This window comes from Spinacia oleracea, chromosome 4 (assembly GCF_020520425.1).
Source record: "Spinacia oleracea cultivar Varoflay chromosome 4, BTI_SOV_V1, whole genome shotgun sequence".
In the NCBI taxonomy this organism is placed as follows: domain Eukaryota; kingdom Viridiplantae; phylum Streptophyta; class Magnoliopsida; order Caryophyllales; family Amaranthaceae; genus Spinacia; species Spinacia oleracea.
The window spans coordinates 32,536,580-32,608,668 of NC_079490.1; the positions used below are offsets into that span (position 1 = coordinate 32,536,580).

At 40.9% G+C, this 72,089-nt stretch overlaps 2 protein-coding genes and 1 non-coding gene across 3 annotated transcripts in view; all 3 read left to right on the top strand.

Annotated features, from left to right (window-relative positions):
* The window catches only part of LOC130471441 (uncharacterized), a 3,921-nt gene extending 3,394 nt beyond the window's left edge, over positions 1-527 (top strand). The window contains exon 4 of the mRNA XM_056841567.1: positions 1-527. This exon is cut by the window's left edge and continues 217 nt beyond it. Coding sequence (XP_056697545.1) covers positions 1-527 — 527 coding nt within the window.
* A 19,340-nt stretch (positions 528-19,867) lies between these two features.
* LOC130472478 (uncharacterized) lies at positions 19,868-20,493 on the top strand. The gene is made up of 2 exons (XM_056843607.1): positions 19,868-19,970; positions 20,055-20,493. Exons 1-2 carry the CDS (start codon positions 19,887-19,889, stop codon positions 20,358-20,360), a joined length of 390 nt encoding a protein of 129 aa, XP_056699585.1. The 5' UTR covers positions 19,868-19,886; the 3' UTR covers positions 20,361-20,493.
* Positions 20,494-56,775: 36,282 nt separating this feature from the next.
* Positions 56,776-56,878, top strand: LOC130460453 (small nucleolar RNA R71). The gene has a single exon (XR_008920318.1). It is a non-coding gene; the product is annotated as a small nucleolar RNA R71 (small nucleolar RNA).
* The last annotated feature ends 15,211 nt before the right edge of the window (positions 56,879-72,089 follow it).

Below are 72,089 nucleotides of genomic sequence, written 5' to 3' on the forward strand. Positions count from 1 at the left end.
ATGGGAGAGGTGGTGCTGCCTGGGGAGCACAAGTGGGTAGAAGTAGAGGCTTAAATGCTGGTGATGATGCTCCTCTAGGCTTTGAGGTTAGAGCACCACCAGGCTTTGAGGTTAGAGCACCTCCAGGCTATGATGTTGCTCGAGCATCGATAGGATACGATGCTGCTCGAGCACCTACAGCCTTTGATTCTCGAACACCGATCGGCTTTGATGCATTTGCACGTGGTAGAAATGCTGCATTTGGAGGAGGTTCTTTAAGTGTTGGAGCTTCTGGAAGCGCTGGAAAAAACATTGGTGCTTACTCAGCAGGTGATTCAGGTTCGTTTCACTATAATATTGGTGCTGGTATTTTGGCTGGTGTTTCGACTGTTGTTTCGACTGGTGTCTCGACTGCGGCGGCGGCTGTTTCAGAGAGACGGTTCGATAATGTGATTAGGAATAATGATGATATTCTGGAAAATCAAGAAGTTCTTGTAGGGGTGGTGATAAGCCAAGTGGCAGCTTCATGTGTGAATGAAGCTAAATAATTTTCTGAGGAGGAGTTGTTGGATTCAACAAGTGGATCTTCAAAGAAACCAGCAGCAGCAGCCGCACCACCATTACAAAATGAAAATGAGAAAGAGAAAGAAAAGAGTCCAGATGGGGGAGGGACTGGGCCCAAGAGAGTGACTAAGTCGACGAGCGGTTTGTCTTATGTTGTATGTGAGTTGTCTACGCTACCTCGAAGACTTTCAGTGTTAGCAAATCTTCTCCTTGTATTTATCCGATCTTGGCGATCAAGGAACAACAAGTATATTTACATTTTCAACAAGCTAGTAATAAGCTTTCAATTTATTGATTTGGTGTGATACAGTGAGGGGGTCGAAAAAGCACGAGGCTAATGTGTGACCTCGTCCCTCGTGGACGTGACGTTGTCAGATCAAGTGTAATTGGATTTCCTGTTAGTTTACACCCAATCGACTAGTAATATAGGAGTCGCCATTCAGTTTTTAACGACAATGAGAAAAACTGACAAAACCCGGTTATCGTGACATAAAGGGAGTGCAATTATGTTCGACCACGACGGCCATAGGTTCCCTTGTGATCCTTGGTGTGGGGATCGCTCAACGTACACCCGCAGGGCAGAGATTGAGAGTTCGGGGGACTGTAGCTACCGAGAGGAGTGCTCATCGATAATACTCCAGAGGCAGGTTATCCTTACTAGCTCAGCATAAATAATTGAAAGGACATGCGTTAAACTATTAAACTATTCTGAATTGATTTTAGCAATATGCAACACATAACACTAAATCGATTGTGATTATCTTATTTAGATTGATTTAAGGTACCTAGCATGATAATTCAATTGTCCAAGGTATTATCTTATTAGGCGTGATAGATCAATCAAATTAATAGTTTGACAATTTTATAAAAGGGTGATAAAAGCGATTAAATCATATGAGGGACACATTACAACGCACCCTTGAGAGGTGCGTTGTGGCTCTCAGAAAACTAACCACTTGGCTTTGCCATTTCTCCTTTTATTTAACTAATCTCGGGTTTCCAAGCAATGTTCCAGTATTTAGGGTTAATTCATCAAGCTACAAGGGGCATGATGCGTTCTGTTCGACTTTTGGGTCGATTGCGACAGAACGCCGGATCAATTTCACAGCGTGAGGCTTAGGCGTAAGGCTAGAGTCAATACTCAGATTATGGAATTGTGTTTCACGTCGGTTTTTAGGCTGTAATTATAGGAAAAGAGTGTGTGGAAAGATAGATTTTAAGATACGAATCCAAAAGGAATCCGAAATAAAACGGCCCCAGGCATTTTCAGCGCCCAGGGCTGGGCGCCGAAGATTTCGGCGCCCAGATCCAGGCGTTTAAAATGGGATATGGGCCGAGTTCTTGTCAGATTTGGACTCTTAGAACACGGAGCTTTTGAGATTTATCCGAGTCTTTTAGTGCGTATTAACTTATGACGGAATGCGTCTGGGCCCGTTACGAACTCTAGGTTCGTTAGGAATTTAATTAAAACGTAACTCTTATTTTCGAATTATACCAGGAATAGATTTCCTTTGTAAATTCTATCTCTTTTAGGATTTATGTTGGAGTGAAACACCTAATTCTGACAGGTTTCTATCTTTTATGATTTTGCCACTTTTAACAACTACTTTTTACGGCAGTTACTATTCTTAGCAGGTTTCTATAAATAGCAGTTTTGGCTGAAATGAAAGGGTGATTGAGATTCGTTATTTTATAGGAGATGCATTGCCAAGTGGAGATTTATGTTCTCATCATCGAAGCTTCCCTTTCGGGAATGGGGACAAAAGTAGGTGTCTACAGTTAGCCCCCACTTTGACTGAGTCTCGAGATGAGACGATGGTCAAAGTACTAGACGGAGTGCGTCGTACAAGCCATGGTGTATGTGACCTGTTTTGCGAGGGTCTCACGAGCCCCCGAGTGATAACATTTGACTTAAGGGTCATCACTTGAAGTGTTAACACATTCCTCACGCGTCATTGGAATTTGTTAACTGATAGTATAGAAACTCCATCACTTTGTCATTGGAAGTATCTAAAGATGTTTTCGAAATCAAAGCTATAAAGTGTAACTAGGCCTAGCCAAGCCTAATCACGAGGTAAAACGTTTTTAAAATTCTCATTTTCAGGGTTAGCTAAACAAGAATACCCCCTTGTTTTTATAGGATGTAAAACGAAGGAAAATCCAGCACATCGCTCTTTTTTGGAAAAGGGAAACTATCCTTTGATTTTTGGAAAAGGGAAACCATCCTTTGATTTTTGGAAAAGGGAAACCATCCTTTGATTTTTGGAAAAGGATAAACCAGGAAAAGTTATCGCTGCAGCGACTAAGGACCTGCGCGGTTAGTGGCGCAGACCCCGCCCGCTGAAGGTGGGCGAGCCTGTCCGCTGAGGGTGGACACCCCGTCCGATAGAAGTGGACGAATCTGTTTTGATGTTTGAAAATAAGGACCTACACGGTTTGTGACGTAGACCCCGCCCGCTGAAGGTGGGCGAGCCTGTTTTTGTTTTGAAGATTTTATTTTCTTTTTATTTTCGAAAACTGAGGACCTGCGCGTTTAGTGACGCAGACCCCGCCCGCTGAAGGTGGGCGAGCCCTGTCCGCTAAGGGTGGACGCCCCGCCCGCTGGAGGTGAGCGAACCTGAATTCGTCTTTTCGATTTGGGACTCGCGTGGTACGTGCCGCGATCTTGCCTGATTGAGGTGGGCAAGTCCCTATTTCATTTGTTCTTGTGATTTCTTTTGAGAATTTCTTTTCATTCATTCTTGTAAGAGCAAATTCTTTCGAGGGATGCTCGGATTTAGTTGCAACCTGAATGTGGGTTGACAACATGCTTAGACGGACCATTGTCTCGTGGTCATCATCTTTCATGGTTTTGAGCTAGTCTTTACGGCTCAATTTTGCCACTACCTGGGTCCTTGATTAGGGGACTATGTATAAGTATCAACGGCGACCTTTGTCTTGAGGTCGTAATCCGGTTTTATCTTTTGAGATTATCCAAACACGGGACTTCGTACAGCGTAGTCTGGGAATATTGTTTTAACTTTGCATACTCTCTTTTGAAATATATATTTTCTTTCGAGCCCCCAAGCACTCGTGCTTGACGGTCATTTCTTGTCAAAGAGGTTCCTTGGGGATACGCATTTTGTAATGTCCTTGATCGATCGTGTTTGGGATCGTGCTCGTAAGTGCGAGCGATCTTTGTAGTGGTGTGCTACTCTTAACAAAGCCGTGAGGTGTGACTTTCAGTAAAGAAATCGGCAATTTTTGAGTCGAATGGATACGGCAGGGCCCTATAGAAGTCAGGGCTTCTTTTGGCCCTAGGCTCATTTTCGGCGCCCAGGCCTGGGCGTTAGAAATAATTCACGCCCAAGTGGGGCGTTGAAAATATTGTTTGGGCTGGTCTTTTGATGACACAGTTGGCCTCTTGTTTATTCGTTTATTTCACTTGGAAATTCTACGTATTTTCTCTTTTGTTTTTCTTTATTTTTGGAACGTAGAATTTTATTAGAGATCACAATGAGTTGAGTGATCGTGATGATTTCTCGAGAAGCCGTAGCCGATTGGTGGACTACGGGGTTTGTCGCTTTGGGGCGATTATTTAAAGGAACTATCGCTCTTAAGGCGTACGGTTATTGCAATAGTTGGGCGAGTCTATATGGCCCGAGGAACATACCTTGAGGCGTAAGACTTTGATCGTATATTTTTTTTCTTTTGAACGCGTTCGTGAATGTTCGATACATAGAATGATGATATGTATGTGCGAACGAGCGTTCATAGATTGGTGTGAGGGGGGTCGAAAAAGCACGAGGCTAATGCGTGACCTCGTCCCTCGTGGGTGTGACGATTCTTTTTATTCAATCAAGTGTAATTGGATTTCCTGTGAGTTTACACCCAATTGACTAGTAATATAGGAGTCGCCATTCAGTTTTTAACGACAATGAGAAAAACTGACAAAATCCGGTTATCGTGACATAAAGGGAGTGCAATTATGTTTGACCACGACGGTCGTAGGTTCCCTTGTGATCCCTGGTGTGGGGATCTCTCAACATACACCCGCAAGGTAGAGATTGAGGGTTCGGGGGACTGTAACTACCGAGAGGAGTACTTCGCTCGTCGATAACTCCAGAGGCAGGATATCCTTACTAGCTCAGCATAAATAATTGAAGGGACATGCGTTAACTATTAAACTAATCTGAATTGATTTTAGCAATATGCAACATATAATACTAATTCGATCGTGATTATCTGATTTAAATAGCATTAAGGAACCTAGCATGATAATCCGATTTCCCAAAAATATTATATTTGTTAGGCGTGATAGAACAATCAGATTAGGTTAGTTTAACAGTTCATAAAAAGGGCGAGGAAAGCAGTTAAATCATCGAAAAAGGGACACATTTACGACGCACCCTTGAGAGGTGCGTCACGGTTCTCAGAAAACTAACCACTTTGACTTTGCTATTTCTCCTTTTTATTTAACGAATCTCAATTATGGGACAGGATACGTTCTGTTCGATTTATGGATCGATTGCGACAGAACGCGTGAACAATTTCGCAGCGAGAGGCTTAGGCTAAGGATTGGAGTCAATACTCAGAATATAATTATGTGTTGTTGTGTGTCCTTTTACGTCGAATTTAGGGGCCTATTTATAGGGAAGAGTTCGTGGAAAGATAGAATTGCAGAGTTCTAATCCACAAAGAATTAGGAAAAAACACGTACCCAGGTATTTCCAGCGCCCAGGCCTGGGCGCCGAAGATTTCGGCGCCCAGAGCCAGGCGTTGAAAATAGGGTCTGGGCTGTTTTCTTTAGTCAGATTCGGATTCCTGAAATCCGTAGAGTTTGAGACTTAACCGAGTCTTTTAGCGCGTATCAATTTATGACGGAATGCGTCTGGGCCCGTTACGAACTCTAGGCTCGTTAGGATTTCAATTAATACGTAACTCTTATTTCCGAATCATATTAGGAATAGGATTCTCGCAGTTTTCTATCTCATTTAGGATTTATGTTGGAATGCAACACCTAATTCTGACAGGTTTCTATCTTTTATGTTTTGACACTTTTAGAAGCTACCTTTTACGGCAGTTACTATTTTTAGCAGGTTTCCATAAATAGCAGGTTTCGGGTGAAATGAAAAGGGGAATTGAGATTCGTTTATTTTATAGGAGATGCGTTGTCAAGTGGAGATTTATGCTTTCATCATCGAACCTTTCCCTTTCAGGAATGGGGACAAAAGTAGGTGTCTACAGTTAGCCCCCACTTTGAATGAGTCTTAGAGTAAGACGATGGTCAAAGTATTAGACGGAGTGCATCACACAAGCCATGGTGTATGTGACCTATTTTGCGAGGGTCTCACGAGCCCCCGAGTGATAACATTTGACTTAAGGGTCATCACTTGAAATGTCGACATATCCCTCACGTGTCATTGGGATTTGTCAACGGATAGTATAGAATGCTCCCTCACTTTGTCATTGGAAGTATCTAAAGAGGCGTAGAAACTCCCTCACTTTGTCATTGGGAGTAGCTACAGATGTTTTCGAAATCAAAGCTATAAAGTGTAATTGGGCCTGGCCAAGCCCAATCACGAGGTAAAAATGTTTTTTAAAGATTCTCATTTTTAGGGCTAGCTAAACGAGAAAACCCCCTTGTTTTTATAGGACGTAAAACGAAGGAAAATCCAGTACCCTTGTTTTTATAGGACGTAAAACGAAGGAAAATCCAGCAAAAGTTATCGCTGCAGCGACTAAGGACCTGCGCGGTTTAATGGCGCAGACCCCGCAGGCTAAAGATGGCGAGCCTGTCCGCTAAGGGTGGACACCCCGTCCGATAGAAGTGGACGAATCTGTTTTGGAAATTTGAAAATAAGGACCTACGCGGTTTGTGACGTAGACCCCGCCGGCTAAAGATGGCGAACCTTGTCCGCTAAGGGTGGACACCCCGTCCGATAGAAGTGGACGAATCTATTTTGAAATTTGTTTTTCTTTTTTGAAAATAAGGACCTACGCGGTTTGTGACGTAGACCCCGCCGGCTGAAGATGGCGAGCCTATTTTAAATTTGAAGACTTTATTTTTTCGAAAACTGAGGACCTGCGCGGCTAGTGACGCAGACCCCGCCCGCTGAGGGTGGGCGAGTCCATTTTGAATTTCTTATTTTGCCTATGTAGAAGGGCTTTTGTGATTACAACCTGTTGGTGGGTCGTAATATTTCCTGATTAGATGTGTCCTATAAGTGGGTCCACACTGTGTATATTTTTGTTTAACAATTTTTTTTTTTTTCTTTCAAAATACCGTTTTTTTTGGGAAAGAAATATCAAGATAACGGATATCTTACACAAAATAGGGGAGTACACGTGCCCGACAGCGAATATTCGCTGTCTGGGAAGCATTTTCAACGCCCAGCCGTGGGCGCGAGAATTTCTAACGCCCAGAGCTGGGCGTTGAAAATGCGAAGGGGGGGCTGGTCTTTAAATACGCGGACCGTCTCCTTCCTTTCCCATTTCCACCATTTTAGCTCAAACCCTTCACTTCTTTCTACTGGTTTTTGCTCGTTTCCCTCACTTTTCTTCACGAATTCTACTCCAAATCACTTCCTAATCTTCCCAATGTAAGTAATTTTCAGTAATTTTGAGCTTTTCTGTCAATTTCAGTATTTTTGTCAAGTATTTTTTGTGCATGAAATTGATTTGGGGTTTTTTGATTTTGTGCCCCTTTCCTTCAATTAGATAGTTGGAAATGTTCCACATAACATATTAATTAGTTTGTGCATGTTAATTTTTGCAAGTATGTTGATTTTTGTTGAATTTGGGCATTTTCATGCTAGCCCCCAATTATACCTACGACCCTAGTATTTTCTTATAATGTAGGTGTTCTTGGTATATTGCTTGCGTTCCTCATAATTCATGGGTGACAAATCATGGAAGAATTTTGATTTTGCTGGAGTTAATTTTTACTTAGAGAATTTTGCTAAGTATGAACTTAGTATCATGTTTTTAGGGAACAAAAATTGTATGACTCCATTTCATGAGTGAAATGCACTCTTTTTAGGGATCGGTGTGAGTGCCGATTTTGTCAAAGGTATAATGCCTTATTGTATTGTTGATCAGCATGTCTGACGAGTCGCTACCCCCTCCTGGTGGCCACGAGGAGCGTGGCATGACGCGTCAGTCTACTGGCGCGGGTCCCCTATGGGTGGGCCCTGAGCTCTACGACGGTCGTGATCTGCACTACGACCTAGAGCACCACGTGACTTCCCGCCTTCACGCGAGGAGAGAGACTATGGTTCGTGGCTATGGCGCAGCGACGAGTGAGACCGTTTTTAGTTACCTGAGCTCGGACACCCAGGCCTTGGTGAGGGCGAGCTCACTGTTTCCGGTGGTTGAGACTTTCTGGGAGATACTGCGGCTTAACATCTCCCTGTCCTTTCTGCGGTCGTTCATGAGGTGGTGGTGGGATACCACCAACACCTTCCATTTTCCTTGGGGCGAGACGGCGATCACTCCTGAGGACTACAAGGCTTTGACGGGCTTGACCTTTACAGGGAACCCCGTTCGTCTGAGGTCGGATGGCCCATCGCCGACTGTTGCCGAGGGTACCAGGCTCCTGGGCTCGTGGATGGGTAGTAGATTACCTTCGTACCAGCCCCGTGGGATACCTTTCACTGACCTGATGTGGGCTTTGGAGCATGGGGTAGAGGAGTCGCCTTCGAGACAGGCTCGGCTGTTCTACCTCCATTTTATTACTTCCACTTTTCTATCGGGTCCGACTGACACCTTTGACCCGAGGTGGATAGGCATGGTGGAGGACGTGTCTACACTGGGTGACTATCGCTGGGGCGATTTGGGCTATGCGACGCTTGTCGGCCAGATGAGTTTGTCGGTGCGCGACTCGGACCCGAGTAGACGTCACTTTGTGATTACATTAGCGGGAGTGCCGCGTTTGATCGAGGTATGTGCCTAGACTTTCTTTTGTTTTCTCGCTTTTACCGGGCCTCTTTTTTTTTTTTAATCTTTTATTGTCCTTTCTTTTTGCAGCTGTGGGCCTTTGAGCACTTACCTTGGCTGGCTCCCCGAAAGGGGCAGAGGCCTTTGGAGTTCCCTGCCGGTCGCCGTTGGGGTTGGAAGAAGAAGCTGACAGTGCGTCCACCGCCCGATACCGTGTGGGATCTTATCCAGGACGGGAACCCTGAGCATGTACAGAATCTTATCCTCTATCTCGTATTTCGTCATTCTTTTTATTCTCTATGTGCGAGATCTGACTGTGTTTGTACAAAAACAGGTGGTTTGGACCCCATGGCTCTCTTTTAGGGGTACCCATGCTTCGGTCAGGGATAGTTATGCCCTGAGCCAGATGCGGGTCTTGTTCGTTGGCCGCCGGGACCCTGTCTGGTACCTGGGAGAGAGGGTACGTATGCAGACGGTCGGGCCTTTTCCGGTGCCTAGGCCTCCGCCTGCGACCATGCTGTCTACTCGCTCGATAGGCGAGTCGTGGAGGGTCCACTCGAGGACTGACGTGCCGGCGACGGAGTTGATGATAGAGGGAGCTAGCTATTACCAGTTTATCCAGGATTCTCTTCGTCTCCCGGAACCTGGCGCTGTAAGTTGCCTTCTCTCTTCGTATTGATCTTAGTGTTTTCATGCTCGTGCCCATGTGTTTATGCCTACTGTGTTTTGTGCAGGAGTGTCCTGACCCTTCGTTGGGGGGGATGGGTGCTTCCCGATGCTCGGATCTCGTATACCGGAGAGAGTGGATCCGAGATTGTGGATGTTAGGTTATGATACATATGACAATTCATAAATCATGCGGAAAAACCATAAAGCCAGGAAAGCATATTATTTACACATAATCATTTAGCATAGTTTAGATGCATACTCTTTGTTGCGTGCCCTCCCTAGCTGCGCCCGAACCGAACAAGAACAAGTCTTTAGGACTCCAAGTGTCGTCCCTCCGTAGATAGTCCACAGCACGTCCAGATCCGCCTTAAGATTGACCAACTAGAATCGCCCTTAAGGTACTTAGAATTTTCGGCACTATATAGGCAATTGTATGACTGAATTTTGCTCTCAAAACTCACTTTGAATACTTGAATGCTCGATGTAAATATGTGACCCTAGGCACCTATTTATAGAGTTATGGAAAAGGATTTGGAATCCTATTAGGATACTAATTTATTTAATTATAATCCTACTAGGACTCTAATTAAATAAACTAAATCTTTTAGGATTAGATTTAATCATATGACAAATCCCGGTAGCTTTAGGATTCGAGTAGCACACAAACACACACGCACGCACAGCAGCCCACGAGGGGCGCCATGCGCGCGCGCGCAGCCCGCGAGCTCGCAACCCACTGCCGCAAGCCCACACGCTGCCGTAGCCTTGGCGCGCGCTGGGCCTGCCTTGCGGTGGGCCTGGCGCAGCCTTGGCTGGTGAGTTTGTGGCGCGCTGGCTTGCTGGGCGATGGCCCGGCTTCGTGCTGGGCCTTCGTCAGGCAGGCCTCGTCCGATGCTAATTCGTACGATACGCTTCCGATTAATTTCCCGATTCCGGAATTCATTTCCGATACGAACAATATTCAATATTTCCAATTCCGGAATCAATTTCCGTTTCGAACAAATATTTAATATTTCCGTTTCCGGAATTATTTTCCGATTCCGATAATATTTCCGATTCTGACAATATTTCCGTTTCCGGCAATATTTCCGATTCCGGCAATATTTCCATTTCCGATAATATTTTCCGATACGTACCATGTTTCCGTTTCCGGCAACATCTACGACTTGGATAATATTTATATTTCTGATACGATCCATATTTCCGTTTCCGGCAATATCATCGTTTCCGGAATATTCATTTCTTGCCTGTGACGATCTCAGCTCCCACTGAAACCAAGATCCGTCGATTCCGAATATCCATAGATGGAGTATTTAATGCCATTAAATACTTGATCCGTTTACGTACTATTTGTGTGACCCTACGGGTTCAGTCAAGAGTAAGCTGTGGATTAATATCATTAATTCCACTTGAACTGAAGCGGCCTCTAGCTAGGCATTCAGCTCACTTGATCTCACTGAATTATTAACTTGTTAATTAATACTGAACCGCATTTATTAGACTTAACATTGAATGCATACTTGGACCAAGGGCATTATTTCCTTCAGTCTCCCACTTTTCCTTAGGGACAAGTGTGCATTTCCTAATTCCTTTGTCGCTCGATGCTTGCTCTTGAACATAAGGTAAGAGTTGTCATCCTTATTATGTCCAGAGGTGTTTCTCGGTTTCAGAGTTCAACTGATCAAATAAACAGATAATCATAGCCTATGATTCATCCGAGCACGGCCATGCATTTCACAGTTTCTAGCTCTCCGAGTGGCCTTGTACAACTTTTAAGCATCTCATCCCGATTTATGGGAGGACAATCCCAATCTTGCGATCTTGAGATTAGACTTCGTTTGATAGGTGATTACCTGAGCGTTGCCTTTATAGCCTCCTTTTACGGTGCGACGGTTGGTCAACGTCAAAGCAACCAGTTCTCAAACAAGTAATCTCAAATCACTCAGGTATTGAGGATTTAGTGTCTAATAATTTTAATGAAATTTACTTATGACAGATTTTCATCTCTTACAGTAAAGTTTCATAGGTCTTGTCCGATACTAGTCTTCCCAAAGTAAGTATCTATGCAAATGATTATGACATTGCCATGTCCACATAGTTCAAGAAACATAACTACTAGTCATCTTGCATTCTAGTCGTCTAACGTTTTCTATGCGTCCAATTTTATAGAAAACTCCGACTAGGGACCATTTTCAACCTTTGACATTCAAGTTCACTTGATAGACATTTCTTAGTCACAGGACTTGTCCTGACAGTCTATCTTGAATATATCGTCAAATTGAAGGGACTCATCATTTAATAAACCACAAATTAAATGGAAAAATGAATTCTTTTCATTTATTGTGAATGATTAACCAATAATGTTTTACAAAGATTTAAACTCTAAAACTTTAAAACATTAAACAGGGTCATCAAAGCCATTCTCCAATATGCTTGATTCCCATAGCTGCAGTGTGCGAGTTGTGCTTCGCCTGCGGCAGAGGTTTAGTCAATGGATCTGATATGTTGTCATCAGTTCCAATCTTGTTTATCTCGACTTCTTTTCTTTCAACGAACTCTCGTAGAAGGTGAAATCTACGAAGTACATACTTGACTCTCTGGTGGTGTCTAGGCTCCTTTGCCTGTGCAATAGCTCCGTTATTATCACAATACAGGGCTATTGGTCCTTTAATGGAGGGGACTACACCAAGTTCACCTATGAACTTCCTTATCCATATAGCTTCCTTTGCTGCTTCATGTGCAGCAATGTACTCCGCTTCAGTTGTAGAATCCGCAATGGTGCTTTGCTTAGCACTTTTCCAGCTTACTGCTCCTCCGTTGAGGCAGAAGACAAACCCAGACTGTGATCTGAAATCATCTTTGTCGGTTTGGAAACTTGCGTCCGTATAGCCTTTAACAATTAATTCATCATCTCCACCATAGACCAGGAAGTCATCTTTGTGCCTTTTTAGGTACTTCAGAATATTCTTGGCAGCAGTCCAATGCGCCTCTCCTAGGTCTGACTGGTATCTGCTCGTAGCACTGAGTGCGTACGCAACATCCGGGCGTGTACATATCATAGCATACATTATTGAACCAATCAATGATGCATATGGAATCCCATTCATTCGTCTACGCTCATCAAGTGTTTTTGGGCACTGATTCTTGCTTAGAGTCATTCCATGAGACATGGGTAGGTAGCCTCGCTTGGAGTCCGCCATCTTGAACCTATCAAGCACCTTATTGATATAAGTGCTTTGACTAAGTCCAATCATCCTTTTAGATCTATCTCTGTAAATCTTGATGCCCAATATGTACTGTGTTTCTCCTAGATCTTTCATCGAAAAACATTTCCCAAGCCAAATCTTGACAGAGTTCAACATAGGAATGTCATTTCCGATAAGTAATATGTCGTCGACATATAATACTAGGAAAGCAATTTTGCTCCCACTGACCTTCTTGTATACACAAGATTCGTCTACGTTCTTGATGAAACCAAAATCACTGACTGCTTCATCAAAACGTATATTCCAGCTCCTGGATGCCTGCTTCAATCCGTAGATTGACTTCTTTAGCTTGCATACCTTTTTAGCATTCTTTGGATCCTCAAAACCTTCAGGCTGTGTCATAAACACAGTTTCTGTTAAAATGCCGTTTAAGAAAGCAGTTTTGACATCCATCTGCCATATTTCGTAATCGTAATATGCAGCGATTGCTAACATTATCCGAATAGACTTTAGCATTGCAACTGGTGAAAAGGTTTCATCGTAATCCACACCGTGGACTTGCCTGTAACCTTTTGCAACCAATCTAGCTTTGAAAACTTCAAGTTTCCCATCTTTGTCCTTTTTCAGTTTGAAAACCCATTTGCTTCCAATGGCTTGGTAGCCATCTGGAAAATCGACCAAATCCCATACTTGGTTTTCAGACATGGAGTCTAATTCAGATTGCATGGCTTCTTGCCATTGCTTGGAGCTAGGGCTCGTCATAGCTTGTTTGTAAGTCGCAGGTTCATCACTTTCAAGTAATAGAACGTCATAGCTCTCGTTCGTCAAAATACCTAAGTACCTTTCCGGTTGAGATCTATATCTTTGCGATCTACGCGGGGTAACATTTCTAGTTTGACCATGATTCTCACCAGATTCTTCTAAAGATCTCTGAGTTTCATCCTGAATGTCATCTTGAGCATTCTCTAGAGTTTGTTGTTCGACTCGAATTTCTTCGAGGTCTACTTTTCTCCCACTTGTCATTTTGGAAATGTGATCTTTCTCCAAAAAGACACCATCTCGAGCAACAAACACCTTGTTCTCAGATGTATTGTAGAAGTAATACCCCTTTGTTTCCTTTGGATAGCCCACAAGGATACATTTGTCAGATTTTGGATGAAGTTTGTCTGAAATCAATCGTTTGACGTATACTTCACATCCCCAAATCTTCAGAAAAGACACATTTGGAGGCTTTCCAAACCATAATTCATATGGAGTCTTTTCGACAGCTTTAGACGGAGCTCTATTTATAGTGAGTGCAGCTGTATTTAGTGCATGTCCCCAAAATTCTAATGGAAGTTTGGCCGGACCCATCATTGACCTGACCATGTCTAGCAAGGTTCTGTTCCTCCGTTCTGACACACCGTTCCATTGTGGTGTTCCAGGAGGAGTCAATTCTGATAGAATTCCACATTCTTTCAGATGGTCATCAAATTCATAGCTCAGATATTCACCGCCTCTATCAGACCGCAGTGCCTTAATCTTCTTGCCTAATTGATTCTCTACTTCACTCTGAAATTCCTTGAATTTGTCAAAGGATTCAGACTTATGCTTCATTAGGTAGACATAACCATATCTACTGAAGTCATCAGTGAAAGTGATAAAGTAGCTGAAACCACCTCTAGCATTTGTACTCATTGGTCCACATACATCTGTATGGATTAAACCCAATAGTTCATTTGCTCTTTCTCCAACTTTAGAGAAAGGTTTCTTTGTCATTTTTCCAAGTAAACATGATTCGCATTTACGATAATCCTCTAAGTCAAATGGTTCTAGAATTCCTTCCTTTTGAAGTCTTTCTAAGCGTTTCAAGTTTATATGGCCTAATCGACAATGCCACAGATAGGTGAGATCTGAATCATCCTTTTTGGACCTTTTGGTATTTATGTTATATACTTGTTTGTCGTGATCTAATAAATAAAGTCCATTGACTAATCTAGCAGATCCATAAAACATCTCTTTAAAATAAAACGAACAACTATTGTCTTTTATTAAAAAGGAAAATCCCTTAGCATCTAAGCAAGAAACTGAAATGATGTTTTTAGTAAGACTTGGAACATGGAAACATTCTTCCAGTTCCAAAACTAGCCCGGAGGGCAACGACAAATAGTAAGTTCCTACAGCTAATGCAGCAATCCGTGCTCCATTTCCCACTCGTAGGTCGACTTCACCCTTGCTTAACTTTCTACTTCTTCTTAGTCCCTGTGGATTGGAACATAGGTGTGAGCCACAACCTGTATCTAATACCCAAGAAGTTGAATTAGCAAGTATACAGTCTATAACGAAAATACCTGAAGATGGAACGACTGTTCCGTTCTTCTGATCTTCCTTTAGCTTCAAGCAATCTCTCTTCCAATGCCCCTTCTTCTTGCAGTAGAAGCATTCGGATTTAGAAGTGGGTTGACTGACCTTCCTCTTTACAGATTTGGCGCCAGTTTGCTTAGTTGGGCTGGCCTTGTTGCCACCTTTCTTAGCATTCCTCTTCTTTCCAGATTTCTTGAACTTGCCCCCACGCACCATAAGCACATCTTGCTTATCACTTTTGAGCGTCTTTTCAGCGGTCTTCAGCATACCGTGAAGCTCAGTGAGCGTTTTGTCCAGACTATTCATACTGTAGTTCAGCTTGAACTGATCATACCCGCTATGAAGAGAATGGGGGATGGTGTCTACAGCCATTTCCTGAGAGAATTGCTGATCCAGCCGACTCATATTCTCAATGAGTCCAATCATTTTGAGAACATGTGGACTTACGGGCTCGCCTTTCTTAAGCTTGGTCTCAAGAATTTGCCTATGAGTCTCGAATCTTTCGACTCGAGCCAGATCTTGGAACATGTTCTTTAACTCACTGATGATCGTGAAAGCATCTGAGTTGATGAACGTTTTCTGCAGATCTGCACTCATGGTGGCGAGCATTAGACATTTCACATCCTTGTTGGCATCAATCCAACGATTGAGGGCTGCCTGAGTGACCCCTTCGCCTGCGGCTTCGGGCATCGCCTCTTCCAGGACATACTCCTTTTCTTCCTGCATAAGAACTATTTGCAAGTTCCTTTGCCAGTCAAGGAAGTTTTTCCCGCTCAACTTCTCCTTTTCGAGAATTGATCGAATGTTGAATGAATTGTTGTTTGCCATAATTAAAACTACAATTGAAAAAGAATAAACAAATAACTAACCATTCACAGTTTCTCTTAATAAACTTAAATTCTAGCATACATGCATAATTCAATGTTTATTAAGCATTTTATTCAAGTTATGTGTTCCGACAGGTGTGAATAAAATGATTCAAAGATCCTAAAATCATTGAAGAACTAAGCATAGTTTGTCGACTTAATCCTAAAACATCTTAGGTAAGCAAAAGCCTTTTGCTAATAGTCTAGAAACTATTCTTGGTTGATAGGTACGTCTAAGAACTTATTAGGTAAACCTATCGATTTTGCCACGACATCAAAGGACTCCTTACTTATATCGTTGAATTTCACCAAAACTAACAAGTACTCACAATTATTTGTGTACCTTGCCCCTTTAGGACCAATAAGTAACACCTCGCTGAGCGAAAACTATTACTAGATTGATGTAAAGGATATCCAAGCAAGTGTATATTTTGGCATGGCACCTTTTAACTCAATTTTTAAGTTTGGAACTTAAGGCTCTTACTATGTTGGTTAGATTTTAAGTGAACTAAAATCCTTAATCATGCAACATAATCAAGCTTTTGATCTCATGCATTTCAAGACATATTTAAAAGCAATAAATAACTTAAAACATGCATAAGATAAATGTGATCTAGTATGGCCCGACTTCATCTTGAAGCTTTAACTTCAAAGTCCGTCTTGAAAATCTCCGTGGGAGGCACCATTTTCTTCAAATAGGATAAGCTATAATTAAAACTAATTACAACTATTTGATGGTACGCAGACCATATTTGAATTGAAAAACAACTTTGGTACTTTAGACCAATTACATTCAAATTAATGGTACGCAGACCATATTTGAATTGAAAAACAACTTTGGTACTTTAGACCAATTACATTCAAATTAATGGTATGCAGACCATATTTTCTATCCTATTTGGGCCATACTAGTCACTTCATAACCTGCAAAACAGTACATATACAATATATACCATTCACCCATTCATTAACATGAATGGCCCACATAGCTGGTTAGTAAAACACATTATGCATCACGTAAACATTTGCAGCAATTAATCAAGGGCACCAATAATCTACCAATTATTCAGTCCTTATTAATTCTAATCAAGTTGTTTTAACCTTAAGGATTTGTAGACCTAATCAAGAGTTTATGACTAAAAGGGCTCCCACTTAAACCAATAAATTCATATGCTTTACTAATTTTAAACATAAAAATGTATTTCTAGTCTAACCGGAAACATACAAATTTAATTAAAATTTAAAGCTCATATAAATTTATAATTGAATCCAAAAAGTTTAATTTAATTTCAGTCGTATTTAAATTAATTCATGATTTTAATTTTAGTAAAATAATTAGAATAAATAAAATTTATTATAATTACAATATTCAAAATTAAAATCCAAGAAAATAATTTAAATTATTAATTTTAAAATTAATTAAAATTACGTAAACTGAAAATTTCAAATTAAAATTTCAAAACGATCTAATCGCAACGCAACAACCCCACGCAACGTACGCCCATGGGCCACACGCACACAGCCATCGCTGGCCATGTGCGCGCAGCCCATGCGCTGCGTCGCATCGCTGCTGTTGCTCTCCTTCGCAAGGCATCACGCGAGCTGGTGCTCGCTGCGCGCGCCAGCACTCGATGCACGCGAGCCATCGCTCGCTGCGCTCGCTCGCCAGCGCTCGCTTCATGCGAGCCAGCGCTCGATCCTGCGAGCCTTCGCTCGCTGCGCGAGGCATCGACGCTGGGCGTAGCACTCGTGGCACGCGAGCTTGCGCTCGCTGCGCGCGTGGCTCCGCACGCTTGCGCGAGGCAGTGCGCGCTGTGGCGCAGCTCGCTTGCTGCCCACACGCGAATGTTGTGCCTTGCTTTCGCCCTCGCCCATTCGTCCATTGCTCACAGCCCACGACAGAAGGCAGGGCTGCTGCCTTGTGCTCGTGCACCATGGCCTTGCTCATTGCATTCGTGCCGCATGGGCGACGAGCTCCCTTGCTCGTCGTCACATGCCCGCACTATACAACACCCCTTAAGGGTAACACGTAGCGTCCATTGCTTTGTGCGTGCAGATTATATGAGCGAATCGCATAAAATTTAAAAATTTATATTTAAAATTAATGACAAATTAATAAATAATATTAATTTCATAATTTTAGGGCGAAAAATCGAAAATTTATTATTCAATTGATTTCCGATTAACATGGATTCAAGTCTAGGTCATAAAAATTTAAAATTTAACATAAATTTACAATTTTTATGGTGGTTTTTAATTATAGGTATCTAATTAAATTATAATTAATTATGAAAATCAAATTAATTCTAAATTATTCTAATTTTCAACAAATTAATCATAATTACAAATTAGATTGCATAATTAACAAGTCTAGGCATTCAAACTTGTTAAACATATACAGTAGGTCAATCAAAAATTCAAGATTTATCAACGAGAATCGCAAATATTTAATTTAACATCTTAAATTTACGAAATTTTGCATTCGAAAAACTAAAACCTCCGAAAAGTCATAGTTAGGCTTCGAATTTGAGAATTCTTGGTTCGGCAGAAAAAAAAAATTTGTCAAAATTTTAGAATGCCTTTTACATGCGGAATTGACACAAAAATCACTCGATTTGGATGAGTAACGAAGAAACTGCCGAAAAATTGCGTACGTATAATTAAATAAACGCAATTTGCAATTAATTAACAATTACGAAAATTAATCACCCCTTTTAATTCTTGCAAATTTGTAATATTTAACCATGTTCATGCAATTTTAGATTATGAAAATAATAAGAGGCTCGTGATACCACTGTTAGGTTATGATACATATGACAATTCATAAATCATGCGGAAAAACCATAAAGCCAGGAAAGCATATTATTTACACATAATCATTTAGCATAGTTTAGATGCATACTCTTTGTTGCGTGCCCTCCCTAGCTGCGCCCGAACCGAACAAGAACAAGTCTTTAGGACTCCAAGTGTCGTCCCTCCGTAGATAGTCCACAGCACGTCCGGATCCGCCTTAAGATTGACCAACTAGAATCGCCCTTAAGGTACTTAGAATTTTCGGCACTTTATAGGCAATTGTATGACTGAATTTTGCTGTCAAAACTCACTTTGAATACTTGAATGCTCGATGTAAATATGTGACCCTAGGCACCTATTTATAGAGTTATGGAAAAGGATTTGGAATCCTATTAGGATACTAATTTATTTAATTATAATCCTACTAGGACTCTAATTAAATAAACTAAATCTTTTAGGATTAGATTTAATCATATGACAAATCTCGGTAGCTTTAGGATTCGAGTAGCACACAAACACACACGCACGCACAGCAGCCCACGAGGGGGCCATGCGCGCGCGCGCAGCCCACGAGCTCGCAGCCCACTGCGGCAAGCCCACACGCTGCCGTAGCCTTGGCGCGCGCTGGGCCTGCCTTGCGGTGGGCCTGGCGCAGCCTTGGCTGGTGAGTTTGTGGCGCGCTGGCTTGCTGGGCGATGGCCCGGCTTCGTGCTGGGCCTTCGTCTGGCAGGCCTCGTCCGATGCTAATTCGTACGATACGCTTCCGATTAATTTCCCGATTCCGGAATTCATTTCCTATACGAACAATATTCAATATTTCCGATTCCGGAATCAATTTCCGTTTCGAACAAATATTTAATATTTCCGTTTCCGGAATTATTTTCCGATTCCGATAATATTTCCGATTCTGACAATATTTCCGTTTCCGGCAATATTTCCGATTCCGGCAATATTTCCATTTCCGATAATATTTTCCGATACGTACCATGTTTCCGTTTCCGACAACATCTACGACTTGGATAATATTTATATTTCCGATACGATCCATATTTCCGTTTCCGGCAATATCATCGTTTCCGGAGTATTCATTTCTTGCCTGTGACGATCTCAGCTCCCACTGAAACCAAGATCCGTCGATTCCGAATATCCATAGATGGAGTATTTAATGCCATTAAATACTTGATCCGTTTACGTACTATTTGTGTGACCCTACGGGTTCAGTCAAGAGTAAGCTGTGGATTAATATCATTAATTCCACTTGAACTGAAGCGGCCTCTAGCTAGGCATTCAGCTCACTTGATCTCACTGAATTATTAACTTGTTAATTAATACTGAACCGCATTTATTAGACTTAACATTGAATGCATACTTGGACCAAGGGCATTATTTCCTTCAGTGGAGACTTTCCCGGAAGACCGGGTTTTTCATGCTCCGTTCCCTGAGGGAGTACAGGCGGTATGCACCTTTTATTTGTGCACTCTTCTTATATTTTTTCTCTCCTTTTTTACTAACACTCCTGTTTCAGGTTCCGGCCCGTACGGCCAACGCGATGGTGGGGGTGATCAACCGGTTGAAGTCCGTGTTGGTTCGAGCCCGGTCTGCACTTTCTTGCAGGAGCCCCCACTCTACTCGGGTAATGTGCCCTCTTTTTTTCTTTTTATATGTACCTTTTGTTTGGCTTTCGGTTACTCACTCTCTTATTTGTCTTTTCTTGTAGACGGGTGCTAGGCGCGAAGGAGCCGACGACGCGGGTCCCTCGGGCGGGGGACATGGTCGTGAGAGAGAGAGGGTACAGCACTCGCCCTTACGGCGTCGCCGTTCCGACGCGGGGGTGAGTTCTTCCGGGGAGAGGTCCAAGCTGGAGCGTAGGCGACGTTCCGTGTCAGTGGCCCGAGAGCCTAGCCCCGAGTTGCAATCACAGCCTCGTTTTTGGGGTGATTCTGGCTGGGGGCCCTCATACCACGTGGAGTGGAGTGGATGGACGGGCGAGGCTTGGAGACATGGAGCCGATGACGAGTCTTAGGCTTACCTCCTGTTTTGTACATATTCATTCTTGTATTCCGCATGTATATATATTTTTTTGCGATTTTTGGTGCAAGAATGTTTTGAGCCTTCCGTGGGCTTTGTTTTAACATTTTATAGCAATATTAGCTTTCTAAACCAACGATGAATTTTGAAAAGGGAAAGACTTTCGTAAAAATAATGAGTTCATACAAGAGTGCACACATGTTTTTAGACTAACCGACTACTTGGGGTATTACATATGCATGTTCACTATGTTTTTGTTTTTTTGCCGACTCGTGCCATACTCCTTTGTTAGGCTTGTTCCTGAAAATTCTTGTGGCTTTGTTTTTTCATTCTATTTGGTCTTGCCCGTGCATGGGTTAGGGTAGAGTGTCCTTTGCAATATTTTTTTCTCTTGATGCGTTGCAATATTTTTTTAATTTTTACTGGACCGAATCCTTGAGAAGGATTGCTTACGTATCTTGTCAGAATCAGGTCGCGCGTAGTTCTAGCTTTTGAAAAAAAAATATTTGAAAGGGTGTTCATTACATGTCTGCTTCCCCCCCAAGTGTTCGTGGTTCTTTTGAGGGATAGAAAAAGGAGTACGAACACTTGCAGAAGCGGGAGGGTAGGTGGGAAGAGAGAATGACGCCCGATCAAGGGCGAAGGAAATATCGGCGCCCAGGGCTGGGCGTGAAAAATAACAGCGCCCAGTCCTGGGCGTTGAAGTTTTGTCCTTCGCTTTTTCTACTTTATCGAGTTTTATGCCGTTTGCTTAGAGTAATGCGCAGAATGTTTGCTTATGAGTCTTAATGTGTTTTATTAGATGCCTTAACTCCGGACTGAATTTTATTAAATATGGTACTTTTTTAATTGGTCTATGTTCGTGAGGTTAGCGAATTCCGCTCCATCTATGTCAGCTAGTTGGACTGCTCCGCCAGGTAGGATGGTCTTTACAAAATACAGTCCTGTCCAGTTAGGCCGGAATTTTCCTCGAGGGTCCGTAGTAGGTGCGCGGACTTCTTTTAATACAAAATCGCCTTCTTTGATATTTCGAGGTTTGACTCTTTTGTTGAATTGCCTTGCGATGCGCTTTTGATACACTTGCACGTGATGTAGAGCTCTTAACCTCCGTTCGTCTAAAAGGACGAGCTCGTCGTACCTAGCTTGAACCCAATCAGCTTCGGGTAGCTTGCTTTCTAGGACGATCCGGAGGGAGGGAATCTCCAACTCGACCGGTTGAACTGCTTCCATTCCGTATACCAAGGAGTAGGGTGTTACTCCAATGGAGGTGCGGATTGAGGTTCGATAGCCCCATAATGCGAAGTGTAATTTGTTGGGCCAATCCTTATAATTTTCGGCCATTTTTTTGATTATGACTTTAATATTTTTGTTGGCCGCCTCTACCGCGTCGTTCATTTGCGGCCTGTAGGGAGAGGATTTATGGTGTTTGACATGATATTTTTCGAGCAGGTCTTGGACTTCGGCCCTGAAGTGGGAACCTTGGTCACTTATGATTTCATGTGGAACCCCGTATCGACAGAATATGTTCTTTTCTAGGAATCTAGCGACATGTTTGGCCGTTAATTTTGCATAGGAGACTGCCTCTACCCATTTAGTGAAGTAATCAATTGCGACTAAAACGTACTCGTGTCCCCCTACGCCTGTTGGTGTTACCTTGCCGATTATATCTATACCCCAGGTGGAAAAGGGCCATGGAGAAGTGAAGGTGTATAGTTCTGAGGGAGGCAAATGGTTAAGGTTACTGAAGATTTGGCATTTTGGGCAAGTTTTTACGAAGTGATGACAATCAGTTTCCATAGTGGTCCAATAGTACCCTGAGCGGGATATTTTTCGGGATAGTATTTTTCCGTTCATATGGGGTCCGCACACGCCATTATGGTATTCTTCCATTAGTCTTTGGGCTTGGTTTTGATGGACACAAAGTAACTTGATTTTATTCGGCGTGTATTTGTACAGTTCTCCCAGAATTATGCTATATTGTGAAGCGAGGAGGCGTAGGGCCTTTTGTGCTCGCGGGGAAGTGTTTGGGGGGAATTCCCCACTTGTTTTGTAACGAAGGATGTCCGTGTACCATGGTTCTTCTCCGATGTTTTCAGGTTCGGAGTCTATGGCACAACAATAAGCCGGCTCTTTTCTTCGCTCGACCCGAAGGGTCATTCCGTCCCATTCATTCGGGATGTTGAGCATTGAAGCTAGCTTCGCTAGTGCATCCGCGAATTGGTTGTCGTCTCTTGGCAAGTACGTATACTCGATTTTTTCAAATTGCTCGACTATTTGGTCTAAGTGAGCTTGATATTTTGAGAGACTAGTGCTTCGGACCTTCCATCTTTTGGATATATGGTTGATTATTAAGGAAGAATCCCCGAAGACTTGTAGATGTTTGACTCCGAGGCTAACTGCGGCCTCTAGCCCAACTATGCAGGCCTCGTATTCGGCGGCATTTTTTGTGGCCCCGAAGTCAAGTTTGACGGAAATTGGTATATGGGCTCCTTTGGGACTGACTAGGAGAACTCCGACGCCGCATCTTTTTTGGTTGGACGCGCCATCGAAGTATAGTGTCCAATAGTCGTCTCGTATCATCAGAAGTTCCTCGTCGGGGAGGAGGTAAGCTTCTGTGGTTTCCTCACTCGTGGCATGCTCGGCCGGAAATTCGGCTACCGCTCTTCCTTTGATTGTTTTTTCCGGCATGAATTTTAGGTCGAATTCTGAGAGCATGACTAGCCACCTGGACAGGCGACCATTTAGGGCGGGCTTTTCGAACATGTATTTTAAGGGATCTAGTTGTGACACTATATGAACAGTGTGGGCCAATAGGTAATGTCTGAGTTTTTTGGATGCCCAGACGAGGGCGAGGCAGGTTTTCTCAAGTTCTGTGTATCTCGTCTCGTACTGTATGAACTTCTTGCTCAAGTAGTAAATGGCTCGCTCGGATCCATGTACACACTGTGAGAGCATAGCTCCCGCTGCAGTATCCGTGACGGTTAGGTATAGGCGTAAAGGGATTCCAGGCAAAGGCGGGGAGAGGACGGGTGGTTTGCTTAGGTATTCTTTGATTTTATCGAAGGCAGTTTGGCATTGTTCATCCCATTCGGCCTTTTCTTCTTTTCTTAATTTTTTGAATATTGGCTCACAAGTCATAGTAAGCTTGGAAATGAACCTACTAATGTATTGCAGCTTTCCTAGGAAGCCCCTTATCTGTTTTTCAGTTTTTGGTGGGGGCATTTCGGTAATGGCTTTGATCTTAGATGGGTCAATCTCGATTCCTCGTGTACTAACAACATATCCTAGCAATTTTCCTGAGGTTACCCCGAACACACATTTTTGTGGATTTAGTCTCATGTTATATTTCAAGATTCGGGTGAAGAACTTTTTAAGTGCCGGGAGGTGACCGTGCCGGTCTTTAGATTTGACGATCATGTCGTCCACATAGACCTCGATTTCTTTGTGTATCATGTCATGGAGTAACGTGGTGGCTGTTCTTTGATAGGTGGCCCCCGCGTTTTTCAAACCAAAATGCATTACAGTGTAACAATATGTTCCCCAAGGGGTAATGAAAGTTGTTTTTTTCCATGTCTTCTTCTGCCATGAGTATTTGGTTATATCCGGCGTACCCGTCCATAAAAGAGAGGAGCGCGTGCTCTGCGGTGTTGTCTACTAGTATGTCAATGTGAGGTAGAGGGAAGTCATCTTTAGGACTGGCTTTGTTGAGGTCTCGAAAGTCTACGCACATTCGCACTCGTCCATCTTTTTTAGCTACGGGGACAATATTGGCCACCCATTCTGGGTAGTTGGAGACTTTTATAAAACCGGCGTCTAATTGTTTAGTGACTTCTTCTTTTATTTTTAAGGCTATCTCTGGTTTGAGCCGCCGTAGCTTTTGTTTTACTGGCGTCATTTTGGGATCTAGTGGAATTTTATGCTCAGCGATTTCTCGATCTATTCCTGGCATGTCTTTGTAGGACCAAGCAAAGACACCCTCGAATTCCTGCAAAATGGAGATTAGATCGGCCTTTTCAATGGGAGTTAAGGTGAGACCAATTTTAATAATTTTAGGATTTTCTTCTGTTCCAATATTTACCGACTTTGTGTCCTCAATTATAGGAGTTTTGAGTTCTTGTTCACTTACAGCTTTTATTAATTCGGTATATTCCTCTTTTGGCTCTTTTTCGTGCTCATTAGTGGCGAGACATTCTCCATTATTACTCGGATTTTTAAGCGGCATATACTCAAAAGTTTTGTTTATCTTATTAAAGTCATGAAGCATTACATCAAAAAGATCTCCCGGAGTAGAGATTTCCGGGTCTAAACTATTTTTGGGAGGGGTTACAATTTTGCTAGGTTCAGACTCGGAGTCAGACTCGGATTCAGACTAATTCTTCGTACATCGGACCCTCTCCCGCAGATATCTTGAACTTCATCCCACGAGCATTAGTCCATTTGAAAGTCTTGCGCCACCCTCGTTGGATTTGGTCATCTTTCGCAGGTGATGGAGCGATCAATTTAGTAGGATCGAACACTTCATCTTGGAGAGCCAATGCCATAATTTCTGTTTCTTTCTTCGCTTTTTTCTTTTCTAACCCAAACAATAGCCCGAAAGCGTGGGAGTTGGGGAGCGTTTTTGGCATAGCATGGTTCTTTGGGGCGAGTGGCCTTTGAGAACGTAAAGGATCGTGTCCCAGAGCATGCATCTCTTGGGTTTGTGCGACCTCTAGGTATAGATGTTCGGGATGTGCCTCTTCCATCACGTTCCTTGATGGCTATCACGGGCAAGTACTCAGGGGCCCTGCATTATTGTTGTGGAGTAGGAGACACATTAGTTTGTTTCGTGAGTCGGGTTTTTTTTTTAGACATTCTATGACTACCCTTAAGTCGGACTAGTATATTTGGACTGCTACGTGTGCACTTTGAACTCTTTATGTTTTCGAAAATCTCTGCCCGTGTGACATTCATGATTATTTGCATGGTCGACTTTTAGTGTCGAGCATTGCCGTCGTAGGAGGCCTAACGACGACGCAAAGAATTATTAATTTTTTCGCGAGTCACTTTTTGAAATCGAGTGCTTTTCTTACGCCCTCGTAGAAATTCTTTTGATGAACATTTTTTGCGCTACGTATTTTCCTTTCGCTCGGGCACCGAGGCTGCTGCGCCTGACCAGAAGGCCAAGCAGCAACTTCAGCGCCCAGCTAGGGGCGTGAGAAATTCTGGCGCCCAGCCAGGGGCGTTGAAAATGCGTCCCTGGTTGGTTCTCGTTTTCTGTCTTCTGTTTATGCGACTTCGACTTGCATGCTTGCCTAATAACGTCCTTTACGCGTAGCAGCGTTTGTGGGATTCGTTACAGGCCATCCCGAGCGTCGCTTATTTCTGTGGCGATCATTCGGGTTTGCGGAACACGTGTTTCGGTATAACTCTTTGGCAAATTAGTCTATGAATGTTTGGGCAATCTTTAAGGTCGTTGGTTTTCTAGGATAGTTTGTCACACACAATCACATATTTCGCTACACATAACTACATTACAAACATGGATTTGAAAATCAAATATGTCACGTAGTTTATGATAGGCTTCTATGGGTAGTTTATCTGCGCCTCGCTTGGTACCGCTTCTATCGTAGATCCAACACATGCCCCGGTCGAGGTAGTGTCTTCAACAGACGAATTTCGCTCAAGAGGCCAACCCGCAAGTGCAAGCCAAGGGGGCATGCAGGCGAGAGGGACCTAATGAGCGAGCGATTGGGTTCGGGATAGGTGTACTACCTGCACAAGTACCGAGTGGGAAACATGCGCGGCGTATGCACCCCCCTATTGGCGAAAAAAGGTATCCTTAGTCCCAACTCCCGAGGGAGCCGAGATTGGTTATGCGGTTCTGCCCGTTCACATTAATATGCTGATTTTCAGGTCGTCCCAATTTGATGGGGAAATAAACGCGGGGTAGGATCGTTTCACCCTTCGGCTATTTTGATTACCCACAAGCACGAGTATTTCCTTCACTATCCCCAGCGGAGTCGCCACTGCGAGGGGGGTCGAAAAAGCACGAGGCTAATGCGTGACCTCGTCCCTCGTGGGTGTGACGATTCTTTTTATTCAATCAAGTGTAATTGGATTTCCTGTGAGTTTACACCCAATTGACTAGTAATATAGGAGTCGTCATTCAGTTTTTAACGACAATGAGAAAAACTGACAAAACCCGATTATCGTGACATAAAGGGAGTGCAATTATGTTTGACCACGACGGCCGTAGGTTCCCTTGTGATCCCTGGTGTGGGGATCTCTCAACATACACCCGCAAGGTAGAGATTGAGGGTTCGGGGGACGGTAACTACCGAGAGGAGTACTTCGCTCGTCGATAACTCCAGAGGCAGGATATCCTTACTAGCTCAGCATAAATAATTGAAGGGACATGCGTTAACTATTAAACTAATCTGAATTGATTTTAGCAATATGCAACATATAATACTAATTCGATCGTGATTATCTTATTTAAATAGCATAAAGGGACCTAGCATGATAATCCGATTTCCCAAAAATATTATATTTGTTAGGCGTGATAAATCAGATTAGGTTAGTTTAACAGTTCATAAAAAGGGCGAGGAAAGCAGTTAAATCATCGAAAAAGGGACACATTACGACGCACCCTTGAGAGGTGCGTCACGGTTCTCAGAAAACTAACCACTTTGACTTTGCTATTTCTCCTTTTTATTTAACGAATCTCAATTATGGGACAGGATACGTTCTGTTCGATTTATGGATCGATTGCGACAGAACGCGTGAACAATTTCGCAGCGAGAGGCTTAGGTTAAGGGTTGGAGTCAATACTCAGAATATAATTATGTGTTGTTGTGTGTCCTTTTACGTCGAATTTAGGGGCCTATTTATAGGGAAGAGTTCGTGGAAAGATAGAATTGCAGAGTTCTAATCCACAAAGAATTAGGAAAAAACACGTACCCAGGTATTTTCAGCGCCCAGGCCTGGGCGCCGAAGATTTCGGCGCCCAGAGCCAGGCGTTGAAAATAGGGTCTGGGCTGTTTTCTTTAGTCAGATTCGGATTCCTGAAATCCGTAGAGTTTGAGACTTAACCGAGTCTTTTAGCGCGTATCAATTTATGACGGAATGCGTCTGGGCCCGTTACGAACTCTAGGCTCGTTAGGATTTCAATTAATACGTAGCTCTTATTTCCGAATCATATTAGGAATAGGATTCTCGCAGTTTTCTATCTCATTTAGGATTTATGTTGGAATGCAACACCTAATTCTGACAGGTTTCTATCTTTTATGTTTTGACACTTTTAGAAGCTACCTTTTACGGCAGTTACTATTTTTAGCAGGTTTCCATAAATAGCAGGTTTCGGGTGAAATGAAAAGGGGAATTGAGATTCGTTTATTTTATAGGAGATGCGTTGTCAAGTGGAGATTTATGCTTTCATCAACGAACCTTTCCCTTTCGGGAATGGGGACAAAAGTAGGTGTCTATAAATGGCCGCTGCGTGCGGTCAACTAATCAGTTCGCTTGAGTCATTTTTTTTTTTGAGCAATGACTGAAGTGGGCTCAAGCATCGTGCCCTTTCGATCGTTCAAACATTTTCTTTGAGACGATTTTTTTTTATTTTGCTACGGTCATTTCGTAGCTTGGAGCCCCCAAGTATGCATGTTGGGATGCTTCCTTTTGGCGTACGATTTTTGTAGGTTCTTTCGAGAAAGATGCCTTAGGGTTCCGCTCGTGTAGGTGCGAGCTATCCCTTCTGTGGTAGGTAATATTTTGCTACCTTTAATCCTTAATGTAGAAGTCGTGTGGCTTGCATTTTGAATTTGGGCGATAAGTAGTCTTTGCCTCATGCTCTTGGTCGTCCCCGCATTAGTGCAATATGCCTTACTCTTTTTTTAGACTTGTACCGTGGGATGGTTGAACTTATGGTGCGACGTAGGCTTGTGTGGCCTAACAGCGTGTCTTAGAACATTCCTCCAGGTGTTGGGATATCATTATTTTTTTTTTTTGCATTGGAGTATTTCATCACGCCTCGTTCAGGTGTTCGAACAAGTGTAGCACCTTCTGCGTGGGTGTGCATGGCTTATTACTTCTTCGATGCGAGGATTCATAGATGTTTATTTCTTGTTTTTATCCTTAATTTTTCTTTCGCTTTTGCTTTGGAACGACGTAGACTGTGTAACGGGCGTTTGTAAGGCGAGCGTTATGTGTAGTAGTTTGATCGGAGTTTTGGTGACTCGCGATTTTCAGTTACCCTTGTTGGAGGGGTGACTTTATATATTCTAAGTAGCGCTTAGAATTTGGGAGGGGTTGTAGCCATTCTAAGGTTCGTTTTACACGATCAAACCTTAGGATTGTGCCCCTATGACGTGTGTATAGCATTAGCGTCGAGAATTTGCGATAAAATCGTCATTTTGAGCATTTTTAGAGTGTTTTTCTCAAGCCCCCAATTATAGCTACGGGATTGGCTTGGTGCTATAATGCTTGGCATACATTTTTATGCATTCATGGTGACATGGATCATGAATATTTTGAACCAGACTCATTTAGTGCGAGGTACGTTCGAGTAGTGATTTGCTACTTCTCTTGTAAATGTCGTATTGTGCGACATTGCCATGGTCAAGGTAGTCACATGTTGGAGTGTGCCTTGACCAAAAGCTAGGTGCCTTTCTTTACCCATAATCATATTTAGAAATCTTTTTGACTCACTTGCAACATCGAGATAAACGCATACTTAGCTTAAACCAACGACACTTTATTATGTTCGAAGAAGTCTTTGAAAATTATTTGAAATCCAAGTCCTACTGTGTACAATCCGAGGTATCCTAAGTAAGTTGACTTATAGAAGGGTTCGTACAGGATTACATGAATGAATCAAAATACTGTTACGATTTTCGGAATGCTGTCTAAGGATTTGCTGGAAGCCAGGGTGCAGGCGTCAAGATATTACTTGTGCCCGTGTGGCACATCCTTTAGGCTTTTAGGGCCATCTTTTCCAGAATTGCGGGAATATAAACCTCTTTCAAATTGACTTATATTTACTTGGTGTATGTCTGCACAAAAGGTCAAAGTATACTTAGTTCTTTCCCTAACTCTTTCATTTCAATTTTTAGCCCCCAGTTGCTATTATGTCTTCTCGTTAATGATCCTTTCAGATTTCGATTTTAGATGCCCGTGTCATATGTCTGAGTAGGGTGAGCCTTGGTTAAGTGCCAAGTCCTATTGACAATGTCTGGTTTTTTTTTCAAGGGGGATTCGCAAGCATTTGAATTACCATGAACGGGTGCCCTGAGTTCGAAGGAACGATGGGGCGATGCCGTGGAACAATCCTCTTTATTGCAAGCTTACTGCCTTTACTACTTGTTGGCGATTATGAATGTGTCTAGTGGTGAAAGAAGGTCTTTAAGTGAGTTACTTTGCTTTAGGGAGGGTCAAGTCGAGTACTTTAGAGGTCATGGACGCTCGCGCTAGCCCCCATTCAATTGAGGCAAAACGATCTTTTGAGTATTGGCTAAGTGCCTAGGAGTGTGAGTGCTCCTTCTGGCAAGGGTATGTGCCCTTATTATTTTTCGATGTGTGCTTATTTTGGCATCTTGATGACTTGGATTCTTCCTTTGACTTAAATTTTTCTTTCGATTTGGATTGCAAGTAATTAAATTTCAATAAGGGATTCTATTTTGTATTCTTGTTATTCTATAGGCTTTAACATTTTTGCAAATTGGTTGGACCGAATCATGGATTGCCTACGTATCCGCCTTAAATAGATTTAATTTGGAATCAGGTCTTGCGTAGTTCTTAGCCAGAAAATGGTTTCTTAAAATGTCGATTTTAAACAAGTACGTTCGAGTGGAATCGTAATGTTTGAAATAGGGTGAAATAAGTGAAGTTTATTATTATTTTAATCTGCTGCTTTGCCGTAAGCCAAAAATTTGTTTTATTTTTTAAGTACATGTATTTGCACAAAAATCTTTTCATGTGTTTTTTTGTACGTATATCTGAATACGTGCTGTACCCCCCCAAGTGTTCGTTATTTTTCCGTGTATGTGCAGATAAAATGACGAGCACTTCTGGACAAAATTTGGCAAGCAGAGAGATTCAACGCCCAGGCTGGGGCGTTAAAGATTCCGGCGCCCAGCTCTGGGCGTTGAAAGTTATTCCTGGGGAGATTTCTTGGCGCGTTGCTTCTTTTCGTTTTGTGCCAAATATTTGCGAATCTTTTTTGTGCGCTAAATGCTTTTTTTTTGGACGAACTTTAAAGGCGCTTTGCAAAGTTTCTTTTTTTGTTATTTTTTTTTTTTTTACGTTAAGCGTAGAATGTACTTTTCATTTGTCTTTTTTTTTATTCGTGACTCAAGACGGCTTGAAAGATGGGTTGAATGAGATAGGATAATTTGTATAGGTATTAGCCAAGCATGAGGATTGGAAAGGGTAGAAGATCGTAGAACTTTATGTAGTTTTTGTGGTATGATTTGGATTGGTTGACTCGATTCTTTTCCTTCGTTTACTTGGGTAAATTTCGCACTTTGGGAGGTACGGGCTAAGTAATTCATGGCTCTCTCTTTCGCTCTCCCTTTTCTCTTTCTCTTTTTTCTTTTTTTTTTGCTTGGGATTTCTCCCCCTTTTTATTTGGGCTAAAAGGTAGATGGTTGTGGTCTCTGAGTCACGAGGCGAGACTGAGTGAGCCTCGTTTGGTAGGCCTATAGTGGACCTTTAATTTTAGTAGGCCTAGGGTGGACCTTTAAATTGTCTTATTTTGCAAGCGTATTTAGTCGTTTCTTAAAATGTGCAAATAGCGTAGATTCAAAATGTTGTTTTTACTTTATTGAAATTTAACGAAAGAATTACATCGAAAATAATTTTTTGCTTCTTTTCAGATTCAAGTTTCCGGGATTTAATTGGAAGTTGTGATTTAGACTCGAACTTTCATTAATTTTTCTGATTATAACCCGTGTATGAATATAAGGAGGTGGCCTAGACTCAAAATAATGACGTGGCGTAAGCCTATAATACTTGACCAAGCGACTTTCAGACTTTAGGCTAATTGGACCATAACTTTCGTTGGTTGACACTTTAGATTTTAACCCTTGGGTGCTCATTTGTCATGCGCCATTTTGCTTAATGTTGGCAAGGTAGTTAGTTGGGGAGATCGAATTTTCATTTTTGCAAGACTAGAATCATTAGTGCGGCTTCCTTCTTAGTGTGTATTGCTTTACCCCAATGGTAGCCTTATGGCATGCCGATTTGGGTATTTTCATGGTTCGTCATGTTGCATTCATGGAAAATCTTTTAGTCCGTACTTAGGAGTACTTCAAGGAGCGAGTGGCTCGAGAGGACTATGATAGTCGTGACCCAATGTGATCATAAGCCTTGAGGCCATTAATTTTTTTTTTGGCAATGGTATTGACACCTTAGGCTCACTTTGGGGGTTATGCGACTATGGAGGAATGATTTTCAGAATGTGACTGTTTCCATTTTGTAAATACTTGAATTACATAATATATTCTTTTTATTGGTGAGAGAGAGTATTGAGGCCGTAGATTCTTAGCAAGGGACGACAATTACATATGGGTGCTTATTGATTTCTTTTAAATGTTAGGAAGGGAGACTCAATATGGCTTAACCTTTTAACTTGCAGAACGACACCAAGCATTAGGACCGATTCTATGTATAAGACAACTAAGACTTAGGATTTAGATTGTACTTTGGCATAGCCTAGTCTAGACTCGGATTTATTTATTTTTTATTCGAACATTATTTTTCCTTGAAAACTTTATTTGAACATCATTTTTTGAATACTTTGCCCATGTGACATTCAAGGTCATTTAATCAGCATGCTCGGTTTAGTGCCGAACATAGTCGTCATAGGAGGCCTAGTGACGACACAATGAGTTGTTTAGTTTACAAGTCGTTCTTAGAATCGAGTGCCTTTTTTCATACGTCCTCGTAGAAAATTTGTTAGGAATTTTTTTTATTGCTACGTATACTTTATGCGCGTGTACCGAGGCTGCTGTGCCTGACCAAAAGGCCAGGCAGCAACTTCGGTGCCCAGGCTGGGCGTGGAAAATGATTAGCGCCCAGCCAGGAGCGTTGAAAATGCGTCCCTGACTGGTACTCGTATTCCGTTCGCGTATCCTTTTTTCGTATATACGACTTGATTTTGCGTGCTTGCCTAATAACGTCCTTTACGCGTTGCGCAGCGTTGTGGGATCTGTTACAGGCTGTCCTGGGCGTCGCTTATTTTCGTGGCGATCGCCCGGGGCTGCGGAACACGTATTTTGGTATAACTCTTTGGCCAATTGGTGTTTATGAATGTTTTGGCAATTTTTAGGGTCGTTGGTTTTCTAGTATTATTTGTCACACACAATCACATAATTCGCTACACACAACTAACATTACAACATGAAGCAAAATAATATGTCACGTAGTTTATGATAGGCTTCTATGGGTAATATTTGCGCCGGCTTGGTACCTCATCTATCGTCGATCCAACACATGCCCCGGTCGGGGTAGTGCATTCATGAGCGAATTTCGTCCCAAGAGGCCAATCACGATGTAAGCCAAGGGGGCATGCACCAATGAGAGGGACCTAGTGGGCGAGAGATTGGGTTTGGGATAGGTGTACTATTAGCGAAAGTGCCGAGTGGACAACATTCGAAGCATATGCACCCCCCGGGTGGCGATGGGTATCCTTATTCCCAACTCCCGAGATGAAACATGCCAAGGGAGCCAAGATTCGTTATGCGGTTCTGTCCGTTCATATTAATATGCTGATTTTCAGGTCGTCCCAACTTGATAGGGAGATAAACGCGGGGTAGGATCGTTTCACCCTTCGGCTATTTTGATTACCTACGAGCACGAGTATTTCATTAACGTCCCCAGTGGAATCGCCACTGTGAGGGGGTCGAAAAAGCACGAGGCTAATGCGTGACCTCGTCCCTCGTGAGCGTGACGTTGTCAGATCAAGTGTAATTGGATTTCCTGTGAGTTTACACCCAATCGACTAGTAATATAGGAGTCGCCATTCAGTTTTTAACGACAATGAGAAAAACTGACAAAACCCGGTTATCGTGACATAAAGGGAGTGCAATTATGTTCGACCACGACGACCATAGGTTCCCTTGTGATCCCTGGCGTGGGGATCGCTCAACGTACACCCGCAGGGCAGAGATTGAGAGTTCGGGGGACTGTAGCTACCGAGAGGAGTGCTCATCGATAATACTCCAGAGGCAGGTTATCCTTACTAGCTCAGCATAAATAATTGAAGGGACATGAGGTAAACTATTAAACTATTCTGAATTGATTTTAGCAATATGCAACACATAACACTAAATCGATCGTGATTATCTTATTTAGATTGATTTAAGGTACCTAGCATGATAATTCAACTGTCCAAGGTATTATCTTATTAGGCGTGATAGATCAATCAAATTAATAGTTTGACAATTTTATAAAAGGGTGATAAAAGCGATTAAATCATATGAGGGACACATTAAGACGCACCCTTGAGAGGTGCGTTGTGGTTCTCAGAAAACTAACCACTTGGCTTTGCTATTTCTCCTTTTATTTAACGAATCTCGGGTTTCCAAGCAATGTTCCAGTATTTAGGCTTAAAAGCTACAAGGGGCAGGATGCGTTCTGTTCGACTTTTGGGTCGATTGCGACAGAACGCCGGATCAATTTCGCAGCGTGAGGCTTAGGCTTAAGGCTAGAGTCAATACTCAGATTATGGAATTGTGTTTCACGTCGGTTTTTACGCTGTATTTTTAGGAAAAGAGTGTGTGAAAGATAGATTTTAAGATACGAATCCAAAAGGAATCCGGAGATAAAATGGCCCCAGGCATTTTCAGCGCCCAGGGCTGGGCGCCGAAGATTTCAGCGCCCAGATCCAGGCGTTTAAAATGGGATCTGGGCCGAGTTCTTGTCAGATTTGGACTCTTAGAACACGGAGCTTTTGAGATTTATCCGAGTCTTTTAGTGCGTATTAACTTATGACGGAATGCGTCTCGGCCCGTTACGAACTCTAGGTTCGTTAGGAATTTAATTAATACGTAACTCTTATTTTCGAATTATACCAGGAATGGATTTCCTTTGTAAATTCTATCTCTTTTAGGATTTATGTTGGAGTGAAACACCTAATTCTGACAGGTTTCTATCTTTTATGATTTTGCCACTTTTAACAACTACTTTTTACGGCAGTTACTATTCTTAGCAGGTTTCTATAAATAGCAGTTTTGGCTGAAATGAAAGGGTGATTGAGATTCGTTATTTTATAGGAGATGCGTTGCCAAGTGGAGATTTATGTTCTCATCATCGAACCTTCCCTTTTTGGAATGGGGACAAAAGTAGGTGTCTACAGATACTTATTGATTAGCTTTAAATTCAACAAATAATACTTAATTTCTTGTAACTTTATTGAATTGAATTATTTTATTGTAGCCCGGAACAAGTATTGATTAGATGTGATGAGGTAGTGGTTGATCAAAGGGGTTGTTACCACACAAAGGGATTGTTACCACACATTGATGATGAACCAATGTGTGAGTACTGGGTATGTTAATTCGGATGGCATCGTCGGTGTACACTAAGGTGTGGAAACAGAAGGATTTCATTGGCAAGAGTCAAAGGATATTGCTCTCTCCTGATTTTGCGGTAATTAGTGTTTCCCAAATTTTATCGATCAATTCAAATTTATCCTTAAGTGGATATTTAGGTTTATATTATGTGATGTATTGGTTGTGGATTTTTTCGTTCAAAGGCAAGGATATTGGTTCCCAAAGATTCCAATATTATAATAGGCACAAAGTATGGGAAGGTTTTGAAAAACATCTCGTTTACTTCTCTGACGACGGTATGTTGCTTATATATTTGTGTATTGTACTTAGTTGTATGCAAGTTACTTATGAACTAACGAAAACGGGGCAATGGTACAGATTTTGGTCCCCACACTAGACAACCAACCTTGGTGGGGAGCCTTCTTTGACATGAAGGGGAAGGCAATAAGATTGATGATTCTATGTACAAAGACCCAGTGGAAAAATATGCTGATACCCTTAATGATCTGGTAAATTTTCGGGACTTGAACTGTGTTCCAGAATTGTAGTTATATTTTTTGATGCCTTTGTGTATTGAATATTGGTATACTCGTATCAGGTAATGAAGTGGACACCATGCTAGAGGTGAATGTTGGTGGATACGTATCAGGGACAATGAGTAATTGGCCTACTGAGGTGATCGAGATATTAGGCACTACGGACTAGTGAGTAGATATGTGGTTTTTCTGTATTTCTTAATCGTCCTTGTATATGTATTATAAGTTTCACTTAATATGTTTTGTAGTAGGTCATGCGGAGTTATAATGTTAAGTTGCATGAAGGCATGTGCACCGAGGTTCATGGCACAGTTTGGTGTGGTAAGTTTCTTAAGTTCAAGAGAATAGTAGGTTATGTCCAACTGGTAGTGAGTGCAAACCTAGGACTAACATGTTGTGTGATTAATGTAGGGCGTTTTGCAGAAAGTGATAGGGTGTTTTTCCGTCGTTGAAAGATCAACATCTCACCAAACAAAATTTATAAAACCGCTAGACTAACCGGCTATATGAACTATAGCGGCAAGTATAGGGATCATCCCATAGAAACGGTGGTTATCGAGTTTAGATGTCAAGCTAGTTCGAACAAGAATTTGGTTTGAATTATCGCTGAGAAACTAAAACTAACAATTATGCGAAGTTGAATCAAGAAAAGGAAACGTTAGGGAGTTGGGGATCGGCTAGGGAAATCGAGGGAAATTAACTAAACTATCTAGCAATGACAATCATGCAACGACTTGGCAAATAGGCAAATAGCATCAAATGACGTGCTCGCCACCTCTCGGATGGAGCATGCAAAGCAACCTAGCCTAAGGAAGAGCTTTAGCCTAATCCTAGACTAAATTAGCTTGCATATAATAGACACAACTACTTGCTTACACAAGATAGGCTCAAATCTCTTGCCAAACCTAACCTATTCTTCCAATTGAATCTAATCGAATAGCATTTGCAACTACCACTCAATTAAGTATGGATATCCTATCACCAAATCATATTTAATCACATTAATCAATCAACAATCAATCATCAATTTCCCCTAATTAAGCCCCAAGATTCTCCCCTTTTCCTAACCTAATTCTACTCACTAATCATTCTAGAAATCAAGAAATCCATTAATTCTAGGCTAGCAAGCATGAAATTGAAAGATTAGAAAGAGAGAATCAAAGAGTAGAACAATCAATTGAACAATCAACTAGAGAATTAAGAATCAAAGTAACCTAAGTAAACACAAGAAGAATTCAAGAATTAAAGAAATTCAAGAGCAATCAACAATCACAATAAAAGTAAGAAGTAAGAAATTGAATTGAATTGCAAGAAATTAGAAGAAGAGTTTAAGAAATTACAACTTGATGCTTCAATGGAGGAGAGTTTCTCTCTCTAGAAATTGCTGAAAATCTATTTTGGGATTCTAAAATGTTAAAACTAAAATTCTCCACAAATAAAATAAAAGAAAAACCTATTTATAAGTTTCCCCAAAAAGAAGCTGAAATTCGAAAATATGCAGCCCACGCAGCCATTCGGTCGCACATACCCTCTGTGCGACCGAACATAAGAAACCCATTCGAGCAAACATTAAGCCCTGTGCGAGCAAACGCAGCGAAGAACAATTCCTTCGTCATGTGCGACCGAACGAGAAATCCTGTTCGGTCGAATGGTGTTTCTTTGGCTCATGTCTCCTTTGCAGTTTGATTCGGTCGAACAGAAAGACTTGTGTGGGCACACAACTTTTGTGCGGTCGAACACAATAACCTGTGCGGTCGTTTACCAATTTTGGGGCATTCTGTCTCCAAAAATCCAATCTGTGGGACCGAACAAGAAGGGACGTTCGGTCGCACAAAACTGCAGATTCCTTGATGCCATCAACCCTCCTCTGTTCGGGCGCACAAATCACCACTCGATCGCACAAGCCTTGTTTTGGCTCAATTCTACTTGTTTTCCATCACTTTTCATCATAATCACCTATAAAGCACAAGATGGAAAGAAACTTATAAAAATCACCCAAAAAGCTATAAAAACTATAAAAAAGCATAACAAACTAACATGAAATCTTATCCTAGGAGCGACATAAATGTCGCTCATCAAACTCCCCCAAGCTAAGCGTTTGCTAGTCTCTAGCAAACTAAACTCAATTAGGGAAGAATGAGAAACTACTCGAATTCCAAAAATCTACAAAAACAAAATATAGCAAATCTAATCAAGGCAAGACCTAAAGAGAAATAAACCAAGAAAAAAAAGAAAGAAAAGAAAAAGAAAAGAAAGAGAAAAGAAAAAGAAAGTAAAATTAAACTACAAAATCCAAGATAGGGCCTTTATTATGGAACGAGTATAAAAGAACACTAATATTACCAATCAAATAAATGAGTGCACGCTAACTAATGTCCTAAATCGAGTGAAAGATTCAAGCGTCAAGCAAAGCGAACTAAGGGCAAGCACTAATCAATTCCCCTTCAATCGAGCATACCATGTCAAATCTCTAAATCCTTTCCACCCTTGAGAATAGCGTCTCGAGACACCGCGAAGGCGCCAGAGAAAACAAGATAGGCTACCCGACATCTTAGCATGACAATCCCATTCCATAAACTTGACCAAATCCTCCCTCCACCGACAATGACTAAACTCAAAAGGGTCAAGAGGACTTTTTAGGGTGTAACGTAGGCTAGGGGTAACGTATGGAACAAATTTGGTAATTTGGGGCTCATACATAAAGTGAAGCGCAATGATAGAACTCAACTCAAGCAAATCGAACCAAAAACAAACTCATACCACTTATTTGGTGTACCCCCAAGCTTATTCAACAACTATTCTAAACTACAACTCTTTTTGCACTTTTCTTGATTTGATTTTCTCTTTTTTTTTTGTTTCAACTGAAACTTTTCTCATTGCCTTGTTTTTCTCTATTTTTGGCTTTTATCAAAACTTTCATTTCTCATTTTGCATATGCATCATTTATTCACTATATACAACATAATTTCCAAAACTTGCCATCCAATACCAACAACAATCACTCCTCAACTTTGCATAATCATTCATAACCATCAAGCATCATAACACAAAGTTTCACTATCACTTCTAAGGGTGAAAATAAAACAAAGGCTATTAGGCTTGTAATGTGCTCATAAAAAATGAAGGGGAAAGGCTCAAATGGCTAGCAAGGGGGAAAATGCAAACAAAAATATATGAGAATTATAGAAACTAAAGTCCTAAACTAAAAAGAAAAATAGTCACCGAAAGAAATGCCTCTATCGTCCCCTAAAGTAGTTCGGTCGCGATCTCGGGAAGGAAATAGTCAAATTCGGGAGATAAGAAAGTAAATGACAAGGATCCATGCCACTCAATATATGTATATGTGTTTGGGCTATTTTGAACATGAACCTCACATGGGAGCAAATACCACTCTCTCCGGTTTCAAGTCACTAGAGAGATCGACACCATCTTACCACAAGCCAAGGGTTGAAGACGCAAGCTACCCAAAGTTCAACTAACTTTCTTAACACCAAATCCTAGATTCGACCCAAGACATTAAAAACCGTGTAAACATCTACCAATTAGGAATAAAAGCATTCTAGTCTACAAGTTCCAATTTCATTTGCCCAAATCAAGAATATTGCCTAAGAAAACCTAGAAAAACTTGCCTTGACAAAAGGAAAGGAAAAAGAAAGAAAAAGGAAGAAAATAAAAAAACACACCAAAAAGGAAAACAAAAAGAAACAAACAAAACAAACGAAAAGAAAAGAAACTAAAATCAAACTAAATCAAACTAAAACAAAGAAAATAATATATACAAGTGCACATAATGGTATGGTTTCCAAGACATGAGCATCACAAATAGGCAACTACACAACAAAACTCCCCCCAATCTAGAATTAGGCCATGTCCTCAAGGCCTAAAACTAAACAAGGAGGGGCACTGCTACCCATCCAACCAAATGCCCCATATGCAAGATGCCCATCCCAAAGAATGCATGTGAGATAGAAGGATATTACCGGATATGTCGTGGGAGCAAGTCCCGCAAAGAACCGGTAAAAACCGAACCAAACTCACCAAAATATCGATGAACAAGGCATTGGTTGCAAGAATGAACCCACATCAATAAAACCCATACCAAAAGGAACACTCAAAAACAATCAAGAAAAATGTTAGTAGACAAGGCCAAATGGCCAAAACAAACTCAAAACAAGCAAAAACTCATCATCATATATACAACCACACGAAGTGGCAAGAAGAAGAACGAAACCAACCATCATCAAAGGGTCCTCATAGCAAACCCCCACTCCGCATTTCTCCCCTAAGCTAATCACAAGCATACCATCACATCAAGATGGGGGAGAAATGGAGTGAACCCTAAGAAGAAGGGCCCTGGGCATGCCCTTTACCCTTCGCATCATGAATCCTCCAATATTCATCCCGCTCAAGACGATGAGCACGAGCCGCGTCGTCGGTGAACGGGGTGAAATTGTAGGTGGGGTCCACATCGGGACCCGAAGCGTCGGTATAGGGCGGCCAACCATATTTGGGCCGAAGGGGGTGGTTACCATGGGGTAGCTCTCCTCGGGGACCATCCCAACCACCCATATAACCCCTAGGCCACCCGGTGAAATCCCCGGGCCAACAATCTGGCCGATCAACCGGTGGGGGTGTGGGATACATAGGGTCACCACGGTAGTCACTCCCGCCCATCATAGTATAATCGTAAGGCGGAAAAGAGGGGGGAGTGACACCGGGTTGGGATGGTCTCGTCCAATACGGGTAAGTAGGTGTACGCTCCTCGTTCCAACTCGGGATGGGCCCTTGTTGGGGAGGATGGTAAGGATAGTCGACATAGGGGGCAAAGTCCCCTTTGTCAACATGGTAGTCGTACATCCGCCTACCGTAGTAGGACGAGTCGAAATCGGGAAAAGAATCTTCCGTGCGGCTCCCTTGAGGAGCAAGAGAAGCCAAGGTACGAGCTTGGTCCTCCTGCCCTTGCAAGATAGTCGCAAGGGTCGATTGCAAACCCGTCAAGTCAAAAGGAGAGGAGAGAGGTATATTACCCGTATTCGGGGGAGGTGGACTAGGAGACCGAGGAGGAGCTTGAGTGGAAGGACCGGTAGGCGCGGTAGTGGCGGTGGTGGTGGCGGCGTTGACAAATTTATGATGCCGCGGAAGCAAGAAACGAACACTATAGGACCACGAAGTAATGAACGGGTGCGGAAGATAGCACCAATCGGCTTTCTTCACTTGCCAAATAAATTGCGCCTCATTGACCGTGTAATGGAGCCAAGTGGCATGGTACATCGCCCGGATGTTCAAGAATTCACCATCGGGAACGGGAGTCAAAGCATCCATCTCCTTGGCATGAGGGTTGTTCGGTAGAAACCGAACGAGAAGTGTGAGCATGCCACCAAGGAGGATGTCGGATTTGTTCAAGTGGGTATCCCGAACCTCGATGATCCGAGAAATAAGAAATTGCCCAAAATCAAGGATCCCTTGCTTCTCTTGTGTGGCCAACCACAAACCACCAAGTTCCGTGCCCGACAAGGCACCGATAGCACCCTTAGAGAAAAGGGCGTAGATGAGGAGCCGGCTCATGATGCGGATGGCCGGATGATGGAATGAGGAAGATTTGGCCGAGGCGGAGAAGAAATCCCCGTCGTCTCCGATGAGCGCCCTCCACCAACTATTTTCATCATAGTCGTTAGCACATTCGGACCTGGGGTTCGTGATGAGCCCGTACTCCGAGTCGATGGAGAAGATGGCATTGATTTGATTGTTAGTCAACTTGTGTTGGCGGCCGAAGACTTGGAAGCTCAATTCCATCACACGATTACCGTCCTCATCCTCTATAATATTCTTCCGGGCCGAGGAGAGGAACTCCAATGTCAACCTTTTGTAGGTTGGGGCACTCAACTTCGCGAACTTTTCCCACCCTAGCCCCCTGATCAACTTGTCAACCTCGGCTTCGACCCCCAAGCTACGAACGCTCTCCCGATGAAAGAACTTGGTGGGCTTAATTGTTCTCTTGGAAAGTAGCTCAAAAAAATCCCAAGATCTTTGTTCGGTGAACTCAATGCCGTAGGTTTCCATGCCCGGCGGAGCCGGTGCCTTCCTCTTTGATGTAGAGGCGGTAGGGTTTGAAGTAGAGGCGGTGGGGTTCTTCTTGGAGCGCTTGGGTGACATCGAATGATGAGGTTAGGCGAAGCAAAATCTACAAAAGCAAAAGAAAAACAAACCAAGACACACAAAGAAGGAAAAACTAAGTTAGTTCACAATCTAGGACAAACAAACAACTACAAAGGCTAAGGTTAAACTGTCTCCATCAACTCTTCAACAAGTTCCAAACATTACACCAACTCCTCAACAAATATAAACTAACCACATTACTCCACACTAATAACCACAATCAATCAACCATCACTTCCACAAACAAGCATAATCAAAGTAGCCCAAAATCTCACAAAATCATCTCAAATAGTCTAGAGCTTAAATGGAACAAGGAATCAAACATGCATAACTCATCTAGACAATTAAAGATCAATCACATAACAAACATGCATCAACAAACACCCAAAAACCAAATATTTCAGAAAAATCCAAAAATAATATGAACATGTGTGAGGGGGTCGAAAAAGCACGAGGCTAATGCATGACCTCGTCCCTCGTGGGCGTGAGTTGTCAGATCAAGTGTAGTTAGATTTCCTGTAAGTTTACACCCAATCGACTAGTAATATAGGAGTCGCCATTCAGTTTTTAACGACAATGAGAAAAACTGAAAAAACCCGGTTATCGTGACATAAAGGGAGTGCAATTATGTTCGACCACGACGGCCATAGGTTCCCTTGTGATCCCTGGTGTGGGGATCGCTCAATGTACACCCGCAGGGCAGAGATTGAGAGTTCGGGGGACTGTAACTACCGAGAGGAGTGCTCATCGATAACTCCAGAGGCAGGTTATCCTTACTAGCTCAGCATAAATAATTGAAAGGACATGCGTTAAACTATTAAACTATTCTGAATTGATTTTAGCGATATGCAACACATAATACTAAATCGATCGTGATTATCTTATTTAGATTGATTTAAGGTACCTAGCATGATAATTCAATTGTCCAAGGTATTATCTTTATTAGGCGTGATAGATCAATCAAATTAATAGTTTTAACAATTTTATAAAAGGGTGATGAAAGCGATTAAATCATATGAAGGGACACGTTACAACGCACCCTTGAGAGGTGCGTCACGGTTCTCAGAAAACTAACCACTTGGCTTTGCTATTTCTCCTTTTATAACGAATCTCAGGTTTCTGAGCAGTGTTCCAGTATTTAGGCTTAATTCATCAGCTACAAGGGACATGATACGTTCTGTTCGACTTTTGGGTGGATTGCGACAGAACGCGGGATCAATTTCGCAGCGTGAGGCTTAAGCTTAGGGTTGGAGTCAATACTCAGATTATGAATTGTGTCTTCTGTTGTCCTTTTCACGTCGGCTTTAGGGGTCTATTTATAGGAAAAAGTGGCGTAGAAAGAAAGATTTTCAGGAATATGAATACGAAACGGATTAGGAAAAGAATCCGTCCCAGGTATTTTCGGCGCCCAGCACTAGGCGTCAAAGATTTCGGCGCCCAGGGCTGGGCGTTGAAATTAGGATCTTGGCAGAATTCTTTGTCAGATTGGACTCTAGAGTACGGAGTCCATTAAGAGACTTACTCCGAGTTATTTGGTGCGTATCAATTTACGACGGAATGCGTCTGGGCCCTTTACGAACTCTAGGTTCGTTATGAGTTTCATTAATATGTTAACTCTTTTATCGAATTGCGATAGGAATAGAATTCCTTTTACAATTTCTATCTCTTTTAGGATTTATGTTGGAGTGCAACGCCTAATTCTGACAGGTTTCTATCTTTTTATTCTTACTACTTTTAGCAATTACCTTTTTCGGCAGCTACTATTTTTAGCAGGTTTCTTTAAATGGAAGCTTTGGCTGAAATGAAAGGGTGATTGGAGATTCGTTATTTTATAGGAGATGCGTTGCCAAGTGGAGATTTATGTTCTCATCATCGAACCTTCCCTTTCGGGAATGGGGACAAAAGTAGGTGTCTACAGTTAGCCCCCACTTTGACTGAGTCTTGGAGTAAGACGATGGTCAAAGATCAGACGGAGTGCGTCATACAAGCCATGGCGTATGTGACTTGTTTTGCGAGGGTCTCACGAGCCCCCGAGTGATAACATTTGACTTAAGGGTCATCACTTGAAGTGTTAACACATTCCTCACGTGTCATTGGAATTTGTTAACTGATAGTATAGAAACTTTGTCGTTGGAAGTACCTACAGATGTATAGAAACTCCCTCACTTTGTCATTGGAAGTATCTACAGATGTTTTCGAAATCAAAGCTATAAAGTGTAACCAGTCCTGGCCAAGCCCAATCACGAGGTAAAAATGTTTTTAAAGATTCTCATTTTCAGGGTTAGCTAAACGAGAAAACCCCCTTGTTTTTATAGGACGTAAAACGAAGGAAAATCCAGCACATTACTTTTTTTTGGAAAAGCGGAAAACCAATTTTTTTGACTTTTGCAAAGAGAAACGATCCTTTGATTTTTGGAAAAGGGAAACCATCTTTTGATTTTTGGAAAAAGATAAACCATCTTTTGATTTTTGGGAAAATATAAACCATCCTCCGATTTTTGGAAAAAGATAAACCATCCTTTGATTTTTGGAAAAGGATAAACCGGGAAAAGTTATCGCTGCAGCGACTAAGGACCTGCGTGGTTAGTGACGCAGACCCCGCCCGCTGAAGGTGGACGAGCCTGTCCTGCTGAGGGTGGACGCCCCGTCCGATAGAAGTGGACGAATCTGTTTTGATGTTTTTGAAAATAAGGACCTACGCGGTTTGTGACGTAGACCCCGCCGGCTGACGATGGCGAGCCTGTTTTTTTTGTTTTTGAAGAATTTATTTTCTTTTCATTTTTGAAAACTGAGGACCTGCGCGGTTAGTGACGCAGACCCCGCCGGCTGAAGATGGCGAGCCTGTTTTTGTTTTGTTTTGAAGAATTTTATTTTCTTTCGAGGGATGCTCGGATTTAGTTGCAACCTAAATGTGGGTTGACAACGTGCTTAGACGGACCATTGTCTCGTGGTCATCATCTTTCATGGTTTTGAGCTAGTCTTTACGGCTCAATTTTGCTACTACCTGGGTCCTTGATTAGGGGACTATGTATAAGTATCAACGGCGGCCTTTGTCTTGAGGTCGTAATCCGGTTTTATCTTTTGAGATTATCCAAACACGGGGCTTCGTACAGCGTAGTCTGGGAATATTATTTTTAACTTTGTATACTCTATATTTTCTTTCGAGCCACCAAGCACTCGTGCTTGACGGTCATTTCTTGTAAAAGAGGTTCCTTGGGGATACGCAATTTGTAATGTTCTTGATCGTGTTTGGGATCGTGCTCGTAAGTGCGAGCGATCTTTGTAGTGGTGTGCTACTTTTAACAAAGTCTTGTGGTGCGACTTTCATTAAAGCAATCGGCAATTTTCGAGTCGAATGGATACGGCAGGGCCCTATAGAAGTTAGGGCCTTTTTTGAGCCTGGGTTCATTTTCGGCGCCCAGGCCTGGGCGTTGAAATAATTCACGCCCTAGGTTGGGCGTTGAAAATGTTGTTTGGGCTGGTCTTTTGATGACACAGTTGGCCTCTTTTTTACTTGGAAATTCTACGTATTCTCTTCTCTTTTGTTGTTTTTCACAATGAGTTGAGCTGATTTTCAGCGCCCAGGTTTGGGCGTCGGAATATCTGGCGCCTGGTCCTGGGCGTTGAAAGTGCGTCCCAGGCAGGACTTTCTCGTGACGATTTCTCGAGAAGCCGTAGCCGATTGGTGGACTACGGTGTTTGTCGCTTTGGGGCGATTATTTAAAGGAATTGTTGCTCTTAAGGCGCACAGTTATTGCAATAGCCGGGCGAGTCTATATTGCCCGAGGAACATACTTTGAGGCGTAAGACTTTTGATCGCTCTTGTTGTTATTTTGAAGGTATATTTTTTTCTCTTGAACGTGTTCGTGAATGTTCGATATTTAGAATTTATGTGCGAACGAGCGTTCATAGAATGGCCGTTGCGTGCGGTCCATTAATCAGTTCGCTTGAATCATTTTTTTTTTGAGCAATGACTGATTGTTGAATAATTTGCTTAGAAGGTTGACAGGGTTCAGGCCCATTCATGAAGTGGGCTCAAGCATCGTGCCCTTTTGATCGTTCAAACATTTGCTTTGAGACTTTTTTTTTTATTTTGCTATGGTCGTTTCGTACCTTGGAGCCCCCAATTATGCATGTTGGGATGCTTCCTTTTGGCGTACGATTTTTGTAGGTTCTTTTGAGAAAGATGCCTTGGGGTTCCGCTCGTGTAGGTGCGAGCTATCCCTTCCGTGGTAGGTAATGTTTTACTACCTTTAATCCTTAATGTAGAAGTCGTGTGGCTTGCATTTTGAATTTGGGCGATAATTAGTCTTTGCCTCTTTTACACATGCTCTTGGTCGTGCCTGCATTAGTGCAATATGCCTTACTCTTTTTTTTAGAATTGTACCGTGGGATGGTTAAACTTATGGTGCGACGTAGGCTCGTGTGGCCTAACAGCATGTCTTAGATCATTCCTCCAGGTGTTGGGATATTATTATTTTTTGCATTGGAGTACTTCATCACGCCTCGTTCAGGTGCTTGAACAAGTGTAGCACCTTCTGCGTGGGTGTGCACGGCTTATTACTTCGTTCGATGCGAGGATTCATAGATGTTTCTTTCTTCTTTTTTATCCTTGATTTTTCTTTCGCTTTTGCTTTGGAACGATGTAGACTGTGTAACGGGCGCTTGTAGGGTGAGCGTTATGTGCAGTAGTTTGATCGGAGTTTTGTTGACTCGCGATTTTCAGTTACCCTTGTTAGTGGGGTGACTTTATATATTCTAAGTAGCGCTTAGAATTTGGGAGGGGTTGTAGCCATTCTAAGGTTCGTTTTACACGATAAAACCTTAGGATTGTGCCCCTGTGATGTATGTATAGCACTAGCGTCGAGAATTTGCGATAAAATCGTTATTTCGAGCATATTTAGAGTGTTTTTCTCAAGCCACCAATTGTAGATACGGGATTGGCTTGGTGCTATAATGCTTGGCATACGTTTTTATGCATTCATGGTGACATGGATCATGAATAGTTTGAACCAGACTCGTTTAGTGCGAGGTACGTTCGGGTAGTGATTGGCTACTTCTCTTGTAAATGTCGTATTGTGCGACATTGCCATGGTCAAGGTAGTCACACATTGAAGTGTGCCTTGACCAAAATCTAGGTGCCTTTCCTTACCCATAATCATATTTAGAAATATTTTTGACTCACTTGCAACATCGAGATAAACGCATACTTAGCTTAAACCAACGACACTTTATTATGTTCGAAGAAGTCTTTGAAAATTATTTGAAATCCGAGTCCTACTGTGTACAATCCGAGGTGTCCTAGGTAAGTTGACTTATAGAAGGGTTCGTACAGGATTACATGAGTGAATCAAAATACTGTTACGATTTTCGGAATGTTGTCTAAGGATTTGATGGAAGCCAGGGTGCAGGCGTCAAGATATTACTTGTGCCCGTGTGGTACATGCTTTAGGATTTTAGGGCCATCTTTTCCAGAATTGCGGGAATATAAACTGTTTTCAAATTCACTTAGATTTACTTGGTGTATGTCTGCACAAAAGGTCAAGGTATACTTAGTTCTTTCCCTAGCTCTTTCATTTCAATTTTTAGCCCCCAGTTGCTATTATGTCTTCTCATTAATGATGCTTTCAGATTTCGATTTTAGATGCCCGTGTCACATGTCTGAGTAGGGTGAGCCTTGGTTAAGTGCCAAGTCCTATTGACAATGTCTGATTTTTTTCAAAGGGGATTCGCAAGCATTTGAATTACCATGAAAGGGTGCCCTGAGTTCGAAGGAACGATGGGGTGATGCCGTAGAACAATCCTCTTTATTGCAAGCTTGCTGCCTTTACTACTTGTTGGCGATTATGACTGTGTCTATTGGTGAAAGAAGGTTTTTAAGTGAGTTACTTTGCTTTAGGGAGGGTCAAGTCGAGTACTTTAGAGGTCATGGACGCTCGCGCTAGCCCCCATTCAATTGAGGCAAGGCGATCTTTTGAGTATTGGCTAAGTGCCTAGGAGTGTGAGTGCTCCTTCTGGCAAGGGTACGTGCCCTTATTATTTTTCGATGTGTGCTCATTTTGGCATCTTGATGACTTGGATTCTTCCTTAAATTTTTCTTTCGATTTGGATTGCAAGTAATTAAATTTCAATAAGGGAATCTATTTTTTTGTTATTGTTATTCTATAGGCCTTAACATTTTTTGCAAATTTCAATAAGGGACTCTATTTTTTATTCTTGTTATTCTACAGGCCTTAACATTTTTGCAAATTGGCTGGACCGAATCATGGATTGCCTACGTATCCGCCCTAAATAGATTTAATTTGGAATCAGGTCTTGCGTAGTTCTTAGCCAGAAAATGGTTTCTTAGAATGCCGATTTTAAACAAGTACGTTCGAATGGAATCGTAATGTTTGAAATAAGTGAAGTTTATTATTTTTTTTAATCTGCTACTTTGCCGTAAGCCAAAAATTTGTTTTATTTTTTAAGTACATGTATTTGCACAAAAATCTTTTCATGTGTTTTTTGGTACGTGTATCTTAATACGTGTTGTACCCCTCCAAGTGTTCGTTATTGTTCCGTGTATGTGCGGATAAAATGACGAGCACTTCTGGGCAAAATTTGGCAAGCAGAGAGATTCAGCGCCCACGCTGGGGCGTTAAAGATTTCTTGGCGCGTTACTTCTTTTCGTTTTGTGCCAAATATTTGTGAATCTTTTTTGTGCGCTAAATGCTTCTTTTTCTTTTTAGACGAACTTTAAAGGCGCTTTGCAAAGTTTCTTTTTTTTATTATTATTTTTTATGTTAAGCGTAGAATGTACTTTTTCATTTGTCTCTCTCTTTTTTTTTTTTATTCGTGACTCAAGACGGCTTGAAAGATGGGTTGAATGAGATAGGATAATTTGTATAGGTATTAGTCAAACATGAGGATTGGAAAGGGTAGAAGGTCGTAGAACTTTATGTAGTTTTTGTGGTATGATTTGGATTGGTTGACTCAATTCTTTTCCTTCGTTTACTTGGGCAAATTTCGCACTTTGGGAGGTACGGGCTAAGTATTTTGTGGCTCGCTCTTTTCTCTCTCCCTTTTCTCTTTCTCTTTAAGTATTTCATGGTTCGCTCTTTTCGCTCTCACTTTTTTCTTTCTCTTTTTTCTTTTTGCTTGGGATTTCTCCCCAACATAAATCCATCAAAAAAAAAAATTATTTGGGCTAAAAGGTAGATGGTTGTGGTCTTTGAGTCACGGGGCGAGACTGAGTGAGCCTCGTTTGGTAGGCCTATAGTGGACCTTTAACTTTAGTAGGCCTAGGGTGGACCTTTAAATTTAGTAGGCCTAGGGTGGACCTTTAAATTTACTTACTTTGCAAGCGTATTTAGTCGTTTCTTAAAATGTGCAAATAGCGTAGATTCAAAATGTTGTTTTTACTTTATTGAAATTTAACGAAAGAATTACATCGAAAATAATTTTTTTTTGTTTCTTTTCAGACTCCAGTTTCCGGGGTTTAATTGGAAGTTGTGATTTAGACTCGAACTTTCATTAATCTTTCTGATTATAACCCGTGTATGAATACAAGGAGGTGGCCTAGACTCAAAATAATGACGTGGCGTAAGCCTATAATACTTGACCAAGCGACTCTCAGACTTAGGCTAATTGGACCATAACTTTTGTTGGTTGACACTTTAGATTTTAACCCTTGGGTGTTCATTTGTCATGCGCCATTTTGCTTAATGTTGGAAAGGTAGTTAGTTGGGGAGATCAAATTTTCATTTTTGCAAGACTAGAATCATTAGTGCGGCTTCCCTCTTAGTGTGTAGGGATGCTAATGAGCCAAGTCGAGCTCAAGTTTGTCTAAGCTCGACTCGAACTCGAAAACTCTTAGTCAAACTCGACTCGACTCGAAAACTCGCGAGCTTAAAATTTTCGAACTCGACTCGAACTCGAAAACTAAACCCAAGCTCGAACTCGACTCGAAATCGGCTCAAAAACTCAAAGCCGAGCTCAAAAACTAAACTCAAGCTCGAACTCGGCTTGAACTCGACTCAAAGTCGGCTCGAAAACACAAGCACTCGAGCTAAAACTTGACTCGTAATCGACTTGAAAACCCAAAATTGAGCTTAAATTCAACTTAAATCAAATTTAAATCTTATAAAAAGTAAGTTTATACCCCAAATCAATATATCCATTAGCCCAAATGAAAGCCCAATGGAAGTGATTTGTACACTTTCATACTCAAAGAGTAATACTTATAACCCTTTTCCCCTTTCCTCCCTCACTTATTTACCAATGTGGGACAAAGTTAATATAACATTTTCTTCTTTCCTCCCTCACTTATTTACCATGTGGGACAAAATGAATATACTTATTTCCTTCTTTCCTCCCTTATTTATGTACCAACGTTGGAGTAACGGTAGAAGACATTTTGACTGCTAAATAGTGTAATCCATATGGACGAATTAGATTTTTTTTTTGTCCTAAATAACTTATTCATCCATTTTAGGAAGAAAAAAAATATTTTTATTAAAGAATTAAAAAACATAAAATGATGAATAAAAATGATAAAATAAAACATTTATATTTTTATAACAGTTTTTATTATGTATATATAATTCGAGCTTCTCGAGCTTTTCGAGTCGAGTATCAAGTTGCTCGACTCGACTCGTTAAATTTTCGAGTCGATCTCGAGCTCGAGTCGAGCTGATTCGAGTCGATTTTTGACCGAGCTTTGACCGAGTCGGGTTCGAGTAGCTCGCGAGTTCGGGGAGCTCATAAGCACCCCTATTAGTGTGTATTGCTTTACCCCGATGGTAGCCTTATGGCATGCCGATTTGGGTATTTTCATGGTTCGTCATGTTGCATTCATGGAAAATCTTTTAGTCCGTACTTAGGAGTATTTCAAGGAGCGAGTGGCTCGAGAGGACTATGATAGTCGTGACCCAATGTGATCATAAGCCTTGAGGCCATTAATTTTTTTGTCAATGGTATTGACACCTTAGGTTCACTTTGGGGGTTGTGCGACTATGGGGGAATGATTTTCAGAATGTGACTATTACCATTTTGCAAATACTTGAATTACATAATATATTCTTTATATTGGTGAGAGAGAGTATTGAGGCCGTAGATTCTTAGCAAGGGATGACAATTACATATGGGTGCTTATTGATTTCTTTTAAATGTAAGGAAGGGAGACTCAATATGGTTTAACCTTTTAACTTGCAGAACGACACCAAGCATTAGGACCGATTCTATGTATAAGACAGCTAAGACTTAGGATTTAGATTGTATTTTGGCATAGCCTGGTCTAGACTCGGATTTATTTATTTTTTATTCGAACGTTATTTTTTCCTTGAAAACTTTATTCGAACATCATTTTTTGAACACTTTTCCCATGTGACATTCAAGGTCATTCTAATTACCATGCTCGGTTTTGGTGCCGAACATTGTCGTCATAGGAGGCCTAATGACGACGCAAGGAGTTATTTATTTTATAAGTCGTTTTTAGAATCGAGTGCCTTTTTTCATACGTCCTCGTAGCAAATTTGCAACGAATTTTTTTTATTGCTACGTATACTTTGCGCGTGGGCACCGAGGCTGCGGTGCCTGGCCAAAAGGCCAAGCAGCAACTTCAGCGCCCAGCAGGGGCGTTGAAATAATTGGCGCCCAGCCAGGGGCGCTGAAAATGTGTCCCTGACTAGTACTCGTATTCTGTTCGTCTAATTTTTTTCGTACATACGACTTAATTTTGGGTGCTTGCCCAATAACGTCCTTTGCGCGTTATGCAGCGTCGTGGGATCCGTTACAGGCCGTCCTGGGCGTCGCTTATTTTTGTGGAGATCGCCCGGGACTCCGGGACACGTATTTAGGTATAACTCTTTGGCCAATTGGTGTTTATGAATGTTTGAGCAGTTTTTAGGGTCGTTGGTTTTCTAGCGTTGTTTGTCACACACAATCACAACACAATCACGTAATTCGCTACACATAACTAACATTACAACATGAAGCAAAAATAACATGTCACGTAGTTTATGATAGGCTTCTATGGGTAATATTTGCGCCGGCTTGGTACCGCTTCTATCGTAGATCCAACACATGCCCCAGTCGAGGTAGTGCATTCAACAGACGAATTTCGTCCCAAGAGGCCAATCACGATGTAAGCCAAGGGGGCATGCACCAATGAGAGGGACCTTAGTGGGCGAGCGATTGGGTTTGGGACGGGTGTACTACTAACGAAAAGTGCCGAGTGGACAACATTCGAAGCGTATGCACCCCCCGGTTGGAGATGGGTATCCTTAGTCCCAACTCCCGAGATGAAACATGCCAAGGGAGCCGAGATTCGTTATGCGGTTCTGTCCTTTCACATTAATATGTTGATTTTCAGGACGTCCCAACTTGATAGGGAAATAAACGCGGGGTAGGATCGTTTCACCCTTCGGCTATTTTGATTACCTACGAGCACGAGTATTTCATTAACGTTCCCCAGTGGAGTTGCCACTGTGAGGGGGTCGAAAAAGCACGATGCTAATGCATGACCTCATCCCTCGTGGGCGTGACGTTGTCAGATCAAGTGTAGTTAGATTTCCTGTGAGTTTACACCCAATCGACTAGTAATATAGGAGTCGCCATTCAGTTTTTAACGACAATGAGAAAAACTGAAAAAACCCGGTTATCGTGACATAAAGGGAGTGCAATTATGTTCGACCACGACGGCCATAGGTTCCCTTGTGATCCCTGGTGTGGGGATCGCTCAACGTACACCCGCAGGGCAGAGATTGAGAGTTCGGGGGACAGTAACTACCGAGAGGAGTGCTCATCGATAACTCCAGAGGCAGGTTATCCTTACTAGCTCAGCATAAATAATTGAAGGGACATGCGTTAAACTATTAAACTATTCTGAATTGATTTTAGCGATATGCAACACATAATACTAAATCGATCGTGATTATCTTATTTAGATTGATTTAAGGTACCTAGCATGATAATTCAATTGTCCAAGGTATTGTCTTTATTAGGCGTGATAGATCAATCAAATTAATAGTTTAACAATTTTATAAAAGGGTGATGAAAGCGATTAAATCATATGAAGGGACACGTTACAACGCACCCTTGAGAGGTGCGTCACGGTTCTCAGAAAACTAACCACTTGGCTTTGCTATTTCTCCTTTTATTTAACGAATCTCGGGTTTCTGAGCAGTGTTCCAGTATTTAGGCTTAATTCATCAGCTACAAGGGATAGGATACGTTCTGTTCGACTTATGGATCGATTGCGACAGAACGCGGGATCAATTTCGCAGCGTGAGGCTTAGGCTTAGGGTTGGAGTCAATACTCAGATTATGAATTGTGTCTTCTGTTGTCCTTTTCACGTCGGCTTTAGGGGTTTATTTATAGGAAAAAGTGGCGGAGAAAGATAGATTTTAAGGAATATGAATACGAAACGGATTAGGAAAAGAATCCGTCCCAGGTATTTTCGGCGCCCAGCACTGGGCGTCAAAGATTTCGGCGCCCAGGGCTGGGCGTTGAAAATAGGATCTGGCCAGAATTCTTTGTCAGATTGGACTCTAGAGTACGGAGTCCATCAAGAGACTTACTCCAAGTTATTTGGTGCGTATCAATTTACGACGGAATGCGTCTGGGCCCTTTACGAACTCTAGGTTCGTTATGAGTTTAATTAATACGTTAACTCTTTTATCGAATTGCGATAGAAATAGAATTCCTTTTAAAATTTCTATCTCTTTTAGGATTTATGTTGGAGTGCAACACCTAATTCTGACAGGTTTCTATCTTTTTATTCTTACTACTTTTAGCAATTACCTTTTACGGCAGCTACTATTTTTAGCAGGTTTCTTTAAATGGAAGCTTTGGATGAAATGAAAGGGTGATTTGAGATTCGTTATTTTATAGGAGATGCGTTGCCAAGTGGAGATTTATGTTCTCATCATCGAACCTTCCCTTTCGGGAATGGGGACAAAAGTAGGTGTCTATAACATGGTGAAATTGGAATGAAATATAAGAATTAAGGGAAAGAAATCATCACCACAAGCAAAGGAAGTGGTCTAGGGACGATCCCAAGTAGCCTCTAGAGTTCCAATTCACCACACGCACAATTATGACCAAATTTACAAAAACCCTAGAAATTGGGGGTTTTGCAAAAATCTGAAATTTTGGGGATTTAAGGGGTGGGGATGAATGAGATTGAGTGAGTTTGATGTATGGGGAGTGTAATTTGTGAAGGGAAGTGAATGAAATTGATGAGGAGTAGTAGTATGAAGTGAGAGAAGAGAGCAATGGAGTTGAGGAGTGAGAGGAAAATGTCGAGTGAATGAAGAAATGGGGAGTTTCGCGATTTTTTCAATAAAAGGGGATTCAGAATCAGCCCCGCCTGGCTGTGCGACCGAACAGAAAAAGATGTTCGATCGCACAGACCTGTGCGGTCGAACAAATAGTTCTGTGCGATCGTTTACCAAAAAATGGGCATTCTGCCTCCCAAAATCAGTTTTGCGCGATCGAACGAAGAAGGACGTTCAGTCGCACAAAACATGATTTTGCAAAAATCTTTGAAACTTCACTATGAAAAGAAAATAAAGCTAATTAAATGGAAAATTAATGCATAAAATCAAACAAAAACAAAATCTAGGGGTTAGACAACCGGGTTGCCCCCGGGTAGCGCTCGTTTAACGTCATTAGCTTGACGAATCCCCCCAAAGCTCATGGGGGGACAAGAGAGAGAAAGAATACACGGGTTGCCTCCCGGTAGCGCTCGTTTAACGTCATTAGCTTGACGGACCCCCCCAAAAGGTCAAGGGGGGTCGAACACAACCAACTTTGGGTCATCGCTAGTCAACATGCATTTCTTTGCCCCTTTGGGCACAAACATCTTACTGACATCACCATTCAAGAGGCGAAAACCAAATAATCCACCACCAAGCTTCTCCTTGGAAATCTTTGGACTCTTGGCTTTCGTGGGGCGCTTGGCTTTCTTTGCCGATTCATGAATCACTTCGGAGGCGTTAGCTCCACCATCACCATCATCACGCATTTCAAATATCTCGGAGATGGTCACGACATCATCAAACTCATGGACAATCTTGTCATCAAGAGAAGACCTAGCAAGCTCATTATCACACTTAGAAACACGAAAATTGTTAGAAGGGTTAGCACGTGAGCCAAAGCTCTCAATACAAGCAATAGTTTCTACCTTCATACAACTTTTCATTGTTGCAAAACATCCTTCACCAAGGGGAAGCTTGAAGCTAGCTTTTGAATCCCCCGCTTTCAAGGTGATTAGTCCCCCTTGTACATCGATAAGAGCACCCGCGGTGGCCAAAAATGGCCTCCCCAAGATATTGGGGGTATGGGCATCCTCATCGATGTCCAAGACGACGAAGTCAACAAGGAAGGTGAGCTTGCCGAGGGGAAAATCCTCAATCCTACCCAATGGCAACATAACCGATCGATCGGCTAGTTGCAATGACATAGTGGTAGGAGAGAGATCACCTAGATTGAGCTTCTCATAAATCTGATATGGCAAGATGCTCACACTTGCCCCCAAATCACAAAGAGCATTATCAAATTTGAGCTTTTGAATGCTACAAGGGATAGAAAAACTCCCGGGATCATTGAGTTTTGGGGGAAAGGAGTGTTGAATTAGAGCGCTACAACTCTCCGTGAGTTGCACGGTCTCCTTTGCTTCACAACTTCTCTTGCCACTAAGAATATCTCTCATGAATCTAGAATAGTGAGGCATTTGCTTGAGTGCCTCGGTGAAAGATAATGACACATAAAGCTTGCTAATGGTTTCCCAAAACTTGTGAAATTGATCATCAAGCCTTTTTCCGGCAAATCTTTGAGGGTAGGGGAGAGGAGGAATTGGGAGAGGAGGAAGAGTAGTCTCTTTCGACTTATCACCATCACTCAAGTTGTCGACATGAGACTCCTCTTCCGCCTTATCACAGTCCGGAAACTCATTCCCCGTAGAATCCTTACCCCTAGAGCAAGATGCATCAACTAGCTTAGCATCATCATCTAAAATGATTCCACCCCGAGTCACAACCGAATACATTTGTTTAGGTGCTTGACCTTGGGGTGGGAGGCTAGTGTGCACTTGTTGCTCTTTGATGGTGCTAGCTAGTTGTGCTAGTTGGGTCTCAATCATCTTCAAGTGAGTGTTGGATTGCTTGAATCCATCCTCAAACTCAACATTCTTCTTGGATTGCGCCCCCACAAACGACTCCATGAGAGCCTCAAGATTAGACTTGAGAGGCGGGAGTGGTGGAGGTTCATTGCCATAACCACTAAGGTTTGATTGATATTGGTTGCCAAAGGTCCTCGGTCCATTGAATTCGGGAGGTGTAAATTGAGACACACCATATAGACCTCCCGAGTTCAAAGGATAACCCCCACTAGAGGCACCCCTAAATTGCCCATAAGTGTAGTTATAACCCCCTCCACCTTGATGGTTGGGATTATAACTACCTTGATTGTATTGGCCTTGATTGCCAAAACCTTGAGGTTGACCATAGGGTGCTTGGCCTTGATAGCTGTGCGCCCTATAGCCACCTCGGCCTTGGCTATCATACCCACTTCCTTGGCCATAGACTTGGTGGGAACCATACTGTAGGTTGCCTAGCAAAATTTTGATTGTTGGGGTTATCATTCCTAGACCTCTCATTCAAGGCATGAGCATACTCCATATCCAAATCTCCTTCATACGAAGGGCCATAATCCACAAAAGACACATTATGAACCAAGGGACATGCATTGGGGAAGTGACCATAATCTTGGCAATTATCACAAAAAGAAGTGCCCGAAGGCATAGTGTCATAGGAACTCACCTTGCTCTTCCCCTTAGTGAGAAGAGTAGCCGAATGTGGTGGAATTGTAGATGGTGATGGTGGTTGGCTTGTTGCTCTTCCCGCAAATGGAGATGGTGGTTGGCTTGGCGTGCTTTCAAGTTTCTCCAACCTCGAGCTAAGCTTCTCAATAATCCTAGCTTGCTCCATAGCATAAACCGATCCTTTACCATCATCATTCCTTCCCTTGCCATCATAGTCCCTTGCACCAACATGCCAAGCTTGATAATTTTGGACCACGTCCTCAATTATCTCTTCAATTTGATCCTCGATTTTGTTCATGATGGGACCTCCCGCGCCCGCATCTAGACTTGTCTTTGAACTTGGGATCAACCCCAAGTAGAAGGTTTGAAGTAACAACCACTTAGGGATCCCATGGTGAGGGAATTCCCTTTGGTACTCCTTAAAATGATCCCAAGCTTCAAAAAGTGACTCGTCTCACCTTTGCTCAAAGGATTGGATTTTGTGGCGATATTCCGCCGTCTTTCCATGCGAGTAAAACTTGCTCAAGAAAGCACGAGTCACCTCGTTCCAAGTGCGAAGTGAGTTGGGCTTGACCTCCTTGTCAAGCCAATCACTAGCTCGCCTAAGTAGAGAGAAACGAAACAAGGTCAACCTCACGTAGTCCGATGTCACACCATTGTGTTTGATTGTGTCTCAATAGTGCTCGAATTGTTTGAGGTGATCGTGAGGTGACTCGTTGCTCTTCCCACAAAAAGGATGGCTTTGAACCAAGTTGATCAAGGCGGGCTTGATCTCAAAGTTGTTAGCACTAGTTGTGGGTGCTTGGATACCGCATGTTGCTTCAAATGCCCCCGGTATTCCCAAATTCTTAACCGGGAGCGCCATAGTCTCAATAGCTTGCTCACTCTCTTCTTGTTCCTCACCAACACTCAACGATTCGAACCAGTTGTGACTTGATGAGCTAGTTCGAACACGCCTAAGCCTCCTTAGTGTCCTCTCCAATTCAAGGTCAAGAGGATGGAGGGTCCTTTGATGAGCACGACCCCTATCAAGCATACAAACTCAAGAAAACCGTGAGCAATGCCAAGGAAAAGAAAGCTAAACAAAAATTCTAGAATGCAATGTTTTTGTATTTTCTAATGATAAACTAGTCTCAACTTAAACTCAATAACAACGACCGTTCCCCGGCAACGGCGCCATTTTGATAGGGTGTTTTTCCGTCGTTGAAAGATCAACACCTCACCAAACAAAATTTATAAAACCGCTAGACTAACCGGCTATATGAATTATAGCGGCAAGTATAGGGATCGTCCCATAGAAACGGTGGTTATCAAGTTTAGAGGTCAAGCTAGTTCGAACAAGAATTTGGTTTGAATTATCGCTAAGAAACTAAAACTAACAATTATGCGAAGTTGAATCAAGAAAAGGAAACGTTAGGGAGTTTGGGATAGGCTAGGGAAATCGGGGGAAATGAACTAAACTATCTAGCAATGACGATCATGCAACGACTTGGAAAATAGGCAAATAGCATCAAATGACGTGCTCGCCACCTCTCAGATGGAGCACGCGAAGCAACCTAGCCTAAGAAAGAGCTTTCGCCTAATCCTGGACTAAATTAGCTTGCATATAATAGGCACAACTACTTGCTTACACAAGATAGGCTCACAATCTCTTGCCAAACCTAACCTATGCTTCCAATTGAATCTAATCGAATAGCATTTGCAACTACCACTCAATTAAGCATGGATATCCTATCACCAAATCATATTTAATCACATTAATCAATCAACAATCAATCAACAATTTCCCCTAATTAAGCCCCAAGATTCTCCCCTTTCCCTAACCTAATTCTACTCACTAATCATTCTAGAAATCAAGAAATCCATTAATTCTAGGCTAGCAAGCATGAAATTGAAAGATTAGAAAGAGAGAATCAAAGAGTAGAACAATCAATTGAACAATCAACTAGAGAATTAAGAATCAAAGTAACCTAAGTAAACACAAGAAGAATTCAAGAATTAAAGAAATTCAAGAGCAATCAACAATCACAACAAAAGCAAGAAGTAAGAAATTGAATTGAATTGCAAGAAATTAGAAGAAGAGTTTAAGAAATTACAACTTGATGCTTCAATGGAGGAGAGTTTCTCTCTCTAGAAATTGCTGAAAATCTATTTTGGGATTCTAAAATGTTAAAACTAAAATTCTCCATAAATAAAATAAAAGAAAAATCTATTTATAAGTTTCCCCAAATAGAAGCTGAAATTCGAAAATATGCAGCACGCGCAGCCATTCGGTCGCACATACCCTCTGTGCGACCGAACATAAGAAACCCATTCGAGCAAACATTAAGCCCTGTGCGAGCAAACGCAGCGAAGAACAATTCCTTCGTCATGTGCGACCGAACGAGAAATCATGTTCGGTCGAATGGTGTTTCTTTGGCTCATGTCTCCTTTGCAGTTTGATTCGGTCGAACAGAAAGACTTGTGTGGGCACACAACTTTTGTGCGATCAAACACAATAACTTGTGCGGTCGTTTACCAATTTTGGGGCATTCTGTCTCCAAAATCCAATTTGTGCGACCGAACAAGAAGGGACGTTCGGTTGCACAAAACTGCAGATTCCTTGATGCCATCAACCCTCCTCTGTTCGGGCGCACAAATCACCACTCGATCGCACAAGCCCTGTTTTGTCTCAATTCTACTTGTTTTCCATCACTTTTCATCATAATCACCTATAAAGCACAAGATGGAAAGAGTAAAAATCACACAAAAAGCTATAAAAACTATAAAAAAGCATAACAAACTAACATGAAATCCTATCCTAGGAGCGATATAAATGTCGCTCATCAGAAAGCAAGAACGACGCTAGTCCTTGATGATATGCTGTCGGAAATCAATGAAATCAGTGACACATTTGATGCCATGTTTCCTCCTGCAGTTAGGACAAGGGGGGATAGTAGTGGGTTTGCTTAATTGGGTGTTATGTTATTTGGGATTGTTTAGGATAATTATATTATTTGGTGAAGACTTGAATGGTTGTGCTATTTGGGATTGTTCTAATATTTGGTATTTGGTATTTTTTGTGCCAATGTCGACGTCGATTGTAATATTTTGTTTGACACCACCGTTTCTAGTATTTAGGAGGATACTGGTTCATACCTCCATATGAAGTCTTCTTCTTCATCAACCTCGCGACTACCGTCGTCACCCATTTTCGCCTCCCCCTGTGGTTTCAGCCCCACTGCCCTCACCCATTTCCGAGAATTCCATTATTGGATACTTTTTAAACAAACCCTCAACCGAAAGAGGAAAGCTCTAATGAAATCTCGAGGAATAAGAGAGGAGAATAAGAGGATGAACGTTAATGGAACGATGAATTTGAAGAAGAAGAAGAAGAAGCTCTAATTAATGGTATATTTGAAACGCTGAATGCAATCTAGAGGAAGAACATGCCTGGCGAAAACGGTGGTCGAGGTTGAAGCTCAGGTGGGATTAATTGAAATGAAAGAGGAACTCAACAAATATGGGGAAAGGTTGGAAAAATAATTGCCAACTCATTCTTGCCACATCATCACCCCGTTTCTACATTTTACTATTCCGTTATGTTTTTCCCCCCAAAAACCTATTCCCAATTACTTTTACCTTTTTATTTGGGTATGATCTGATATTTATTTATACTTCCCCAATAGTTTATATGTAGAAATTGTCCATCACTGAGTACTTTTTTGACCGAGGTCATAATTAAAGTAGAAGAACCATCTAAGAATTTGGATTAATACTTCAAAAAGCCAACTTAGCAAAAATAGTTAGGATAATGCCCACACGGACATAGGGGATATAAAAACAAGACTCCTGTCGTTAACGCCAATAAGGTTCAATAATCATAGAGCATCGTAATTCGTGGAACATATGAAGAAAACCAACACTAGCATGGAACAATACAAAGTTTGTAATATGATGAGAATCCAAATACAAAAAAGATCACAAAGGCATATTAAAAGACACCCAAAACTTTTTTAAAAAAAACCGCATATAAATCGAACAAAAAGGAGAGAAAAAGAATGACCTCTTGCCCAAAATGGTGGAAAAAGAAACGGCAAGGAAAAATAAATGGATTTAGTAAACCTAAGATCTAAACTTGTAACTAATGCAAAAGAACCATGTATTCAAATCGATGAGAATAAATTGGAGAAGTTCATACCAAATAAAACTAAAGTTGAAGCCTAGGCAGAAAATTGAAGCTCCTTCACCACCACCACCCGACGACGGAGGAAGTGATGCACCAAACAAGAGGAGAGAGAAAATAAAACAAGATAAAGTTAGGATCTAATTATAATATGGGGTTAAATTAACATAAATCGAATCAATTAATGAGGAAATGTTTAAGAAAATTACCCAATATGTGGTCTCATCAACGATGAAAATTAAATCCACTATTGTCCATCACTGAGTATTTTGTTGACCGAGGTCATAATTAAAGTAGAAGAACCATCTAAGAATTTGGATTAATACTTCAAAAAGCCAACTTAGCAACAACAGTTAGGATAGCGCCCACACGGACATAGGGGATATAAAAACAAGACTCCTGTCGTTAACGCCAATAAGGTTCAATAATCATAGAGCATCGTAATTCGTGGAACATATGAAGAAAACCAACACTAGCATGGAACAATACAAAGTTTGTAATATGATGAGAATCCAAATACAAAAAAGATCACAAAGGCATATTGAAAGACACCCAAAACTTTTTTAAAAAAATCCGCAGATAGATCGAACAAAAAGGAGAGAAAAAGAATGACCTCTTGCCCAAAATGGTGGAAAAAGAAACGGCAAGGAAAAATAGATGGATTTAGTAAACCTAAGATCTAAACTTGTAACTAATGCAAAATAACCATGTATTCAAATCGATGAGAATAAATTGGAGAAGTTCATACCAAATAAAACCAAAGTTGAAGCCTAGCCAGAAAATTGAAGCTCCTTCACCACCACCACCCGACGACGGAGGAAGTGATGCACCAAACAAGAGGATAGAGAAAATAAAACAAGATAAAGTTAGGATCTAATTATAATATGGGGTTAAATTAACATAAATCGAATCAATTAATGAGGAAATGTTTAAGAAAATTACCCAATATGTGGTCTCATCAACGATGAAAATCAAGGCCACCATTTCCATCACTGAGTATTTTGTTGACCGAGGTCATAATTAAAGTAGAAGAACCATCTAAGAATTTGGATTAATACTTCAAAAAGCCAACTTAGCAACAATAGTTAGGATAGCGCCTACACGGACATAGGGGATATAAAAACAAGACTCCTGTCGTTAACGCCAATAAGGTTCAATAATCATAGAGCATCGTAATTCGTGGAACATATGAAGAAAACCAACACTAGCATGGAACAATACAAAGTTTGTAATATAATGAGAATCCAAATACAAAAAAGATCACAAAGGCATATTGAAAGACACCCAAAACTTTTTTAAAAAAATCCGCAGATTGATCGAACAAAAAGGAGAGAAAAAGAATGACCTCTTGCCCAAAATGGTGGAAAAAGAACTGGCAAGGAAAAATAAATGGATTTAGTAAATCTAACATCTAAACTTGTAACTAATGCAAAAGAACTATGTATTCAAATCGATGAGAATAAATTGGAGAAGTTCATACCAAATAAAACCAAAGTTGAAGCCTAGGCAGAAAATTGAAGCTCCTGCACCACCACCACCCGACGACGGAGGAAGTGATGCACCAAACAAGAGGAGAGAGAAAATAAAACAAGATAAAGTTAGGATCTAATTATAATATGGGGTTAAATTAACATAAATCGAATCAATTAATGAGGAAATGTTTAAGAAAATTACCCAATATGTGGTCTCATCAACGATGAAAATCAAGGCCACCATTATTGGCGGCGAACGGAGGTGGGCGAGGGAGAGACTTAGGAAGAGAAATTAAGAAATAATCGAAATACACCGTACCCAATCAACAACGAACAAGAATGGTAGTAGCACGAGATCGAGTCGCCGACGAGGGGAGAATGGTCGGCTGCGCAGCGGCGCGGCGGAGCTAAGAGGATATAGAAAATATTGGTGAAGAGGAGATGGGGAATACGCGAAGAGAGGGAGAGGGGTGAGAGGAGGTACAGAGATTGAGCAGAGTGGGTGGGTAATGGAAATATCTTGAGGAAGAGACGACTGGTCAAGGTATTTTGACACTTGGCAAGGATAAATGGGTTGGTTTACAATGACATCCCTTGGAGAGTTGGAGGTGATGGCAATAGAGGAGATTAAAGAATTAACATTTCTTAGTTGATGGAAACATGTGATTTAATGTAGATTTTGCAAAACATAATTAGATTAGCTTAACTAAATAAAGATTAAAACAATTTAATTTATAAAAATGTGTACTTAAGCCAAATAAATAGATAAATATATAATCACTAATTTCATTCAAAATATAAATCTAAATTTCACCGTAAATCCTTGAATTTAAACAAATTATTTTAGAATAACGAAATATAAATCTTTAAACGAATTAATTTTCAAATAATTTATCTTGAGGTAAAACATGATAACTTTGAACACTTGGTTAAGAGATAATAATAAAATTGCAAGTTTACTCAAGTAGTTAATACATTTTCAAAGGCTAAATCTCAATTAAGTTTTAAAAGGATTAAGACGGTAATTACTTTAGTACAACTGCTACAAAAACGGGCTACTACACTACATTATTACCAACCCAATTATCATTAAGCCCTAAGATGATACATATTCCCCACCGTAACTTAGAATAAACATAACAAGGTTGTTAACGATGAACTAAATTGTTTATTTTTCCTCCCTAAACCTTGAAGTACTAATATAGAGGAAGTGAAGAAGCACCCAATTGTTTATGTCATTATGTGCAATAGGTTTTTTAACGGATGAGTCACAAAGGTAATAGGTCACATATTTAAATCCCTTATTTGTAATTTAGGGTTATGGACTTATGGCTTATATATACATGCCAAATAAGATATCAGTTATGGAGAACATGAATTGAACTACTTTAATTTTGGTAAAGGATAATATCACAATAGGAAAAACTAATTACGCCTATTTTTATAATTCATCAACGTGTCCAACCATAACTAGTCAGTTGGTTAATGTTTATGATTCATGTGATTTCAGTTGTGTAAGGGTGTCCCCAAATATAAATCAGATGTGCCTAATACGACATTTGTATCCAAATAAATTAAATGGTTCGTTCTAGTTTATATGCATGTTATAGGAAAGCCTAAAGGTTGTTTTGGACAATAATTTACTCTAGCATCCATTTTACCTACAACGTGATCTTTATCGTTCACAAGTGACTATAATAGAATTAAACACCAATTTTCTTAGATATAATAACCATTTTTTGAATCAAAGTAACCCTATGTTTTAAAAAAGAATTATGACTTAAAATCACATTATTCAAGTGCAACATGTACTAACTGTACCAATTTAATACTTTATTCATAATAAATCTAATAAACACGTTAAAAAGTTAGTGTGCACCAGGTCCATTTAAGAATTAGTTTTATTTATTTATATTGAAATTATAAAATGTTTTTTCAACTTTCGTATAGAATATTTCGTACCATTTATTTTCACGGGCCCAATTTCAATACATTATGATCAATACAATAGATTTGATTTCGTGAGCAACCAATAAAAAGATTTTAGAAAGAAAAAAAATTAATCAAACATATATTTGTAAATTGATAATTGTCTTAAATTGATAATTATGCTCTCAAAGGAAATGCCCGTAGATCATGATCCAAACATATAGAATATCAAAAGCATGAAAGATGTAGGACACAAAATGTTAGATAAAATCGTTATCTCCATCTCCATGATCAACCTTCATTTTTTAAACATTATATCTGCTGCCAAACAACTTCAAAAACCAATCAACACGCTCCTTGCGCATTTCGGGAGTCTGCACCAATGAAACAATAAATTGAATTTAATCAGTGAAGCGGTATCAATGAAACAATAAATAGAATTTAATCAGTGAAGCGGTATCCATGAGGGAGTACATGGAATGAACAAGGAATATATTTTACTAAATATACCGGAAACTAGACTTTAAGGTCTTCAACTTCTCCATCTTCAAGCGCTTCAACTTCTCCACTGTCTTATCCATTTGATTGAACTTTAACTGGAATAATTGTCTTCTTGAAGTCATCCTTAAAATAGTTCTTCATTTCGTCATTATAAAAAGAATACTTGGCGTTTTGGAGCTACAAAGAAATAAAGCAACAACTATGTTGTAATAATAGTTCCACCTAACACATCTAAATGATATAAACAAAAAATTAAGACATTGTTTGATGCTTTACTTACCTGCTTTTCCACTTTATCTAAAGTCTTTTGATTTGCACCCATAGAGTCACAAATATAATTTACTTTTCTACCAAAATCTCTCAGTACCAAAAACCAATGTCCTTTGTCATGCATCGGGATAAACATCTGATGTTAACAAAAAAAAATACAAAATCAAACACAGGGTGTCCACAATAGCATTAAGTCACATGCATAATCCAAATCCAAATCCAAATGAGCAATGCGTTCACAATGAAATTGAAAAGCATGGGAATACATTACTAATAAGTAATAATTTTGTTATATAAAAATAAGGGGAGACTAATAATTAATATTGAATATATAAAAATTACACAAAAGTTTTTTTAAAAACCTTGAACTTTCTCCGGTCTTTAATATACAAAAAGAACTGAATTAAATGAAAAGGTTTTGATCAATTTCCTAAATTAAGAAAGGTTTTGAGCAACCTTTTATCTATGGCACATATTATAGTTGGTTCACGTATGTTTTTTTTATTAGGGGTTCGATAACATAATATGTTTTTTTAAGAATGAGGGTCTAATATTTGATTGTACCTATTGCATTTTATTCTTTATTGTAGGATGACCCCTGTCTCCGCCCTAAGATATTACACAGTGTTCAGGGTGGTTACACTAGATAAATTTATTACCTTACGTATAAGTTCTGATTTGACACCAATAGAAAATTAATAGTTAATTGTACTTCTCCAATCATCGACGATTTTAGGAGTGGCTGGCACACACGAATAGGAAAATGCCGACTTTTGCAATGAAGTTGGCATATATAATACCACAGGTGCAGAATATCCATCATAAAATGACTCATCCTCGCATGCAAGAGTCTTCTCTAGTAAATACATATCTAGAAACTGGTAGAAACCACACCATAAATATAGTCAAGGTCAAAAAATTCAAAAATTAAACAACAATCATCAAAAAAAAAAAGAATAACCACAATCATTACCGAATTTTTTAAGTGACCATCAGGAAGCACGGTTATCGACTCCTTCAACGTGCATGAAAATTCACGTGTTTTACACGAGTAAATGATGTCTTGACCTTCTGTAGGGGAATACAGTTAAACATAATAACATGTGCGGAAACAATCCCCAAAGCCAGGAAACATGTATAAAGCACAGATTAAGCAAACTTACATTCGAAGCGTATTTTCCCAAGTAATCTGTCAACGAACACGAACAAAGAACTCCACTTGTCGTTCCTCTATTTGGTTCACCGACACGATCATATCCGTCTTCATAATCGTAGCTTAGACAATCATTCAAGAGTTTGTGCTTTTTGGGAAGAACACATCCATGGAGGCTAGAGAGAATTAGGGTTTCTCTCTCCTCCTTAGGGTTTGATGTGTAATTTGAATTTTGCATTCGGTTATTGGAAACGTGAGATGGATTAATATTATAACCCTTAGGTTATAATATCAACCGGCCAAGGAACATAGGCCATGCGCCAGTCATCCCCGTGCGTGCAAGCCCACACGCGCACAGCCACACAGGCGTTGGGCCTTGGGCCGCGCTGTGTGCGCTACTGCTGTTGTTCCTCGCATGCGCGCGCGCGCCCAGCCAAGGCTTGGGCCTTGCGCGCTGGCTCGCTGCTACGCCCAGTGGGCCTTGCACGCTTGCGCGCCTTGGCTCGTTGGGCTGCCAGCGTTGCCCCTTTCCGTATCCGCGATTAATATATTTTCGATATATTATTTATCGTTTCGTATACAACGAATCACCGTCGTACGATACGATTTATTCGTTTCGCCTAGCTTACGAATATTCGCGATACGATATACGATTCCGATGCAAGGTCGTATCGTATAATACGTTTTCCAACTAATTCCCGAAAAGCTATTAAATGAATTTCCGATTCATTTAATCCGGTGATCTGTTACGTGTCATTGATGTGACCTTGTAGGTTCAGTCAAGAGTAAGTTGTGAGTTTAAATATGCATTAGAACTCACTGATCGGAAGCATTGCTCCAGCTAGCTGTTCCGATCACTTGATCTCACTGAGTTAATTGTTCGCAATTAATCTGAACCTTGGTATTAGACTTAATGCACCTTGGATGAAGGACATATTTCCTTCAATCTCCCACTTGTCATTCAGACAAGTGTGCATCCACATTCCTTTGTCACTTAGTGTTACTTACTGAACATAAGGTAAAATCCAAGCCATCCTTATTAGGTCCAGAAGTGTTTCTCGGATTACAGAGTTCAACTGTCAAACTTTTGCAGAAGGTTAAGCCTAACCATTCTGAGCACGGCCATGCATTTTACAGTATCTAACTCTCCGAGAGGCCTTGTTACACAACAACACCATATCCTATCAGAGATAGGAGGACAATCCATTCTTGCAATCTATGAACACTCACTTTGATTCATAGTACGCCCAATAACTGCTTTTATAGCCTCCTTTTACGGTGCGACGTTTAGCTAGTATCAAAGCGAACTAATTCTCAAACGAGCAGACATAATCGCTCATGTTCTGAGGAACGGTTTCTAATCACCATTAATGAGAACTACCTATGACATGACTTTAATCTCTTAAAGTGTTCTCATAGTCAATCCGATACAAGATCCAATAAGTATCTATGCAAAAGATTCTGACATCCAGTCACTCTAGTTCAAGAAACAGAACTAAGTAATATACTTGCAATCTAATCTTCATTGGTCATTGGTCGTCCACCTTTCAATGACCTGGATTAGGGATCCTTTGTGACTTCAATATTCAAGTTCACTTATGGGTGTTTCTTTGTGGAAGAATCCATCTTGACATCCCATTTGAATGATTTGAATCACATGGACTTATCATTTAATACTAAACCAAGATTAAATGAACTATGAAATATAATTTCATAAATGATAAATGTTTAAACCAAATGCTTACCAATTTGTGGGCCTCTAACCCAAAATCAAGCATTTAATGTTTTACAGATATAGGCCTTTCACCCAATACTTAAAACATTCATGGAACTCAAACTTGATTCCATATCTGCATATGAATGTTGTGTATCATTCAATGCAGAGGTTTAGTTTATCATACTTTGCTATCCTTAGCATCTTTTCAATCAAAAGCCTTTCGATGTAAGATGCAAAGATCTTTTAATATGTTTCTAGAATGATCTAGTCTTTCGTTGCTGTTTAGAATGATAATCATATCTAAAATAGAAAATCATCCAGGTAGCATACCTGTGATCAACCTGAGTTCATTGAAGAACTCCCACTAAAAATAATTCCCTTTCATTGCTTCTTAGGCAACAATGAATTCATTTCAATTATGTAGAATTTCAAATGATGCCATCCTTTTGGAATACTCCAACCAGTTCACAGAGATGTGGGAGATACATCTTTCAACTGAGAACTTGGAAACTAATCATTGATTCAGTTTCCCATGCATCACATATGGTTTAGAACCTATGTAACCACCTTTTAATTACGACGCCCAATTGCCCGTGTATGTTTGTGGTTTGCCTAACAACAATATTCAACTTTTGCTTAGGCAAATGCATGTAGCATCAAAACTTTAGTTATCTTCACTTCCTCTTATCAAGTGCTCATCCTACATCTCCAAATGTATTGGATGTTCTTGATACTGTTCCAATGATCTTTGATCCAGATCAATAGAGATTGGTATAAACTCGTCACGATCCAATGTTCACGAGTTATTTTGGCGATCTGTATATCACATTATACATGATTGATTGTAATGCAAAAACCATTCGCATTTTAAAATCCATCCATGTAACTTTTAGCTTCATTCTGTTTCAAGAAACACTGAATCTTGCTAAAATCTTGCTAAAATCTTGGCATTGCCATGTGATATAAGGTGAAGGCACCTCTTCAAGGTCCTTCATGCTTAACTTTAGTGATAACAGCCTAGCTTTATACTTAGTTAAAGCATTCATAACTTAGACTTACTCATATGGGTTGAGAGTCTCTTTTGAGTCTCTCCATTGTGTTTGATTTAGTAATTACTTTTACAGAATCCAAACAACGCTTTAGATCCTATCCAATAGATCTTTAACCCAATATGTTCTAAGTTTCGCCATGGTTCTAATATTGACAAATACTTTCAAATCTAACCATTTAGAATTTGAATGTCATTTTCAATACAGAGATATGTATCTCATATATAGAACCAATAAACTTGACTTGGCTCCCACTAAACTCCTCATCTATAAGATGATCCATATTTTCATAAAGCTATGATTGCTCAATAGCCTTTTAGACAAATATGGTCTAATTCCCACTTGCATGCTTTAATCTATGAATAGATTTCTTAAGCTTGCTCTTTTATCTAGCATCCAAAACTTTTACATTGTGTGATGCACACAATTCCTTTCTCCAAGTCCAATTGAGTAAGGTGTTTCGTTTTCCAATTGCCATATTGCCATATGCAATGATTGCTAGATTTATCCAAAATATTTCAAGCATTCCGACTTGGTGAAAAAGATTTCAACATTATCAACGCCGTGAAGTTGTTTACAATCTTTAACCACCAATCTAGCTTCTCTTTTGTATGAGTATACAATATCATCTCTGTATGTTTTGAAAACATGTTTGCAACCAATGGGAGTAAACCCTTTATGCAAATCAACGTTGTATGTTTAGAAAACATGTTTGCAACTAATGGGAGTGAACCCTTAATGCAAATCAACCAAATCATAGATTTGATTCTTCAAGATGAAGGTACTTTGGATGAAATGGCCTCAAACCATTTTGTATGGCCTCGAACCATACTTTATGTTTCTGATGGACTCAAACCATACTTGGGAATTTTTTTAATTCGTCGTAGCTAACCTGTAAGTCGTATGTTTTTGAAGCACTTTCCAAAGTCTTCATAGTTTTCATTCCTCAAGATATCTATGTATCTTTCTTGGTTGAATTCTATTCCTTATACGATTTACCTAGGTATTGAACATCAAACGTTAGTGTCTATAAAGACATTACTCAAGTCCTTTGAGTATTAGGATTCTCTTGAAGCACTCCTAAAGTATTCATGAAGCTCTTCCAAAGGCTTCTAAGTATGGAGCTTTTCCAAAGACTCCTAAGTATCCTACATTTGTTTGTTGCTTGACTCGAAGTCCATTCGAGGTCATTTTTCTCCCACTTGCCTTTTTGGAAATATGATGGTTTCATAAAAGACATTATCTTAAGCAACAACCATATGTTCTCAGATTTGTGGTAGAATCAATACCTTTTGTTTCTATGAGTCGCTCATAAAGAAACATATATCTATCCTTGAGTTTGTTTGATGTAAACACTAACTCCCACTGGGTTTGACAACCCTAGATATATATGCTGAAAAGATGTACTGAACCGAAGTTCAATCCTTATGACATCTTATCTTAGCTTTGACAACCTTGTTTAGTGTGAAAGTCACTTGAGAGTATCATTTAGAAACTATATAGGAAAATAGTCGTGATTATCGTTAATCGAATAGATTCCGATTTCTCCACTTGGACATACCATATTCTTATGGAGCTTCAATTGTCATATTGCCATATAAACAATCTAGATAAGCTTTCTTGGCTTATGCAAACATCACCTTGACCCAGCCTAGATGTTCCAAAATTCTTGCCAAGTTGATTTTATATCCTTTTGTGAATTACATTGAAGTATTTCACATATTTCACTTTGAGTAAATATAGCCATATTTTCTCAAATTCTTGTGAAATAGGTAGGTCATAAAATCCATCTTTGGCCCATGAACTTTATTGTCTAGAAACTTCTAACAATAGTCCATTTCTATGTCATGTTCAACAAGCAAGACCCACGTGTCTTAAACTAACCAACATTCAGAAATCCATGCCATGGAATCTTAGAATGTTGACTTGTTGATATGGTCGTATGACATTGCCAAAGATACGTGGAACACAAATCAAAAATGTTTAATTTGAACCTTCTGAAGTTTGAGTGTGAAGAGATTCGTTTGTTTATTAATCAATTATATGACTCAACCCTTAAGTGACCATTTCATTCAAATAAACACTCAATGAATGTTTTTGTTTACTTTGGATGTGAGTCTTTCCGTTGTCCAAACAGAAATTGATTATGATGATTAATGGAACATAATACCATTAAGTTCTAGCCTTTAGAAGGACTTTAAAACAAACATGATGACCATACAATTAATGTAGCACAACTTTGCTTCATTACCCACTTGTAGGTCAATTACCAGACTTAGCTCCCGGAATTTGAGTTCTTAACAAGAGTTTAGAACCTCAAGCGGTAATCTAATACCATAGGAGTTTATTTGCTAAGTCGTTTCTGTTGGAAATTCTCATTGGGAAATACAAAGGAAAAAAGGGTGAGTGAAAATTCAAGAGTCCCACATTGGAAGGGTGGACACATCACACACACGCGCGCGCGCGCCGGGCCGGGCGCGGGCCGCGGGCCGCGGGCCGTGGGCCGCGGGCCGTGGGCCTTGGGCCTTGGGCCTTGGGCCTTGGGCCTTGGGCCTTGGTACTTGGTACTTGGTACTTGGTACTTGGGAATGCGGTTCGCGGGCGTGGGGTGGGTTTTGTGGGTCAACCCTATTCTTTTTGGTAACTGGACCGTTTTGCTTAAGTCATTGTTACGGGAATCTGTATTGATTACGTAACCGTTGGATTAATTACCATTAATTACGTCCGTTACTACATTCAATGTCTCTGACCGTTTTTGGCTGTTGCAACATTCATTCCCTCAGCCGTTTTTGTCTGTTGCAATGCTTTCCTTCTAATTATTTAAATCAGAGTTTCAGTTCCCTTCACACAGAAAATCATACACACAAAATAAGAAAACACATTCTTACTCTCACACAAAATTGCTCTCGGTTTTGGGCATACATTCTGACTCCATCCGGCTTTGTGAGTGCACACAACGTCGGAGTTGCGCTAATCCTGGAGGGCGACCGCATTCTGTTCTACTGCACCGGGAGGTAGCGCGGAATCGTCTTTTAGGACAGTGGGTGTCCACGACGCAACAATTGTTCTTCGTTCAGTTCATCGAATCAGATAAGTTTGTTCTAATTTTCGCTTTAATCGCAACAATCTAAAAGACGATTATTATGGCTTTGACTTCCAAATTCATGATTCCTGATATGTCTAAGTTAGAACCTCTTGATGGCAAGAATTATAAACGTTGGGCTGTTAGGATGCGATTCTATTTAGAACAAATTGAGATTGCTTATGTGCTTGATGACGTTGTCGAACCTGATGATGAAACTGAATTGCATGCTTTTGAGTTGAAATTTGCTAAAGATGATAGGACATGTAAGGGCATGTTGCTGCATCATATGTCGAATACTTTGCTTGATATCTATATGGGGTTTAATCATGCTAGGGATATTTGGGATGCATTAGAAAAGA

Coding starts and splice junctions, on each gene's coding strand:
- LOC130472478 (XM_056843607.1), top strand. CDS start 19,887: ATGGTGGGGGTGATCAACCGGTTGAAGTCCGTGTTGGTTCGAGCCCGG. Junction 19,971..20,054: donor GGAGCCCCCACTCTACTCGG/GTAATGTGCCCT, acceptor CTTTTCTTGTAG/ACGGGTGCTAGGCGCGAAGG.